This window comes from Lissotriton vulgaris, chromosome 1_1 (assembly GCF_964263255.1).
Source record: "Lissotriton vulgaris chromosome 1_1, aLisVul1.2, whole genome shotgun sequence".
NCBI classification, from domain to species: domain Eukaryota; kingdom Metazoa; phylum Chordata; class Amphibia; order Caudata; family Salamandridae; genus Lissotriton; species Lissotriton vulgaris.
This window is the reverse complement of record NC_141685.1, coordinates 118,650,238-118,722,326: the sequence shown is the minus strand read 5'-3', so window position 1 is coordinate 118,722,326 and position 72,089 is coordinate 118,650,238.

Here is a 72,089-nt window from a genome sequence, read left to right as displayed (position 1 = left end):
AGCCCCACGGCTTTGAGAGTGTCCAATTCTGCTTTCATCCGCTGCATCTCTTCATCGGCACTTGCCCTAAACAACGATGTTCCTGAAAAATGCGAGGTCAAGATCCGGGATTGAGCTTCTGGTTTCAATGCAGTAAGACGTAGCCAGGAAGACCTTCTTGCACACACTCCATGAGCATAGCCATGCGCTGAGAGGGTCGCATCGTCCGCTGCAGCGCTGATGATTTTGTTGGAGACCTGACTGCCCTCCAAGAGAATCTCCTCAAAGTCATTTCGATCCTCTTGCGGAAGTTTCTGGATGAACCGCTGCAGAGAATCCCATTGGGACCTATCATAGCGGCCCAAAAGCGCTTCCACATTGGATACTTTTCAGGAGTGAGGCTGAGGTGTTGCAGACTCTTCTTCCCCATGAATCCTGCGACTTGCTCTCCTTATCATGAGGTACAGTGGAGGAGGAGGCTACAGCTTGGGATTTTCTCGCCGCTGCGATGATGACCAAGTCTGGTGGTGGATCAGCTCTGAGGAAGAGTGGATCCTCCTCTGGCGAGTGATATTTCTTGAGAATCCTCGCTGGAGTGGCCTTTATTGTCGCTGGCGTGAGGAACACCTCCATAACCGGTTCTATAATCCCCAGAACCAAGGGTAGCAGAGGTTTGGGCGCAGACCTGTGATGCAAAGTCTCGAAAATAACTGAGGTTTCGGTCTGGTGCGTTGTCATGGCAACTCCCAGCTTAAGAGCCCCTCGGCCCAAGGTGTCTTGAAAGGTAAAGATATCATCCATGGGAGATATTCTGGATGGAGGACTGTCCGTCAAGGTCGGAGAATAATCCCCATGAGATCGAGTAGGGGAAGAGGAAGAAGTGGGAGATCTGCTTTCCCTTCTTCTGCTCCTAGACCTGGACCTCCGTCTGTTGGAGTACACCGGGGTGCGCGATCGTTCTCTGGGCCTAGACACTGGTTTGTCTCGATCTGCTGCTAGCCTGGCCGCTGTTTCCTTGTTTGGGGACCAGTGATTGAGAGGCCTGTACCATCTTGGTGACAACCTGATGGAGGGCGACTTCTGAGTATCTCTCCTCACAGGCGAACTTGTTGGCGGGGGTGATCTCCTCTGTTCATGCAGCGAACGAGCAGGAGAATGCCTGGACCTCTCACTGTCGGAGGAATATATCACTACATCTGGAGCCCTATTCTGGTGAGAAGAGTGAGAGCCTGAAGAAGATGATGAAAGGCTCACTGGAGGCAAATTCTCTCTGGAAAGGCTTCTAGAGCGGGATCTTGAGCGACTCCATGATGCCTGATCCGCTGGACCCCTCTTCCTTTTAGCAGGAAGACTCCTGCTCCCAGGAGAATGCTCAGTACACCTAGAGTGTCTCTCTGAGGTAGTCTCTCCCTCTGCCGCCAACTCTGACTGTGGAGATCTCTGCTGCGACGGCTGTCTGTGACCTGGCGAGGGAGATGGTAAACTCGAAATCGTAGCATTCTGGGTCGACGTGGACCTGGGCAGGACCGGCCTCGACACCGATGATGGAAGCTGCGCCGAGGCTAGTTGAACCTCTCCTTGCGGAGATCTATGGCTCAACGTCGAACGCCTCAGGGATTCAGATGGAGAGACTTGCCTCGACATCGGACTTCGGTGTTGAGAAGTCGACGACTCGACGTCAAGAGTCGATGCTTTGACGCCGATGGAGGATGCTTCGACGTCGAGCACCGGTGGTGCGGCGTTGACGGAGACTGCCTCGACGTCGAGTGCCAGTGATGATGCGTCGACGGAGTGTATCTCGACGTCGAGCACTTGTGGCGAGGTGACGACGGAGTGTGTCTCGACGTCGAGCGCCAGTGGTGAGGCGACGATGAAGTGTGTCTCGACATCAAGCGCTGGTGGTGGGACGTCGGAGTGTGCCTCGACGTCGAACGCTTATGACTAGGCGTCGACAGAGGAAGGTTCGCCGTCAAAGGCCTGTGATGCTGCGTCAACGAGAGCTGTCTCTACATTGAGCTCCTATGCGTCAACGGAGACCTCTACCTCGACGCCGAACGTCGCCCGGTTGCCGTCAGCAGAGGTACCTTGGATCTCGACGCTGAAGTCTTCATCGTCGAAGGAAGATTCGACGTCGTCTTCGTCGCCACTGGAAACCTCGACGCCGATCCCAACGCCGAAGGTGAACAAGTCAGGACTTCTCTCGACGTCGATCGTGTCCTTCGTTTTTTCTGTCTCTTAGGAGACCTACCTCTTTCAGAGAGGCCATAGATCCTTATCCTCTCTCTATCCTTGAGGGTTCTCCTAGAAAGATTCTTGCAGTGTTCACAAGTGTCTGCAGAGTGTGTCTCAGGGAGGCAGATGATACACACAGGGTGTGTATCAGTCCTAGCCTTCTTCTTCCCACAGTAAGGGCAGGTGTTAAAAAGAGAAGGCATTTTGACAAAAATATTCCTTTTTTGAAAGTCAAAAAAGGCAGCACTAACACTCTAAGCCTAAAAGATGTCGAGTGAAAGTAAAAATTGAGAAAAATCACTAGTATTTTTTGACAGAAAGTCAAAAAAGGGAGGAGCTGTTAAACCAGGGTCCTGACTGAAGGAGCCGGAAAGAACAACTGTTCTAACTGTCACCCCTGAGGCATGATGGGAAGTCAGGGGTCATGGCTGCCTTAAAAGCACGGTGCCAGTTTTATTTGTTGAAAATGGTTTCATTTTCTATGCTTTTGCTTTACAATGCAGCCTATGGGCTAACAATGTCTATTTATTATCAATTTTTATGATTTACGAGTATTCTGCTCATTAAAACACAGAGTTCAAGGTCCATTTGGCCTAATGTGTTTTTTATTTCCTTGCTAATTCAGTACATGACTGAGTAATTACATTGTTTAGCCTCAGTTTTGGGGCTGCATTGGTGTGAGAAAAAATGATATATGTGCATACATATATGTGGAGCTAGTTATATGTGATTTACATATATATTTTTAGATTATTTCCGGGGTCCCCGCACGTGGGCGGGAATATTCAGTGATTATGACTATTGATGAGGAGCCCCTGGAAGAGAACTTGGGTTGTAAGGGTTGAACCTGGCCTCTACTCACAAGGTGACCCAAGTATGCAACCTTTTCCTGCCCTATCTGGCACTTGCATGTTCTTGATAATGAGGCCTGCACTTCTCAGAGCCTCCAGTACTTTCCTAAGGTGGATCAGGTGATCCTGCCAGGTGGAGCTAAAGACAGCAATATTGTGTAGATATGCTGCACTCAACTATTCCAATCTAGCAAGGGTTAGTTCACCAACCTTTGAAAAGTGACAGGTGCATTTTTCAAACCAAAGGGCATTACAGTGAACTGATAATACCCATCTGGGGTTGAAAATGCAGATATTTCTTTTGCTCCTGGAGTCAGACTTATCTGCCAGTACTCTGATGTGAGATCAAACATATTCAAATACTTGGCTGCTCCCAACTTTTCAATAAGTTAATCTGCCAATGGAATTTGGTATGCATCGCTTTTGGTCACAGCATTCACGCCCCAATAGTCATCACAAAACCTCATTTCTTTCTTACCATCCTGGTTATGAGGCTTGGGGATTAAGACAACTGGGCAGGTCCAGGGGCTCTCAGAAGGCTTTAGAACTCCCAATTGCAGCATCATGCTTACTTCAGCTTTGATGCTCTCTTTCACATGTTCAGTCTACCTGTATGTTTTATTCTCGACAGGTAGTCTTTCATCAGCGTCTACATCATGGATACACCAGCTAGTCTGGCGAGACGTCAAAAAGAAGAGCTCAGCAAACTGATTTAGGACTTGCCTGCAATCAGTCTCCTGATGGGCAGGTAGGGTGTCTGACAAGACCACACCTTCCACTGACCCATCTTTTGGATTGTCGGACAGGTCAGGGACAGGTTCACTCTTTGCTTCCCGATCCTCATCTGGAACCATAAGCAAGGTCACATCTGCCATGTCATAGTAGGGTGCAAGGCGGTTGACATGGATGACCCTCTTATGATTCCTATTAGAGCCAGGGTCTACCAGGTAGGTGACCGTCCCTTTTCTTTCTAGGATAGGGTAGGGTCCACTCCACTTACCTAGCAGAGCCCTAGGAGCCACAGGACCCAAACCCCACACCATCTGCCCAGGCTGGAACTCAACCATAGCAGCCTTTTGGCCTTACCAGAGCTTCTGGAGCAAAAGCCAAGCACAGAGTCCACTATATCTGCTACGGTTCTACAAGAGGTTTCTCCAATCCCTCCTTCACAAGGCACAGTGGTCCTGACAGGAAACCCAAACAGAATCTAAAATAAGGAGGACCCCACTCCCTTCTGTGGCCCTTCCCAATAGGCAAAAACCAGGCATGGAAGTAAGACATCCCATCTTCTTTTGAGTTTATCAGGAAGTCCACCAATCATGCCCTTCATGGTCTTGTTAAATCTTTCAACAAGGCCATTACACATAGCAGAGTGGCTTTGACCACACTGACCAGGACTTAAGTAGCGGGGGGTTGGAGGTCCCACATTTGGACCCCTAATTTTATGCCGTTCAATTGCAACACGCAGCTCGATCGCTCAACACAGTCCCTAGTTGGGAAATGCGGCTCTTGGCGGGAATGGTGGACGCTGGTTGTCTTCCAGAGCTGTTAATGGAGGAATCAGGTACACCGAGAGATACTCCATATATTGTGCGAAGACGGCCAGAGTATGGCAATGGTTTGTAGTGAGAGTACTTAAGCGCGCACCATTCCATAGGAAGCTCCCAATCTGGATATTAAAACCAATCAGGCAGATGGCACTCAGTATGTCCTTCCAGGCATGGAGGGAGGGGGATGCGAACAATAGGGTGAATTGTATCCAGATGAGACTTATCGCCTTTAAACATGCCCGCAAAGAGTTTGGTCTAAGTCAACGTCAATTTTTACAACATGCGGGCTTGTCAGACGCATCTAAGCACACCTGCCCATGCTATGCGACAGCTCCGCCACATACTCAATCCCTTGAGATACTGCTAACCTATGGTGCGTGTAGACACCTAATTATGCATCTTTACAGAACAATGCGATCAGATACAGTAGACAGTACACACGGGCCCGAGAGGCCTGGAATTTAGACTTTGGCATTCCAATGGAAGATCAAGACTGGCAGCGGGCCTATGAACTAATACGCATGGTTTCTAGTAATGACCATTTTCGACTGATACATTATAATTTTCTGCAAAGAACCTACTTAACGCCACAAGACCTTCATCGAATGGTCGGGTCTTGTCCAGATATATGCTTGCGCTTCAACACTGTGGGGGCTGATTTCTTACATTAACCATGATCCTGCGATGCAAAACACTCCTTCTGGCAACTAGCTGTCGTAGAATTGGTGCATGCCACACAACTAAGTATTGAGCTGACACCCAAATGCTGTTTATTAGGCTTCTTTAGATGCCAGAAGGGCGCAAGATAACCTATACATTTGGTCAGTCGCCTATGGTACTGGCATGACGTAGAATTGCAATCACATGGCTGCCCCAGCATGCCCCAACGATTGCGCTCTGGCATAGAGATGGGCCTCTTCTTCTGCAGCGGGCGCTTCTATCTCGTCTTGGTCAGATTCTTCCCCAAGATATCCAGAGTGTGTTGAATGCTTTGACGCTGCCTTTTCTCGTCATCGAGCCTGATGATCAGGTAGAGTCCTCTTGGACCGAAACGACTTACAATCGTCATAGTCTTCCTCCTTGTGCTGCGGAGAGAGGCACAAGTTACAAACTTGATGTAGGTCGGTGCGAGGGTACTTGGCGTGGCACCCAGGACAGAAATGGAATGGAGTCCGTTCCATTTGCAGATGGCTGGCTCTACGCAGCAAGGCCAGATGGTTGCCCACGAGGTTTTCTATCAAAAATGGAGAGTTTGTCGATCGATTTGAAACGCGGAGAACACGGAAACGCGTACTGAAACAATACCGGTAGAGTGGACTGCACACTGAGGGGAACGCAAAGAGCGGTTTCGGAGCGCAGCAATACGCATCTAACCCGTTTGGGGTAAAAACAATCTAACAATGGAGTCAATGCCCATGCGCACTATCACCGAAAGGTGGAGTCACCTTACCTCGTGACTGAAAAAGATTTCTTCAAAGAAAAACAACTTGCAAACATTCGGACCCAACACAAGATGGCAGGAGTATGTAAAGCATGTGCATCTACAGCACACATGCCTCGAACAGAGGATTAATGGCCCCAAATCCCTGCCATGGTATCTGGTCATGTTGTGGCTGAGTGTGCCATGTGATACGGCAGGCTATAGTGCTTGGTGTGATTTGGTCATTTTTGACAAGGTGGAGTGCTGAACGGTTAGGCAAATGTTGATTTTCTTTGTTTTTGGGATCGTGTGATATAGTGCGGTACCTACCGTATGATGTAAGTAAATAAATTACATTGCTAATATACCATAAGGATGTGGGGTGAGTGTTATTAGGGCCAAAGCCTTGCTGATTATATGCAGAATAACAGGTCTGGGAGGTCACTACTAATTAGGGCAGGCTAGCAGCTGCACAGGTGTAACATTTCATATTTATAGTGTTATTGTTATCATATATATGTAAATCATTATGTTTCTTTACGGCATGCGGCATGTTATGTTTCTTCATTAGTTCTGCATTCTAAACAGAGCTTTGCTCATGTATCATTCTGTTACTGGTAGGCAGTTGCATCCTGCTGCCGTCCTGCCAGAACCTTATGCTGTGCTGTCCAATAAATCATCTTTAATTTAACCTTGAATTGAGTTCTTACAACAGGCCTTGGGCACTTTGGACACATTGAATTATTACTTCGACCGTTTACCTTAGCCTTGAAAAAGTCTGAATACACCAACGTTGTACAGACGAAGCACGTGTTGGCTGCCTTTTACGCTTGAATTTGAATAAGTAAATAAAGAAAACTACATGCACCAGTACTTTCATCGGGTCATCTTGTCTTGATACAATTGGAGATTTGCTAAATTCATCACATTGATATTACAATTCTATTGTGCATACAGTCCTGAAGTGTATAGGATATTGTTATAATTAGAATTTGGTGTGCTGTATTGACTATCTAAAATATATTACAATACCAAATTACAATGTTCTTATATTAATTTGATGTCTCTGTTCGCCTTAATATGCCTGCAAAGTTATATGATTCTATTAGGTCCCAGAACCATTTTATTTAGTGATGTCAATCTGCACTTTCCTGCATCTTGTAGTAAATTGAATATTGACAAACAAGTGTTATTTCCAGAAACAGTGAATTCTGCAGCTTGTCTGTGTATCTTTCATCTGCACCTCACAGACTCCTCACATTCCTCTCAAGAGAAGATCCTGCCTCCTACTCATTAGTGTTGTTTCAGTAAATGTTTCTATCATGTGTTCATGTTTCATTGACTTGTATTAGGAGAAAAGTTTATAACAAATACATTGTGTAGCATTAGAATTGTATACTCCAACTTGCTTTGGGGTGGATGCTCTAGTCCATTGCAAAGACAATTGTCACTTGTTAGTTTGCTTGGCCTTTTGCTATTTTTGCATTTAATGTGTGATAGATTTGTTGGCCTCCCGGTGTGTTGTGTTTTATTTTACATATCACAAGAGATGACGAGGAAAATGACAGTCCAGTATACACATTCTTCATATAAATCAACTCACAGTATACTGTTCTGGAGGTTCAGTCCCACAGATATTATCTCTAACTGAGCTCAGGCACCCTAGGAAGCATGTGCTTTTCAAACCAGTTGCCCTCTGATGCGGCGTCCTCGCTATTGGATAAGTCAGTTTGTCCTGAATTTTAGGAGGGTTACCTTAACTAGTGCACTCTGTTAGACAGCGCTCACCTGTGGTGGTAAGATGTTAATAGGCACCTAATCGCCTATGCACGATGCAGGGCTTTGAGTTACAGAGCTCCTCACGCTGTGGAGAAGATTAGGTCACATTTACCCATTTTCCCATATTTGGTCCTGATGAAATGCCCACAGATTGCTCCATGACTACACAAGGCATGAAAAAAGTTGACCTGAAGTTTAGACCCCAGCTTACCAGCTGGTCCATAGGTGATCGACACTTTCACACAGTGATAGGGGCCATTGGTTCCTCAATTTCTCTGCCACTGTTTTAATCTCAACATGGACCAGGAAGATCACATTAACTATATTGTAGCAACTGGTCGATAGTTGATCTTATATTCATACTTCACCAATCTCACATCTTATGACACAAGATCCTCTGTCCTACTATGCTCATCCGGAGTACTTAATAAAAGATCTGCAACAAAGTGCCCTCTTGTGGTACCCGCCAGGCATTGTAGCGCTGGCCTGGTGAGGAGTATAGCCCAATGATGAAGCATGTCACCTTTAGGTGAGTGAACGCAACTTGACTTAAAAGCACATGCTTCCTAGGGTGTCTGCGTTCAGTTACAGATAATGTCGCTGATACTGAACCTGCGGAACAATATTCTGTGATTTGACTGTTTTATTTTAACAAATGTACATAGCAGATATTGGCGCTTGCTCGTTTCACAAAAATGATCGGATACCTGCCTCAGAGCGCACTTCTTACAGACGGGTATGGCGTTATCATGTTGCTTCTACAAGCTCCTTACCTGTGTGAGTTATCAGGAACGATGCAGGGGCAGACCAGAACCAGCCACACATGGAGATCAATGACAAATACTGAAGAATTAACAGAGCTTCCAAGTGACCATTACTTATTTGACCTTGAAAATAAAAGACACGTTTTTAGTATTCTGGTGACTCATGACCATAAAAAACAAAGGTTATAAATTCAATATTGTGTCAAATACTTAAAAAATGGAACTGGTTGTGCTGAATCGGATGTTGTCCCAGGTCATGCGTGACAGACACCTTCCACCACTATTGCTTATGGGACTTGTAGTTTTGTTTTTCTCATTAAAAGGATGGGCTCTAAAGTCCCAGTGGCCAAAATCAGAGGCCTGAGTGAGGGTGAAGGATGACACGGCTCTGCTTAACAGTGAGATGAATGACAGTTCCCCAGCCCTTCCATTCTTTGACCTACAGAGGCTCGTCGGCCATTCATATTTTTTTGCAACAACAAAGAAACGTTTATTGCAGCTTGTGTCACTAAAGAGATAAAACCCCAGGGAATATTTAATTAACTACTGACAAACATGAACAATCAAGAACATGAGTTTCTGGAAAACTATCAAGCACCCAATCAGAATCAGCCGCCCTTCACACCCAGGAATTCTTGAGGCTTTGGAGAGGGTGAATTGCACGTGGTATAAGAGGAACACTACATGACTCAAAGCTCACTTCTCAGGGATGTACTGAACTGCCAGCCTCAGGGCACACTTAGCCAGCTCTTCACCTCCTCCTCCTCAAACTGTTGACCAGGTATCAGGGCAGATGAGCCTGCAGCAAAGCATCGCTGGCTTGGTTCCACACCGGACCAGGCAAGGTGGTCAACTCCATACTCCTCCAAGTCAGCAAGCACTCTGGTCGAGACAGTCCTAACCCACATGAATGTTCCCCATCACAACTATTTTAATGGTCCTAAGTTATGTTTCTGCCAAATGACCGAGTCAAAAATTGAAGGGTTTTACTTTGAAGTGCTGAAAGAGAAATCATGAAGTTTTTCAATATTTCTGAGCCTGCCACAGTACACAGGAACATTATTTCTCTACAGCAGCAAATCATGTATGTGCCCTGTAGAAAGCATGTTTGAATGAAACATGGAATGCATTGCAGCCAAAAATCCATGCAACAACATAGAGTGCAAGATAACTTGTGTTATTATTCCAGCAGAACAAAGTGCCATTCCTAATGTCTACGTCATTTTAAAGACGGTGCCAGGAAATGTATGGTCAGTGTTGTTCTTCTGCCAGTTAAAAGACAATCTCCGTTAATGTGCCAGGAAATAAAACACTATGAGAAATCCTACTCTATGGAAGGGTGCTGCCTGCCGCTGTGTTGCAGTTTACTTCCAACATAATCTGATTTATACATACATACTCCAGGGTGCTGCCAGCGATCGGGTCTGCACACAGCAGTCTGGAGCCACTCAGGAAGGAGGTAAGCTCTTCATTTCATCTTAAGCCCTTAGGTTACATTCACAGCCTGATGGGTCCCGAGAACTTTATCCTCGCTCTAACTGCGCCGAACAGATCGACGTAGCCCATAATAGACTGTGTTGTGTGTTGGGTGATGCCTGGCATCATAATATCATTGGCGGGAGGATGAAGCTCTGATAGGAGCTGCTAAAAGAAGAGCAAAGAAACAGGACCACAGATCGCCACAGAGTGACAACTGCCCAGAAGCTGAAGAAAGAACTCTGGAAAAGCAAACCTCCTGCACCCTGGAGATTTTCCAGGATAAGCAAATGATGGTAATGAAATGCAAACTGCAGCATTAAGGTCACACACGACAACATCATTCCCTTTAAACCAAAGGTAACAGCATACAATAAAAAACGAAACAAAAAGCAACAAAACTAGAAAATGCATTTTCAAAAGCTGCAAAAGAGAAACAGTTAATACAAATGAAAAACATTAATCTTTGTTCGTACCTTAGTAATGTGCTTACTTCTGGGCTTCACTCCATCTGCAGCGATAACGCTCTGAAAGGAGAAATTACTGCTGTGAGTCTCAGATACTTCAGTGTTACTGGTCTCAGTCACGAAGACCGCGGTGTCAGAAGATAACTTTCTCTTATTTGGCTTTATAGTTCCACCAGGCACGCCATCGCTTTTAGCAGACACGCTACTGTCGGCAGCATCACAACTTCAGGCAGACCAGCAATTCGGATATCAGCACTCGCATTGGATGAATATTCAACAAGCACGGTCTCGGCTTACCAAGCAGCACAAAAGAATCGGGTCTCACAACCATACCCCGAGCCACAGTTAGCTCGGCCGCCACTTGAGCACACCCAAACATCTCAGCACTTAAGCGGTCAGCACAAGCAGCATCATGGACAGCGTCTAACACCGCTGCCACAAACATTCATCAACATCCAAATCCTCGTCACCCAAACTACCCAAAAATGGCTTTCTGGATAAGCAGCCAGCCCTGTAGCGTCTGTCTCTGTGCACTAATTTGATGCCAAAGTTGTAATTTTAAAAACAGCCTTTGTTACATTACAGGAGCCTGACTGACACCATTATTGGGCATTCTGCAGATTAAAACATCATCCTCTTAGCTTGCAATAATGTCCATGTTTCGCCAAACACTGGCAGCATGGAAGAATGGCAACAACTGTTGTCGCACTCGAGTTTGATTTTTACAGTCACGCCCCAATGTGCGTATGCGGGCTAAGCATTGTGGTTCGTGCAGTTCAGCCTTTTCACAACCATAGTGAATGCCGCTTATACTTCCCAAAATTTAATTGTTGGAAAAGTTCATTAAGCAGCTTTTGTAGGTGATGTTAAGCTCTGTATTATTTTTCGCCTCACCCCAAACGGACACGCCGTTCCACACGCACCTTTCAAGTTTCTAGGCACGGACCTGCATGTTTGCAGTGGGACGCCTTCCTGGCCGGAGCAGGCCATATATATTCCATATGAAGGTGCTCAAAAGTGAAGGAGCCACACACAACATCGGTTTATCCTTTTATTGCGCAGACTGCAGATTAAAACACCATCCTCTTAGCTTGCAATATTGTCCATGTTTCGCCAAACGCGTTTCGGGTAAGTACCCTTGACCTCTGTGTGTGCTGCTGTCTGCCATTAAAAGGTTAAATTGGAAGATTGGGCTCTTATCGCCCATTAGCACTCCTCAACACTGACTACAACGTTTTTGCATCACTATTGGCAAGGCGTGTATTTCCCGTAGTGAAGACATTGGTACACTCTGACCAAAACGGGTTTGTTCCAGCCCGGTGCACTTCTCTTAATATTCGTAGATTTTTTAGAATACAGCATTATGCAACGCATAGTTGGCCTAGGTCGGGTTGCTTAGTTCTTGACCTGGAGAAAGCCTTTGACTCTCTGGAATGGCCTTATCTGGCGGCAGTCTTAGGCAAATTTGAACTGGGAGATCACTTTTTAAATATGGTTTGCCTATTGTATCAGCGCCCCAATGTCCGAGTCCGCATCGGTAGGTTGATCACGGACCCAATCAGCGTGGGACACGCCAGGGCTGTCCCTTGTTCCCGTTGCTATTCTCCCTAGCAATGGAACCACTGGTGATGATGCTCCGAGGAGATGGGGAGGCATGAGGCATTCCGTTAAGGGATGGGCTACATACTATTTCCCTGTGCGCGGATGACCTATTATTATATCTTCGGAATATCACTGCGATTCCAACGTCCATTGCAGATATACTGAGAGCTTTTAAGGAAATGTCTGGACTACAGGTTAACTGGACCAAGTCAGAGATGTGTCCCTTCAGCGCTGCCACAGCAGAGGAAGCTGTGATCTTAAATGGCTCACCTCTCACATGGTACCCCACCACGTTTAGATACCTTGGGATCTTTGTATATCGGATGCCTGACGACCTGTTTGAGGGTAACCTGATGAGACCAATCTCGGCACTCCGGGCTCAGGTGCGCTTCTGGAAGACACTTCCCCTAAACGTTATGAGTCGTAATGCGCTGTTGAAAATTATTGTGTTGCCTAAGCTGCTGTATTATTTTTCAAATCTCCCGCTCTATGTTCCGCTCTATGTTCCGCCCAAGCTATTGAGAGTTAGAATAGCTCCTCCGGGATTTCATATGGAAAAACGGGAGGCCGCGAGTGGCACTGTGGAAATTGCATGCTCACACTGGTTGGGGAGGACTGGCTGTCCCTAATATGGAACTGTATTATTTGGCTGCCCACCTCCAATGGGCAACAAAATGGCTTGCTGGTCCGAATTTGGAGGACACGGTGGCCATGGCACGGCCCTGCACCCACTCTCAGATCTGCCATCTGTCGGCCATGGACTGATAAGGAATGGGATGCTGTGTTAGCAAGCTCCAGACACATACCAAGAAACTCCAGATTCAAACTTATACAGACGTTTATCTTCCAGAGGGCGTATCTCTCGCCTGATAAGATAAATAGATATTTCCACATTGCCACCTCTGCATGTCCATGCTGCTAACAACCAGACGCGGATTCAATCTCAATAATATGCTAATAAAGGTCAGTGGAGGAAAAAAACAGCATATTCATTGGTGAAAATTTCGTTTGAAAGCTATCAACTAAAAAAAAAGAACGTAACAGAATCCTGAGATTGGTAAAAAAGTTCCCAGTTAATTTAAAACTTAAAAAGATAAATACAGGAGTAAGGAAAATGGTCTGGAAGGACAAAATGCAAGAAATGCAATTGTTGTGGGCAAAAGCTCTATATGCTTGCAAAAGGAGTAATTCAAGAGCCTTCTGGATTCTAGTAAACAAACTGAGTAGATCTAGTAGGAAATCTACTTCATCAACAGTAACTGAATCTGAATGGGTATCGTTTATAGATATGCATTTGAATCCTACTCCTAACATGGCTGTGAATTCTACTGATTGGGCTATAAATGGAATAGGAGGAGAAAATAATAATAACTGAACAGAGGTAACAGAAAACCAAGTATGTAAATTAATAAAGAATCAGAGATCCAATGGTGCCCCCGGCCCACATGGGATTCCCGCTGTGTTGTATAAGGAGAAAGCATCATATTGGTCGAGCTATCTAACACCAGTATTTAATTATGCTCTCCAATCAAGAACAGTCCCCAAGACATGGAAGGGATCTATAATTTCTCCTATATATAGAAGTGGGGACTGGTCCCTCCCATCCAATTACAGATTAATTACGCTCCAAGATATTGAAGCTAAATTAGTTGCATCGGTTCTACTTAAGGAGTTAATTGATTGGGATAATGAAAACCATTTAGTTCCACCGAACTAATCGGGTTTGTACACGGTCAAGGTACAACAACAAACGTGTTAACACTGGGAATTTTAATGGAAAAATACAAAACAAGAAAACAGCCATTATATTTATGATTCGTTGATTTTAAAGCTGCCTTTGACTGCGTAAATAGGCAGATTTTATGGAGGAAACAGAATCGTTATGGCATCAGCTTCAGCCTTTTAAATGCAATACAATTGTTATATACCGATACTTGGACAAGAGTCCGGCTAGGAAATGGCTCAAAAATTTCGAGGAAAATTTTAAAAACTCGAGGCCTAAAGCAAGGGTGTGTTTTAGCTCCATATTTATTTAATCTATTTTTATCAGACTTTACCCTTGCAATGAACAATGAGTTAGCAGACTCACCAAAGCAGGCTGAGAAACAAATATCGAACTTATTATACGCTGATGACGTCGTCCTGCTAAGCCAAACAAGGGTAGGACTGCAGTAATTAATAAACAAAACATCAATGTATTCAATTGAGAACAAAATGACAATAAACGAAACAAAAACAAAAGTAATGGAAGTCAGTACCAAGAATCGGAAGGGCAGTCAATACAAATGGTACCACCAAAAGAGGTAGCTAGAAAACGTTAAATGTTCTAAATATCTTGGGATACTGTATGACGAGAAAGGATCTTTTTCATACCATAAAATGGAGATGAAGAAAAGAGCCAAAAGTCCACAAGGGGCTTTTCGCCTACTTTATAGCTCCTTGGGAGGCCCAACTTATACCCCATTAAGAAAAGTAATAAAAGCGAAATTGCTCCAGAGCCTTATATGGAAGTGAAATACTCATGGTTTGGATTCAGCATTATTAAATAATGGTATTACGAATACATTTAAGCATCTGTTTCGGCTTCCACTTAACGTATCACCGGCTCAGATAAGGCTGGAATTTGGCTTTTGTAATCAACAATATGCAAGAATGGGTCAGTATGTTAAGACCTGGAGACAAATCAAAACTAATATCAATACCCCAATATGCACATTTTTGTGGAAAGAAATGCAACATTTGTCCTGTAAATATCTTGAAGAATTGTCAATTGCTGAGATCTGGGAAACTTCTTTAACAGTACAAAGTTTAAGAAAATAATTAACAAATCAGTTAAATATTTGTCACTTTTAAAAGACAAAGAACTGTTTATTAAGAGATCCCACGCATGGATGTTGGTCCAGGAATGTACAAGTCTTAAGGTCCAACCATATTTATAAATACAATGGTCTCTACAACCAAAAACACCTTTATGAAAGCATGATTCGGCATCTTACCTGGCTTAAAACATGTAGTGCCCTGGTTGAGAACATCTAAGCCGACTATGCAACCCATGGGACGAAAGTATTTTGCATTTTGTTGTATATGTGTAGTAATGATGGCGGAAAGAAAACGATATTTGAAAAACTGCTTCATTGGCAGAGGTGTTCGTACCTGCAGACATGTCATGGTAGTTTGTTTTAGACCAACGGATATTAAAATGAACGCCAATTTTACTACATTTTTAATACTTGTTAAAAAGAAGTTGAATACTTGTGAGTTGCCCACAGGAAATCTGGAAGTCTAAGATAATGAAGGACAACATTTAGGACTATTTTTATATCACACATAAATTACAGAAATATTAATTGACACAATTTATATTAAGTCCTGAAAGATGACGATCTGATGTAATGTCTATAAATTGTGTTTATGTTATTTAATCAAACTAATTTGGATTTTTTTGAAATTTTTAAATTATTGGTCTGTATTTTAAAGTGGTGTGTTTTCTTTAAGAATGTAGTAATTGTAAGATTTTTGTTAATCATGTAAATACAATTTACCTTACTCCCTCTGTTAGAAAATGCTTTCCCCTTCCCTCCACTGCTTCACCTATCTTCCCCAACCAACCACATGCATATATCTACCACCTGCTTAAAACAAGTGGTAAATAAAAGCAGAAAAACACTATGAAATAGTGAATGGCATGTGGTCTGATTACTTGAGATTGTTCTGCCACTCCAGTACTGTGCAACTTCTAACGAGGGACTATGAGAGGTCTTGGACCTGTCCTGTGACCTGGAGGGTCCCACCAAGTGTGCCCTTATTTAAGGCAGAGGACTGGCATGAGTTTAACAGCTACAGCGGTGATGGCAATGCACCCTGTTGTAAGGATCAATAGCCTGATGAGATCTTTGCATTATGGTCATTGGAGTGGCGTCCTACTGACACACCCATGTAATGCTCCATTTCTATACCTGTGCCCAGACTTACCGCTAACATCAAGTGCGTGTTTAGGGTGTTGGTGTGCGTAGGATAAATGCAATGTGAGAGTGCGACAGAGTAAACCCCTAGTCTAAGGGACACCCCCCACCCCACCACAAGACTCTCCCAACAGTTCAAGGCAGAATATAATACTCTACGACAACGTGATTGTTGAGGCCCAGTTGGACGATTGTGTGCTGCCAACCGGCCCGTTCAAGGCTGCATTTGCCAAACTCCTAACACAACAGGGTCTGAATCTACTGGCTTCCTAGAAAGTCTGAGTTGGGCTTTTAGTGGCTGAATTCCAGACTACTCCGTGTCAGAGGCCCATGAGGGACTACACTTACTCCAGTGTCGAACACCCTGTCTGAGCTTATGCCTGTGGTCCAGCCGGCCACAGTGTGGGCTCAATTGCTGACGGTCAGGCCTCCAGAGGAGCTGCACTTAACGACAGGCCAGGTGTGACTGCTACCTTGGGACTGCTGATCTTCAGGCAACTGCAAAGAAAAGACAGAGTGGGTGCCCTACTGAATGCAGCCCTACAATCAGGACAAAAGCGCTCCACAAAAGCCTGCTGGCGGGTCACTGCTCTCTCGAGTGTTCGGGCGTGCCATTCAAGTGCAGAGAAACAGGAAAGAGACCCAGACTAGACTGACTCATCCTGTGGAAGGATAAGACACTTACGACAGAGCATATACGCATTGGGGTGACTGGAGTGACAGAACTGCACCTATACTATATTCATGTAACTCCTAAATGCCCCTAGAGGGGAAGAGGGTATCAGAACTGGACGCACCTGTCTGCAGCACATGGTAGTCTGGCATGCTTGCACTATCTTTTCACCCAGACTGTCCATAAAGATGATTTTAGAGCCGCTACACACATTGCAGGGGGAATCTCAGACCATTCGCTGGTGGAGGTGCAACTCGATGCTCCGGTTGTGGACTTCATCCTACCCTCAAGGGTTGATCCATGATATTTATAAGACAAGACGTTCAAAGCTCGTATGAGAGATGGAGCAGACTTCAATTTTAAGGAGAACGGGTGGCCTGTTGAATCAGCTTGCGTGCTATAGGATGAATTCAAGGCAGTGATTCGAGGCAAGACACAAGCCTTGATTGGGGGAATGTCAAAGGAATGTAAATAGAAGTGCGAGGTTCAGGATAGGGAATGTGCTTTCCTGGAGGCTCGCTTGACAAGTGGGGAATCAGTTTCTCTCCCATTACACCATCAACTGAAGCAGCACACATTAAGAGCACTAATGGAAAATAGCGTGCACTCATGCGCTGGCTACCCAGCATTGTCTCTATGATGATGGTGATAAAGCCAATGAGTTGCTTACATGGTTGGAGAGACAAGACAAAGGACGGAACTGGATCCTTGAGGACTCTGACAACAAGGGGACGGAAATACTGGGAGAGACTTCCTGAAAGACCTGACCCTGCCAATGCTAACGAATGAGGACCGAGACGCACTAGACCAAGACCTGACAGTAGACTAAATAAATAAGACAGTAGGAACCTTGCAAACAGGGCAAGCGGCGGGACCTAATGAGCTTCCCTTAAAATTATATAAAAGCATGATGGATAAAGTCAGGGAGTGCCTCCAGAGTAGGTTTCAAACTGCCTGAAAATAAGGGTGTCTCTCAGGGGACCAAAGAACGTCTGAGGTGGTGGTCATCCCAAAAAAGGACGAACCAGCAACTAAGTTTGGGTCTTATAGACCTATCTCCTTGCTTAATTTTGAGACTAAGGTCCTTGCGTAGGCCCTGGCGATCTGCCTGCGGACACTAATTGCAACAGTGGTTCATCCTGATCAATCGGGCTTTATGCCACACCAGGGAACTCGCTTAAATCTCCAACACCTTAATGGTGTACCACATGCAACAGGGGATTCCTTTGCTCACCCAGTGGTGTTGCTCTCAAGCTCTTGTATATGGCCCCTCTAGCTTTCATGCGCGTCAATAATACAGTCTCCCGAGTCTTTACCGTCCGACAGGGATGTTCCTTGTCTCCTATGCTCTTCTCAAGTGCGTGGGTTCGCCAGGACCTCTCATAAGGGGTATTCCAGTTGATCAGGAGTGGGATGAGAGAATCTCCCTTTATGCTGACGTTTTGCTGCAGGACACGTAATCAGCCTTCTCGAGTGAACAAATTCTACACATTTTTCACATATTTCGAGAATATTCAGGAGATAATATCAACTGGAAGAAGTCCTTAATATTCCTACTGATGGCAGGGACCCTGCGGCTGCACTCTAGGTGCACAGTTTGGTGGCACTACATGGCTTTAAATATTTGGTTGTGTTCATTACAAGAGAGCCACAGGCAGGAACATACTCCCGAAATTAGACTGGCTTTGCAGGGATACCCCACAATTGCAGGCGCTCCAGCTCTCCTTACTGGGCCAGGTGGCCCTATTTAAAGTGATGACCCTCCAGGGCCTCCCGTACATCATACAAAAAATGGCCTTTAAGATCCCACCAGACATTTTCTTTTAAAAGGTAGACTGAGAAATTTGGCTCCTGTTGTGGGATGGTGGCACTTCACGCTGAGTAAGATACAGAGGGGAGTTTATTAAGGTGGACTGGCGGTCCGGAGCATTCCCAAGTATTACTGGCCCACGCAGCTGGTGGCAGTCAACAACTGGGTTTTTGTGGACCGTGAGGAACCTGCTTACCGGGTAGATAGATTGGCCATGGGCAAGAGAGGTTACCCCACCCCGGTGTTGTATCGAAGAAAGCTTGAGGGCACCCTACCTACTCGTAGCCAAACAGTGGTAAGGGTGTGGAGAGAGGCACCCAGCATTTGGAAAAGAGGGAGCATCTGAAGACGAGTCCACGATTCGACGCCTGTCCGGCACCTTAGAGTCCGCAGCCTGAGGCAGGATGTCATCACCATCCGGCGCCGAAGGTAACATCGGACATGGCTCATCCAAGTCACGCAGCGCCGGGGACCGGAGCCGAAGTGGCCAAGGGGCGGCGCCGGAACGGCACCGACTCGACCTCTGATGAGGCAGCCGCCTGCGTGGAGGGACTGTCGCAGGGATTCTGTTCTCCTACAGAACTGCGCATAGAGACTTGGAACCTCAGTGAGTTAGGGTGTGCCAAAACTCCCCTTAGTACCCAAAATCCCCTACCAGACTAGCTACAGTGTCTCATTGGTCATTACAAACTCCAAATGCTTAGACAAACCAGAACATGGACTTAGAATACCTCAGGTAACGTGGAACACATGAACACTCTTTCGTTATACAATCAGTTCAATCGAGAACAAGGAGTAAAAGAGGACGCGTGCACATTTGAAATGTTTATTTACTAATGCAGTGTTCTCAAACGCAGTACCTTAGCTAATACAAGCAAACATATTATAAGAAGTAAAAGTAATCAGCATAGTTACTAGTCCATAGAATACAAAAGGTGAAAGCATGTTAAAATGCTAAAATGAATAGGGTTAAACAACACCTAATTCTAACCCTCCCTAGCTAGTATATTTTATTATATCTAAGAAGGTCTCTTTGGGTTTTAGCAGGGCGGGCCCATACCTCAGATCCTAGTGGTAAGGGATCACATCATCTTCCACCAGCTCTCTGCATGCGAAGCAACATCAAGTGTGTGTGTATGCTCTATGCAAAGCAATATAAAACGCGCCTAAAGCCAGAATTTGGCCGCAGCTGCATGTATGTTATGTCTAGGAAGGTGCGAAGATCAGACCTCACAACAACCACTGTGTCGAGATATCCTTGAATGCTTCAGCACTCACTGTACAGACACAGCTCACTAAGCAAAGCTGATATCAGAGTAAAAACATATTATTTCTGTGTGAATCAAAACACTCTACTTGGCTCAAAGCTAAAATAAAAGTTAGGTGTCGTGTGCAGAAGCAGCAGAAAGGTAAAATGGCGTTTAAACTCCTAATAAGCTCAAGCTAACTTAACACAGCATATCGGCAAAGCATATCTATATGACAGGACGAGAGGGACCAGGGGAGTGACAAGAAACCCTCTGCCAGCCTCGGCCCAGAATGGGACGTAGGTGGTCCGCTGAACCATACGGTGCCGCCAGGGCCGATTAAACCTCCAACTCGACCTCCGACAGCCACAGCGCAGGTGGAGGGCCGAGAGGGGCCCGGAGGGGGACGAAGGGTCCCCGTCCAGCCTCGACCCAGAGCAGGACGAGGAGGTCTACCAACCCCGGTGGCGCCGCCTGGGCCAGCAGGCACCGGCGCCATAGTGGCATCAGCTCAGTCGTGGACAATATTTACAAAAAGGGGTGGTGAGGGACAGAGTCTCTGAATTAAGCAGAAAGCTCTCACCCAGTCAAAAGATCAGGGCTAGATCCAACACCGTTTTTTAGCTCACTGCACCATCCCAGTTTCAGAACCTGGCTGTATGCAAATTAGTCTGTTCCTGTCCCAGTGCATGATGGGAACAGGACAAACCAAACTACAGAAGCCAATTCTTACACTGGGAAGGAAACAAGCTCCCGGGGACCGGTTTCTGGCATTACAGCCATCTTCGGCCCGGTTTGCTTGAATCCTGATGGTGCAATGAGCAAGGGTCTCACATCTGAGAATGCCCTTCCACGCTTAGGGTGGACAAAAATATTTACAAAAAGGGGTGGTGAGGGACAGAGTCTCTGAATTAAGCAGAAAGCTCTCACCCAGTCAAAAGATCAGGGCTAGATCCAACACCGTTTTTTAGCTCACTGCACCATCCCAGTTTCAGAACCTGGCTGTATGCAAATTAGTCTGTTCCTGTCCCAGTGCATGATGGGAACAGGACAAACCAAACTACAGAAGCCAATTCTTACACTGGGAAGGAAACAAGCTCCCGGGGACCGGTTTCTGGCATTACAGCCGTCTTCGGCCCGGTTTGCTTGAATCCTGATGGTGCAATGAGCAAGAGTCTCACATCTGAGAATGCCCTTCCACGCTTAGGGTGGACAAAAATATTTACAAAAAGGGGTGGTGAGGGACAGAGTCTCTGAATTAAGCAGAAAGCTCTCACCCAGTCAAAAGATCAGGGCTAGATCCAACACCGTTTTTTAGCTCACTGCACCATCCCAGTTTCAGAACCTGGCTGTATGCAAATTAGTCTGTTTCTGTCCCAGTGCATGATGGGAACAGGACAAACCAAACTACAGAAGCCAATTCTTACACTGGGAAGGAAACAAGCTCCCGGGGACCGGTTTCTGGCATTACAGCCGTCTTCGGCCCGGTTTGCTTGAATCCTGATGGTGCAATGAGCAAGGGTCTCACATCTGAGAATGCCCTTCCACGCTTAGGGTGGACAAAAATATTTACAAAAAGGGGTGGTGAGGGACAGAGTCTCTGAATTAAGCAGAAAGCTCTCACCCAGTCAAAAGATAAGGGCTAGATCCAACACCGTTTTTTAGCTCACTGCACCATCCCAGTTTCAGAACCTGGGCTGGGATGGGGCAGTGAGATAAATAACGGTGATGGATCAAGCCCTGATCTTCGGACTGGGTAAGAGTGGTCTGTTTAACTCAGACACTCTGTTCATTACCACCCCCTTTTCTAAATCGTTTTTGGCCACTATAGGTGTGGCAGGGTATACTCAGACATGAGTCCCTTTCTCACTGCTCCATCAGGATTCAAGCAAGCCGGGCCGAAGAAGGCTGAAATGCCAGAAACCGGTCCCCGGTAGCTTGTCTCCTTTCTGGTGAAGAATTGGCTTGGTAGTTTAGTCTGCCCTGTTCCCATGATGCACTGGGCCAGGGACAGACTGATTTGCATATAGCCAGGTTCTGAGCTGGGATGGGGCAGTGAGATAAATAACGGTGATGGATCAAGCCCTGATCTTCGGACTGGGTAAGAGTGGTCTGTTTAACTGAGACACTCTGTTCATTACCACCCCCTTTTCTAAATCGTTTTTGGCCACTATAGGTGTGGCAGGGTATACTCAGACATGAGTCCCTTTCTCACTGCTCCATCAGGATTCAAGCAAGCCGGGCCGAAGAAGGCTGAAATGCCAGAAACCGGTCGCCGGTAGCTTGTCTCCTTTCTGGTGAAGAATTGGCTTGGTAGTTTAGTCTGCCCTGTTCCCATGATGCACTGGGCCAGGGACAGACTGATTTGCATATAGCCAGGTTCTGAGCTGGGATGGGGCAGTGAGATAAATAACGGTGATGGATCAAGCCCTGATCTTCGGACTGGGTAAGAGTGGTCTGTTTAACTGAGACACTCTGTTCATTACCACCCCCTTTTCTAAATCGTTTTTGGCCACTATAGGTGTGGCAGGGTATACTCAGACATGAGTCCCTTTCTCACTGCTCCATCAGGATTCAAGCAAGCCGGGCCGAAGAAGGCTGAAATGCCAGAAACCGGTCGCCGGTAGCTTGTCTCCTTTCTGGTGAAGAATTGGCTTGGTAGTTTAGTCTGCCCTGTTCCCATGATGCACTGGGCCAGGGACAGACTGATTTGCATATAGCTAGGTTCTGAGCTGGGATGGGGCAGTGAGATAAATAACGGTGATGGATCAAGCCCTGATCTTCGGACTGGGTAAGAGTGGTCTGTTTAACTCAGACACTCTGTTTATTACCACCCCCTTTTCTAAATCGTTTTTGGCCACTATAGGTGTGGCAGGGTATACTCAGACATGAGTCCCTTTCTCACTGCTCCATCAGGATTCAAGCAAGCCGGGCCGAAGAAGGCTGAAATGCCAGAAACCGGTCGCCGGTAGCTTGTCTCCTTTCTGGTGAAGAATTGGCTTGGTAGTTTAGTCTGCCCTGTTCCCATGATGCACTGGGCCAGGGACAGACTGATTTGCATATAGCCAGGTTCTGAGCTGGGATGGGGCAGTGAGATAAATAACGGTGATGGATCAAGCCCTGATCTTTGGACTGGGTAAGAGTGGTCTGTTTAACTCAGACACTCTGTTCATTACCACCCCCTTTTCTAAATCAGTCGTGGACAAGGCTGTCGCCTGTCTAGAGTGCCGAACAGGGCTGAAGGATGCGACCAGAGCCCCGCTGACCTCGCGCGACACCACAGGGACTCCCGCAGGAGTTTCCGGTGAGGCAGAGGCGCTGTAGTCCGAAGGAGGGAGTCCCGAAGGGCCAAATCCCAACAGCACCACATCCTCCAAGCCTGGAGACGTGCAGGTGGCACCGAGGCGCCGCGGAGGGCCCCGCGCAATGCAAGGGATCCACTGACGTCCTAGGACTGGAAGGAGAAGGAGACGCCAGCGAGGCCTGCAAAGCCGCCGCATATGTCTCCATCTGGGCTCTCGACGCTCCCTCACAGGGAAACGGTGGATAGGAGGACGGCACGCAGGCCGCATCACCCACGGAGAGCCCATGCCCCCGGCGGGCCGAACAACACCCCCCGGGGACAAGCTGTGACACTTACCCACTGGGGAGCGACGCTTGTGCGACATCGGAGAGGGATGAGGATGGCCGCTTCTGATCCATCTGCGGAGGCTGATCGAGGGGATGAAGCCGATCTTGAGAGACTCGCCAAGAGTAGTTTCTTCCGGCGCTCCTGTTGCGACTTTGGCTTCAACTGTTGGCTCGCCTCACAATCAGTGGTGCCCTGATATTCCCGTAACACCACATGCAAATGAGGTGAGGGTCTGTCGCCGACATAAGGCGCACACACGACCTGCATGTCTTAAAGCCCGAAGGCATTCCCACACTGTTCCACCAAAAGATATCACAATGATGAAAGAAAAAGGGGCCTAAACAGGCCCGAACAGAGACCGTATCTGCGTTGCACGCAGAAAAGAAAAAACTGACGTAGGCGTGCCGGGGTGGGACTTATGTGACCTCGCTTACGTCACATACGCAGACGACGCCTGGGCGGAGTTGCGTGATGCCATCTACCTGGCACGCAGGGATGCCCTGGCAAAATGTTTTCCAGATCCAGTCTCATGCCTGGGGATAATTCTACATTAAGGAATCTGCGGCTAGTCGTCTCTATCAGATACTGAGGCTTTTGTGCTTAGTACAGGTTTAATCTTACGTGTGTGGGTTTATTTGAACCTTGTGCTTTAATCTGCACTTGTTGTTTATGCGGTGTTATGTGGTGTTGTCACACACTTGTAATTATAAAAAGTATGTTACAGGCGACCAGGTATCTCTTGCCCGTGACTTCTGAGGAAGTAAAGGTGCACAGTTAACAGCAGCAACATTGCAAAGTGTCAAGAGCCTGATTTACAGTTCACTGGCCTTGGTTATTCAGACACAAACGTGACGGACATCCTGGCCGCCGTATTACAAGCACCACTGAATATAATATAGGGGAGCCTTGTTTCTTTCTTTCGTACTTTCTATTTCTGTTGTTTTTATTATCTTTATTTTACTCATTTTGTTCTCTTTCTTTTTTCTTTTTCTGTTTCTCTCTATTCCTGGTTTATCTTTCATTCATTTCTTAGTTTAAGAGTGCTCAGCCTTCTAAAGCATTTTATTCATTCATTTCCATTTCTTCTTTCCTGTCATGGGGATGACTGCACAGATATCCTTACTCGTAGGATCTTCTGCATTCTGCATGAACCTATTTACTAATGGTCCTAGTTGAAGGTGTCATTTAGAAGTTAAATATATGTTTCTGATGTGAGGTAGGGTGGGTATGTGTGAGAATGTGTGTGTGAGAGAGAGACAGAGAGAGAGTGTGTGTGTCTGTCTGTCTATGTCTGAGTGTGAGTACTTGAGCGTGGGGAGTCGGCTCTCACTATACTATACCAAAAAGAGGTATAGGGTGCAGAGAGTCCAGTGGATCCCCAGAGGTTTTACGGAGGCTAAAGTAGATAATACTAATGCTCTTTTGTGGTAGTGTGGGGGAGCAGTTAGACGTATCCGAGGGTAGTTTTAAGCATTTGTTGTACACACAGTGGCAATACATGACACACAGTGTTGTACACACAGTGGTAATAAATGACACACACTCAATGAATAAATCTGAGACCAATTTATAAAATGCCACTTGGTTAGATTTATTTTGCGAAACACCAGAATTTTATCTTGAATAAATACGTTTTGCAATAGAAATTCTCTTCAATATAAAAAGTGGACAATTAGTGCAATTTACAGACTTTGCAATGTTAACCTACGGAGTGAAGAAAACATTCAACATACGTATAGGCAACATCTACTTAAAAGACCATTCTTCGGAAGTTAAGGTTAGTATTGGACAAGGTTCAGTTCAGAACCAACAGTGCACCACTAGCGGCACGTGGGCGCCCAGGTGCAAGTTCAAGGTTGGAAACCAAATACAAATTAAGGGGGACTGGGGCAATCGGACAGAGGCTGCTTACAGGTAAGTAACAGCGGCTTGGGTGAACGAGTATCTAGGGGTTGAGGCCAACACTGGACATGGCCCAAGGCAGCACCATGACTACACCACACCACCAGCGGTACGGGGACGCCCGGGTGCAAGATGCCAACACAGCATTAAAGACAGGCCAAGTTGGAAAATATCTGCCGGCTCAGGCCAGGAGGCCGGTCGAAGGAAACCGAAAGCTGTCATGGTAAGTTTCGATTCTCGGAAACGTAGCAACACCCTTTGTCCTCTTCACCAAAGCCCAGGACGTGTGGTTGCAAGGGTGCCTTTTGGTGTCAGAAAAGGCATACCAGAGCAGGTCACAGTGGAGCGGGTCTCCTTGCAGAGGCTGCTGGTAACGTTGAGGAGTCCAGATGAGGTCAGCTCATGGTGGACGCTCGCTCTAGACTGACTGGGAGCGATCCTCTAGAAAGGAGCTAATCTAACTAAGGGCTGAGCCCTGAAGGCCAGCCTCCTTGACATGGTCCACCAAGATATATGAGATAACAAGGACCCCCTGACAAAGTAAGGAACGTCTAGGACAGGGTAAAGCACGGTGTAGATATCTTCCTAGACAGTCAAGGTTACTAAACGTCTATGAATAATTTGTCATTCCAAAGCAGAGAAAATGAAAAGTCAAGCAAGTAGGGTTTATATATAAAAAGATCTATGTTTATTAAAAAATAGGAGAGTAAAAACACAGTAAATGCAACAATTAATTTTTGACACAAAATATACAATCAATCAAAATCACAGTTAAAAACAAGCATTTGCAATGCAATAGGTCTCGCATTAGGAAAGTTTGAGCTATTGGTATGGTTAATGACAAATTTTGTATTTATGTGTTGGTTTTGAAAATAGATAAATTAATAGCTTTGTCATTTACAATTCCAATAGTTTTAACTTTCGCAAATGTGACACCTAAAGCATTTGTAATGCAATATGTGTTGTATTTACGTGACTTACATGTATTGATATTACAAATAACAATGACTTTTCATTTTTCTTAATAATTAATACTTAAATAAAAGTTCTTGTAATTTATAATGGCAATAGCTTAAACTTTTGTAAATAACTTTTGTGAAGATTATGTTCAGTGTATTTTATTCTGACGAAAATCCAAGAACAGAATTAACATATTTTTGTGACATTTGTAATAAAGCTTGAAACATTGAGAGAACATATTTGAACCAGTTGTTGTTAAATGGTTGCACAGATTGTGGACCTAGGGCTTACAAGTAGGGGTAGTCCTAAATAGCTGGGCCTTTTCCCCCAAGTTATATAGGTGCCTTGAGTTGACCTTTGACCCCTTGTATACATCAAAGGCAGAGACAGTTCATGGTCTTTGATATCAAAGATTAGCAGGTGTAAGCAGAACTCATTGAGGGTGCTGATGAGGGACACAAACCACCAGCTGCTAACACAAGAACAACCGGAAGACACGTATCATCACTTCCTAGAGTGGCCGCCATCTTGTAATGAAGGATCATGCTTATTTGAAAATTAACAGGATAGCAGGTAGAGCACTTAAAAACATATATGTATGTGTGTGTGTGTATATGGGTGTGTGTGTGTGTGTGTATATATATATATAATATATAGTATTATTTATTTGTATGTATATACATTTGTCAGAAGACACGGCCGTTGACATTTAGCGCTGCAAATGTGCCGAGGTAGCACGAAATGTGAAGGCGTCTTTGTCTCTCATTCACCTTCTGAACTCCAGCATGGCTATTTTTGGGGGTACTGCGCCACCCCTGCGCCCCTTCTTCCAGCGCCTCTAGGTGGCAGCCGAGGTGAGCTGCACATTAACACCGCTCCAGTCTGCGGCCGGGCCTTCAATGCGCCCTTTCTCTGCCCCCACAATGCCGCCTTTGCTGCCGCCTGCCCTTGCCCTCTGGGGCCCGGTGATCCACTCCAGGCCACGGCTGCTGCTGTTCGGACAAGGCCACATTGAGGCAGCGAGGGGGCGAGGAGAAGGGGGCGGCAGCAGGTAAACCAGTCCAGCCGCCACCTGCCAGACTCACCCTGGCACCCACCCCTCCGACTGAGAGATAGTACTGCTAGTAACAGTAGAATGGGTAGCTCTGTTAGCTGTGGCCAGAGCCTGTCACATCTGGAGTGATAGCTCTGTTACCTGTGGTAAACGTTTCTAAGAGGAGAATGGGTAGCTCTTCTAGCAATGGCGAGAGGCTGTAACATCTGGAGGGATAGCTCTGTTACCTGTGGTGAAAGCCTGTAAAAAGAGAAAGGCTAGCTGTGCTAGCTGTTGTGAGTGTGTAACATCCAGAGCGATAGCTTTGTTTTCTGTAGTGAAAGTCTAAGCAGAGAAAGGATAGCTCTGCTAGGTATGTCGAGAGCCTGTAACATCTGGAGGAATACCTATGCTAAGAGCATGTAAGAGCAGAAAGCATCGCCCTGCTAGCTACACAGAGCCTGTAGGAGCTGACAGGATTTTACGCTGGTAAGATCTAGAGAGCTAGCACTGTTGCGTATGGTGAGATAGCCTGTAAGATCTGGAGTGCTAACACTGTTGCATATGGTGAGATAGCCTGTAAGATCTGTTGAGCTTGCACTATTGCTTACTGTGAGATAGCCTGTAAGAGCAGAAAGGATAGCGCTGTTAGCGATGGTGGAAGCCTGTAAGAGTTGGTGTGCTTTGACTGCTGTATTATCTGAAGGGATAGCATTTGTTCTCCACAGTGAGAGCCTGTAAGATCAGAAACAGTAGCTCTGCTGTCTGTGGTGAGATCCTGTAAGGACTGGAGTGATTTCACTGCTATTTCAAGAGCTTGTAAGATCGGAGGGATGGCACGGTTGTATTTAGTTATAGCCTGTAAGAGCCGGAAAGATGGATCTACTAATGTTAGGAGCCTATAAGCCTCGATGTGGTGAGGCTGCTGGCTGTGATGCGAGCCTGTGAGCTCCGGGGGCACACCAATGCTATTAACTGCTAGAGCCTATGAGATCTAGAGAGAGGAGTGTGCTGTCTAGGATCAGGAAGGATATGACTGCTGTTCACGGAGAGAGCCTGTAAGATCTGCAGCTATGGTGATCCAAGCCTGTAGGTCTGAAGGGATAGCAGTGCTATCTTTGAGAGCTTTTACTACCTGGAGAGGTTTCCCAGTCGAGAGCCTGTGTGACCGGAAGTGACGGCCCTGATGTCAGCAGGGAGCCTGTAGCATCTTGCAGGATAGCTGCGCTGTCATAGGGTAGTTGCCGAGGGGAGGCGGCTCTGGGGCCTTACAGCAAGCCTCTCGGATCTTCTTTAGCTCCAGCGCCCTGAGGCCGGCCTGCGTGGGCGCAGCTGGTGTGCAGCACCCGGGGAGGGCGCTGCGGGCCCGGGCAGGCCTGTGCCTGTAGGATCCCCAGGGCGGCGCGGCCGACGTGTTCATTGTAGTGTAACCGCGTGCAGGATCAGTGTCAGCATGCGAAATGCACTGGGGGTGTGCCATGGACGACCCGGCCGCGCCTCCAGGCGCTTTACACTTGAAAGGAGCGGAAATCGCAGGCCAGGCCTTCAGAAGGCTTTAAGGAGGTAATTCAGCAGTGTCTGGAGATGAACAGAAACGAGAGGGTCGGAGACTGTGTTATTGTGAGCCTACTGCAACGGACTCCGGGCACACTGCACCTTTGTGTAGGACCGCAGTGCGTGTGCACAGACAGAGCCCCCCCCCCCCCCCCACTGCCCCCTGGTGAAAGGGAGTGATAGTCCTAAAGTAGGCCCAGAGTCCCAGCAGAACAAGGAGCCTCTTGAGTTTTAACAACAGATGCTTCACACAAATCCGGCACGCAAGTAACCACTTGTGCTATTTTGTGCCTCAATTTAAAATCGCATTGAAAAGTTGTTCCACCGGGAGAGTTGTTTCCCTGTGTAGAGCGCCGGTTGCCTGCAATCTGTGAAGCGGCAGCCGCGTTTTTCTAGGAGTCAAAGTGCTGTGTGGGTAGGATGGGATGGTCTGGTCAGAGGTTGAGGGGCTGGCTCAGAACGTTGGGGGCGGAGTTTGTGTATTGGTCCCTGGAGGGGCGGGACCTGCCCTTGGTTGATGGGCCATGGGGGCCGCCAGCTGGTCGGAGGAGGCAGGCCCTGCATGCTGGGTGGAGGGTGGAGGGTGGAGTCCGTCTGCTGGGGCGGATCTATGTCCTAAATTGTCGGGAGGGTTGGGCGGGGCGTCGGGCTGTCGGTCGTAGACGGTGAATCCGAGCAGTCAGGGCGGGCGGCGTGGGCGTTTTAACGGCAGCGTATTGGCTTCCCAGCGGCATCCACCATGGGTGAGTGTCTCCCGCCGCTGAGGCGGCAGTAGCAGCAGAGACATCTGCTCCATAGTCCTCATACTCCGGGCAGGCATTGCCCTGTACCCTACCAGAGTCGGCATTACTTGAAGGGAGACTTAATTTTCAAGTCTGTGGGGGAAACGAACTTTAAATACGCAACGGTGCATGGAGTTGTATCCAATTTAGTTCGTTGTGGAATCTGAGCCCCCCTCTTTTCACATCTGTGCAGCTGCTCTTGTTCTCATATCCCGTGGATTGGGTGGAGGCGAGTGTGTATGCGTGTGTGATGACTGCGGGGAGGGGCGGAGGGGACGAAGAGTGTGTGTGAGCGAGCGAGTGTCTGTGTTTATGCGCATGCATGTGTGTATGTGTGGGGATGTGCACGGCGCGGGAATTGCTGTGAATGTGGACGGAGCCGACGTGCGCGTGCACGAGGTCAAATCCACAGGTTTAAAGTGCGTGGCACCCTCTTGTCCTAATCCCCCCGAAGTCGATGACTATAGTTGTCGAACTTGGACAGCATCCTACGGATGCTAGTCCAGCTCGACCTAATAAGGGGATGTCTTTATCTAATCCAATAAACAGTAATGTGGCGAGATTGATTGGGGTTAATTCCGACGCGCGTTTCGGCGCTATAGCAGCGCCTTCTTCTGGGAATCGAGCCACAGATTCCTGTATTTATAAGGACCGGCAGTCTACGTGTTGTAGAGCTGGTACTTCTTTTTTATATGGAAAACCTTTCAATACTTGTGATTTAGAGGATTTTATATTGTACGTTTCGATATGATTTCAATATTCTTGATATATAGATCCTTTCGATGCGATGCTATAATTTAGTAATGCAGGAACACTTCATGGAGAAGAAGGCCTTGATAACCCTTATGTGATAAATAAGGTGATTCACTACAGGGTATTCCTTCTATGGCTTAATAAATTCCATGAAGTACGCTGTGCCTAATCTCCGGACAAAAGTTCAGCCAGGTACAGAACTTTTGGCCGGAGATTAGGCGTACTTACATCCTTACATCAGGAACGCTGGTATTGACTATTCTCACATTATTTGATTCGTGGAATTTATTAAGCCTGTGGAATGACAAATGAATCATAGACGTTCAGCAACCTTGACTGTCTAGGAAGATATCTACACCATGTCCACCAAGATACCATGGTCGACAGTGTCAAAGGCGACTGAGAGATCCATTAGCACCAGGGCCTGAGGAGTACCCCTGTCAGCCCTCTCTCGCAGGGAGTCTAATACCGCCAGTATTACGGTCTCCGTTGAGTGGGCAGGCCAAAAACCAGCTTGGTGTGAGTCGAGATGGTTGGATTGTTCAATAAAATTGGACAGGCACTTCACCACATGAGCCTCCAGTACCTTTGCCAAGTATGGGAGCAAAGAGATTGGGCGGTAATTCAACAGGATCTGGGGGTCTGCCCCTGATTTCTTCAGAAAGGGAACCACAATTGCCTCTTTAAAGGCCTTAGGGACACACCCTGGACTAGGGACTCATTCACAAGAGAGCGGGCTGGACCCGGGAGGCCGGTGAAGGCTTATTTTAGGACGTGTGGTGGGGGGCGGATATATGATGTTACAACGCGGACTTTTACAACGCATACCGTTACAACGCGGTATTTACAACGCGGATACTGTAACAACGCATGTATTTACAACGCATTTTTTTACAACGCAGGTACATTTACAATGCAGACCATTACAACGTAAGTATTGGTAAGTATATAGTTATATTAATATTATAATGGTAAATTAATTGTAAAAAATTTAATTTTATGTAATTTTATTTAATTTAATTTCAATTAATTAATTTAATTATAAAATAATATTACTTTATTTTTACCCTGTACCCCTGCACCCCAGAAACTCAAAACTGACCCTCAAAACCTATAATAAATTAAACAGATTTAATTTAATTTAATTCCAAATAATTAATTTAATTTAAAATAAATTTTACTTTATTTTTACCCTGTACCCCTGTACCCCAAAAAATCAAAACTGACCCACAACCCCTAAAATAATGTAATGGAATTTAATGTAATATATTTACAATTAAAATTTACCCTGTACCCCAAAAACTGAAAACTGACCCTGAACCCTAAAAATACCCCTTTACCCAAAAACTGAAAACTGACCCTGAACCCTAAAAATACCCCTTTACCCAAAAACTGAAAACTGACCCTAAACACTAAAAATACCCCTTTACCCAAAAACTGAAAACTGACCCTGAACCCTAAAAATACCCCTTTACCCAAAAACTGAAAACTGACCCTAAACCCTAAAAATACCCCTTTACCCAAAAACTGAAAACTGACCCTGAACCCTAAAAATACCCCTTTACCCAAAAACTGAAAACTGACCCTGAACCCTAAAAATACCCCTTTACCCAAAAACTGAAAACTGACCCTGAACACTAAAAATACCCCTTTACCCAAAAACTGAAAACTGACCCTGAACCCTAAAAATACCCCTTTACCCAAAAACTGAAAACTGACCCTGAACCCTAAAAATACCCCTTTACCCAAAAACTGAAAACTGACCCTGAACCCTAAAAATACCCCTTTACCCAAAAACTGAAAACTGACCCTGAACCCTAAAAATACCCCTTTACCCCAAACATATAACAATTAAAATATAACTATATACTTACCAATACTTAAGTTGTAATGGTATGCGTTGTAAAGGTACCTGCGTTGTTAAAAAATGCGTTGTAAAAACATGAGTTGTAACAGTATCTGCGTTGTAATGGATGCGTTGTAACAGTAGTGCGTTGTAAAAAATGCGTTGTAACAGGTGTACACCGTGGGCAGCAGTCCGTAGGGGATCCAGATTTTACTTTAGACAAAATGTCCTGGAACACCTGTATACAGTAGTTCTCTGTAATCTTCTCTTCTGGTGCACATCGGTAGTGCCCGGCTCTTCTTAGGTCATCAGGAACTGAAGTTCAGGGAATGGGGATGCCACCTAAAAACTAGATTTAAGGGCGTTACAAGGGAGTGACAGGTAGTGTCCAATGGGCCCTTTGCCTGGGGTGTCTAGGCCCTTTAACATCTCCACCTTCTGTGAGAGGAGGACACAGTCCTAGCCCTAAGTGGATAAGTCCCATCATCTTCAAGATGGTGGGCACTGAAAACTGTACTTGACCTAGCCTCCAGCACCCGAGGGGTGGAGTTGGCAGAGGGGGGCACATCTGCTCTTCTTTCACAGGTTTCCCACCTGTCCTGCCGCCAAAAAGGGGGTGACGACAGGATGGAGGCCAGCTCCTTCGAACAGGAGAGGCTGGGGTCGCACTACAAAGGAGGCAAGACCTTTGAAGCCCCCCACCACGGATGGCTCTTCCTGTCCAGTGGGAGATGTGAACACCTCCACCCAGTAAAAGGCATTGTTCTCAGCCTCAGAGTGCGCAGGCACTCTCCCCTGAGGTCAGAACACACTCTGGTGGTAGCAGGCTGGCTCGGGCCAGTCAATGACCACACTAAGGATTGGTAGGTTTCAAGGTACCCCTCTAAGGGGCCCTCTGTGTGCAATTTTTAATAAAATCTACACTGGAATCAGTGCAAGTTTATTATGTTGAGATGCTTGGTGCCAAACATCACATATTTCAGTGAAGCCATCATGGAGCTGCAAACTCATAATGACGAGTGTCCAGCCTATGTACGTACTATGACTTCCCTGGTCCCTTACAATATCCAAGAATGGACAAGGATATTGGGGGGCATCAGGGACATTTCATGCGGATAAGTCCTCACAGGGGGGAGTGGATGTGGTACAGCAGCCAGAGCTGCCGACTCAGGAACTGGGGATCCGGGTTCAAGTCTCTGCTTCAGAGCAACATCCTGTGATTCTGGGCAATCACTGTATCTCCCGGTGCCCATAGAATACGTCTGTAAACCCTCACAGGTGATGAGCTGGAATGCATAAATCTGTGAACTTTAACTCACTGCCTGAGATTTGTGTAAGACATCCCTCTAGCAGTGTTCATGGGAATGGCACACAGGGATGTGTGCCAGGTCAGCTCTTCAGTTTTGTCAGTAGGTGACGGAGTCTGAATTTGATAATTGTCCCACTCAGTAAGGAGGGATCTATCACCCACTCCCCTTCTTCTCTGTTGTCGTCAGTTGTGTGCGCGTCCTCCGGGTGATGAGACATCGTGCCACGGAGGAGGCGGCCCGATGATCGATGAAGGCAGAGGAAGAGGCATCTGTGGGACAGATGAGGCCGACTCCGAGGGAGGAAATCGGCGGTAGTAGTCATCAAGCACATGTTGCAAATTAGTGATGAGAGACATAGACATCTGCACAGTTGGATTCTCAAGTGGTGGTTGAGTATTAGGCTCAAGGTAATAATCATATCCTTGGTCATCATCAATATCTTGTCATTTGATGAGAAGCTCAGAAGGAGTACAAGCAGCACGGAACCGGTCATCCTCTTCCGAAACCTCCTCATTAGCCCCATAGTCAAAAAGCTCCACAGAAAGATTTGGAAATGGTTGAATTGGCAATAGATCCAAATAAGAGTTCCTACGTTGAAGTAGGGAAACATCCGTTGTTCCTAAAGGCGGCAAAAGTGCTGCTGAAGATTTCAAGGGGACTAGAAACATCAAAGCTGAATGTGGAAAAAAGGATGCTGCCGCCGACTCAGTGGTCGACGACAAAGAGCGTGGTTGAAGTTCCGTAAGGAAAGGCGTCTGTGCTGTCGACGAGGCAACCGTCGACGAGGCAACCATCGACGAAGCAGGTGGAGCCTTGAGAGCCATCAACCGAATCATCAGCGAGGAGGCATCCGTCGATGACTGACCGGAGACGGACCTCTTTTTTGTCGACGACGAAGTGAGGGAGGTGGCAGACGAGTAAGGCTTCACTGACATCATGACAAACGTCGACAGAGAGGACGCTGACGACATAATCATTGTAGGTTGAGGAGAAGAGAAGGTGGAAGTCGTCGTTGTAGCAGTGGCGACGGAAGTCATCGTCGACTAGGAACTCATTTTGTAGGCAAATTTGTTGCAGGAATAGACTAAGACGCCTGAGACTTAGAGGCAGATCTTGGAGGCGTAGAGGGCATAAGTAGTCCCTTAGAAGCAGCAGGAGCTCTTTTTGAGGAAGAAGTCAGGCCTTCATGAGTAGAGGTGTGGTGTTTCTTGAGCATCTTAACCTTAGCAGATACCATCTCCGCCTCACTAACCCTCTTCTTAGGGATGACAGTCCTGAGAGAGTAATCACTCTCAACATCTGATAAGGGATTATCCTTGGTCTTGAGTTTCTGTAACCACAGAAGTAGACGTCCCTCTCTGTCTCTTTAAGTCTTTTGATGAAAAGTCCTGCAGATTTTACAATCTCTCACCTGATGTTCAGGGTGGAGGCAGTAGATACACTTTTTGTGGGGTCTTCGGAATGACGCCGAAATTTCCCACAAGACTCACAGTGTCTGATGAGTGACCTCTTTGTAGTAGACAAAGCAGTGAAAATATTCTGACAAGTTTCTGAAGGGAAAAGGTAGAGGTCCTGAGCAGAGCTCAGGGAGACTCCGTTCACATGACATGAATTAGAAAATCTGGAAGCCTGAGCCTCTGAGGAGAAGGTTCCAGAGGGTGCTTTCACCTGATTGGCTGGAGTTTGTCCCATATCTAATTACTTGGACAAGTTATTAAAGTGGCAACTACCCATTGTCTGTATCTACTCGGGTCCAGAGATATATCCACACTCGGGATCTTAGGTCTTCACATTTGAATCCCCTAGCTACTTCGTCCTTTAAACGCTGAAATTGGGGGGACTAAGAATTGCGGTCCTGGCGCCTCAATTTTGGAATTCTCTCCCTCTGGACATTAGATTTTGGAAACTCTTAAAAACCTGGCTCTTTCGCCAGGCTTATGAATGAATCACTTAACGGCAGGACTCCCTTGTCCGCTGCGTCATGAACCCTTGTGGTGCGCGCGCGCTTTATAAGTATTTTTAACATAACATAACATTTAACATCGTCTAAATGGGACAACCTGGAAAGTCCATCTGCATTGGCAGATCCAGGTCTCTGTTTCACTTCAAAGTCTTTTCCCTGTAGGGAGATGGACTACTTTAGCCGTTTGGGATTTCCCCCTTTCATTATCATTAACCATCAGCGAGGCCTGTGGTCGGTTTGAACTAGGAAGTGAGAGCCAAACAGGTTTGACCTAAACTTCGCAAGGGACCAAACCACAGCAAAGGGGTCCATCTAAATGGCACTTCAACGCTGTTCCCTGGGGATTAGCCTTCTACTGATGAAAGCCAGTGGCTGATCTTGACCTTGGTCATGTTTTTGGGATAGCACTGCTCCTACACCATGTTCAGATGCATCAGTCTGCACAATGAATTGCTTGACATAATCTGCAGCTTTCAGAACAGCTGCAGAGCATATTGCTTCCTTCAGCGTGCCAAAAGCCTTTGGACATCTCACAGTCCAGTTCACTATTTGAAAGTCAGTTCTGTGAGGGGTGCCACAATGGTGCCATAATCCCTCACAAACCTCCTATAGTACCAGGGAAGCCAAGGAAGGCCCTCACTTGAGTCTGGGTTGTTGGAGCCACCAAGTCCAGAATGGTCTAGATTTTGGGTTGTAAGGGTTGAACCTGGCCTCCACTCACAAGGTGACCCAAGTATGCAACCTTTCCCTGCCCTATCTGGCACTCCATATATTGCGCGACAGACGGCCAGAGTATGGCATTGGTTTGTAGTGAGAGTACTTAAGTGCGCACCATTCCATAGGGAGCTCCCAATCTGGACATTAAAACCAATCAGCCAGATGGCACTCAGTATGTCCTTCCAGGCATGGAGGGAGGGGGTGAGAGCCATAGGGTGAATTGTACCCAGATGAGACTTATCGCCTTTAACATGCCCGCAAAGAGTTTGGTCTAAGCCAGGGGCAATTTTAACAACAGGCAGGCTTGGCAGACACAACTAAGCACACCTGCCCATGCTATCCGACAGCTCCGCAGCATACTCAAACCCTTGAGATACTGCTAACCTATGGAGCGTGTAGACACCTAATTATGCATCTTTACAGAACAATGTGATAAGATACAGTAGACACTACACACGGGCCCGAGAGGCCTGGAATTTAGACTTTGGCATTCCAATGGAAGATCAAGACTGGCAGCGGGCCTGTGAACTAATACGCATGGTTTCTAGTAATGCCCATTTTCAACTGAAACATTATAATTTTCTGCGAAGAACCTACTTAACGCCACAAGAACTTAATTGAATGGTCGGGTCTTGCCCAGATATATGCTTGCGCTGCAACACTGTGGGGGCAGATTTCTTACATTAACCGTGATCCTGCGATGCAATACACTCCCCTTCGGGCAACTAGCTGTCAAAGAAATGGTGCATGCCACACAACTAAGTTTTGAGCTGACACCCAAATGCGGTTTATTAGGCCTTTTTAGATGCAAGAAGGGCGCAAGATAACCTATAAATTTGAACGATTGCGCTCTGGCATAGAGATGGGCCTCTTCTTCTGCGACGGACGCTTCTATCTCGTCTTGGTCAGATTCTTCCCCGAAGATATCCAGAGTGTGTTGAATGGTTTGACGCTACCTCTCTCATCATCGAGCCTGATGATCGGGTAGAGTCCTCTTGGACAAGCGTCGCAGTCTTCCTCCTTGTGCGCTGAGAGAGGCACAAGTTACAAACTTGATGTAGGTCGGTGCGAGGGTACTTGGCGTGGCACTCAGGACAGAAATGGAATGGAGTCTGTTCCATTTGGAGATGGCTGGCCCTATGCAGCAAGGCCCAACGGTTGCTCACAGGGTTTCTATCAAAAATGGAGAGTTTGACGATCGATTTGAAACGCGGAGGACACGGAAACGCGTACTGAAACAATACCGTTGAGGGTAGAGTGGACTGTGCACTGAGGGGAACCCGAAGAGCGGTTTTGGAGTGCAGCAATATGCATCCGAACCCGTTTGGGGTAAAAAAAAACAATTAACAGTGGAGTCGATGCCCATGCGCACTATCACCGAAAGGATGAGTCACATTCCCTCGTGACTGGAAAGACTTCTTCAAAGAAAAACAACTTACAAACATCCGGACCCAACACAAGATGGCAGGAGTATGAAAAGCATGTGCATCTACAGTGCACATGCCTCGAACAGAGGATTAATGGTCCCAAATCCCTGCCATGGTATCTTGTCATGGTGTGGCTGAGTGTGCCATGTGCTACGGCAGGCTATAGTGCTTGGTGTTATTTGGTCATTTTTTGACAAGGTGGCGCGCTGAACGGTTAGGAACATTTTGATTTTCTTTGTTTTTGGGATCGTGTGATATAGTGCGGTACCTACCGTATGATGTAGGTAAATAAATTACATTGCTAATATTCCATAAGGATGTGGGGTGAGTGTTATTAGGGCGGAAGCCTTGCTGATTATATGCAGAATAACAGGTCTGGGAGGTCACTACTGACTAGAGCAGGTTAGCAGCTGCACAGGCCTTGGGCATTGATCCTATTGAGGATAATATGTGACGGTCCCTGGTGACTGGAGCTGGCTAGCAACAACGCTGGCCTCTGTTATTCATTATAAGCAGGGTAACAATACATGTCAATATTGACTGGAACTGGTTGGCAGTAGAGTTGACCTCTGGTTTTGAATATTTGCAGGATTTAAGGTACAGGGGTCACTACTGACTGGAGTTACTAAGCAGGATAATAGGTCTCAGGGGGCCAACACTGACTGAAGCTGGTTAGTATGATCACTAGTCCCAAGGTGCTACTAATGACTCAAGTTGGCTAGAATGATAACAGGTCCCAGGGGGCAGTACTAACAGGAGCTGACTAGTAGGCTTACATATAGATCCATGGGGCCACTACTGACTGGAGCTGGCTAAAAGAATAACAGGCCCAAGGGTGGTGGGGGTGCGAGTGGCACCAGTGACCGGAGTTGGCTAGAAGCTTTGACGACCTTTGGTATTGATTAAATACAGGATTCCAGGTCACAGGAGGCACCGCTGAATACGGATGACTAGCAGCAGTGGTGGCCTCTAGGAAGGAAGAATTGAGAAAGCATAACTGGATATACTGGTTTCTTTAATATAGATAATTGGTTGCACATGAATGTCACAACATTGTTATATTACATTACCAAATTACAATATTCTTATATTAATTTGATGTGTCTGTTCGCCTTAATATGCCTGCAAAGTTACATGATTCTATTAGGGCTCAGAACCATTTTATTTAGTGATGTCCATCTGCACACTTTCCTGCATCTTGTAGTAAATTGAATATTGACAAACAGGAGTGTTATTTCCAGAAACAGTGAATTCTGCAGCTTGTCTGTGTATCTTTGATCTGCACCTCACGGACTCCTCGCATTCCTCTCGAGAGAAGATCCTGCCTCCTACTCATTAGTGTCGTTTCAGTAACTGTTTCTTTCACGTGTTCATGTTTCATTGACTTGTATTAGGAGAAAAGTGTATAAAAATACATTGTGTAGCATTAGCATTATATACTCCAACTTGCTTTGGGGTGGATGCTCTCGTCCATTGCAAAGTCAATTGTCACTTGTTAGTTTGCTTGGCCTTTTGCTATTTTTGCATTAAATGTATGATAGATTTGTTGGCCTCCTGGTGTGCTGTGTTTTATTTTACATAGGACAAGAGATGACGAGGAAAATGACAGTCCAGTATACACATTCTTCATATAAATCAACTCACAGTATATTGTTCTGGAGGTTCAGTCCCACAGACATTATCTCTAACTGAACGCCCTAGGAAGCATGTGCTTTTCAAACCAGTTGCCCTCTGATACGCTGTCCTCGCTATTGGATAAGTCAGTTTGTCCTGAATTTTAGGAGGGTTACCGTATCTAGTGCACTCTGTTAGACAGCGCTCACCTGTGGTCAGATTGCTCCATGACTACACAAGGCATGAAAAAGGTTGACCTGAAGTATAGACCCCAGCTTACCAGCAGGTCCATAGGTGATCGACACTTTCACACAGTGATAGGGGCCATTAGTCCCTCAATTTCTCTGCCACTGTTTTTAATCTCAACATGGACCAGGAAGATCACATTAACTATATTGTGGCAACTGGTCGATAGTTGATCTTATATTCAGACTTCACCAATCTCACATCTTATGACACAACATCCTCTGTCCTACTATGTTCATCTGGCGTACTTAATAAAAGAGCTCCAACAAAGTGCCCTCTGGTGGTGCCCGCCAGGCATTGTAGCGTCTGCCTGGTGAGGAGTATAGCCCAATGATGAAGCATGTCACCTTAAGGTGAGTGAACGCAACTTGCCATAAGAGCACATGCTTCCTAGGGTGTCTGCGTTCAGTTACAGATAATGTCGCTGATACTGAACCTGCGGAACAGTATACTGTGATTTGGTTGTGTTTTATTTTAACAAATGTACATAGCAGATATTGGCGCTTGCTTGTTTCACAAAAATGATCGGATACATGCCTCGGAGCGCACTTCTTACAGACGAGTAAGGGGTTATAATATTGCTGCTACAAGCTCCTTACCTGTGCGAGTTATCGGGAACGATGCAGGAGGCAGACCCAAACCAGCCACACGTGGCGATCAATGACAAATACTGAAGAATGAACCGAGCTTCCAAGCTGGTGACCATTACTTAATTGACCCTGAAAATAAAAGACACGTTTTAGTATTCTGGTGACTCATGACCATAAAAAACAAAGGTTATAAATTCAATATTGTGTCAAATACTGAAAAAATTGAACTGGATGTGCTGAATCGGATGTTGCCCCAGGTCATGCATGACCCCTTCTGCCACTATTGCTTATGGGACTTGTAGTTTGGTTTTTCTCATTTAAAGGATGGGCTCTAAAGTCCCAGTGTTCTAAGGGATGTTAGCCAAATCAGAGGCCTGACGGAGGATGAAGCAGGACATGGCTCTGCTTAGCAATGAGATGACTGACAGTTCCTCAGTCCTTCCATTCTTTGACCTACAGAGGCTCGTTGGCCATTCATATTTTTTTGCAACGATAAAGAAACTTTTATTGTAGCTTCTGTCAACTGAAGAGATAAAACGCCTGGGCGTGTTTCATTTACTACTGACAAACATGAACAATCAAGAACATGAGTTTCTGGAAAACTATCAAGCACCCGATCAGAATCAGCCGCCCTTCACACCCAGGAATTCTTGAGGCTTTGGAGAGGGTGAATTGCATGTGGTATAAGAGGAACACTGCAGGACTCAAAGCTCCCTTCTCAGGGATGTACTGAACTGCCAGCCTCATGGCACACTTAGCCAGCACTTCACCTCCTCCTCCTCAAGCTGTTGACCAGCTATCAGGGCAAACGAGCCTGCAGCAAAGCATCGCTGGCTTGGTTCCACACCGGACCAGGCAAGGTGGCCACCTCCATACTCCTCCAAGTCAGCAAGCATTCTGGTCGAGCCAGTCTAACCCCACATGAATGTTCCCCATCACAACTATTTTAATGGTACTAAGTTATGTTTCTGCTAAATGTATGAGTCAAAAAGTGAAATATTTTTGTGTGTGGTTGTGTGTGTGTGTGTGTGGTTGAGGTTGTGTGTGTGTGGTTGTGTGTGTGCTTGTGGTTGTGTGTGTGTGGATGTGTGTGTGGATGTGTGTGTGGTTGTGCGTGTGTGGTTGTGTATGTTTGTGGTTGTGTGTTTGTTGTTGTGTGTGTGTGTGTGGTTGTATCAATCAAGCAATTATTAGTAGAGCGCACTACATACCCACAAGGGTCTCAAGGTGCTGGGGGGGGGGGGGCGCTACTGATTGAACAGATTGAACAGCCAGGTCTTGAGTATCCTCCGGAAGGTCAGCAGATCTTGGGTTTATCGTAGGCTCAGTGGGAGTGTGTTCCATGTCTTCGGGCGAGGTGGGAGAAGGATCTCCCACTGGTGGTTGTTCTTCGGATGCGCGGGACGGTGGTGAGTGAGAGGTCGGCGGGGCGTAGGTTGGCTTTGGCGGTGATGGGGTCCTTGGTGAGGGAGAGGATCAGCTGAGTGTCATCGGCATAGGAGATTATGTTGAGGTCCTGTTCTGAGGGTGGAGTTAGGGTCTGTGTGGATTTGGAAATGCATGTGTTCGGCGGTCCTGAGCGTGTTGTCGGTGCTAGTCGAGAAAAAATGAGTGGAACAGAAGGCAAAAGGGGCATAAAAATGAGGGGAAAACGAGTGGCACAGAAGGCAAAAAGGCCACAGAAGTACCGGAAAAACGAGTGGCACAGAGGCAAAATACAGAATACAGAAATACAGGCACAGCTAAGAACAGAAGGCAGAACAGGCAGAGCAGGGGCAGAGAGGGGAACAGAAGGGAAAACGGGGCAGAGACACGGGGGCAGCGAGGGGTACAGTAGGAAAGACCAGGCACAGAGAGCACAGGACAGCGAGGGGAACAGAGGGAAGAAAAAGGGGCATGGACCACGTACCGGCAGCGGGGGAAGACAGACAGCAGCAGTCACAGACACAACAATGAAAATACAGGCAATACAATAAAAGCAATAAAGTGGAGGATGAACAATCTACCTTCGGCCTACCACTGGCCACCAGGGATGAGGTGCAGGTGGTAGCCTGCTGCTGGTGGAGAGCCTTTAACTTCCTCAGCAGCGACAGCTGGGGCAGGAAGACACAAGTGGTGCTGTGCGGAGGGGGTGCGACCTACCTGGTGGGGTCGAGGGTGTGTGTGTATGTGTGTGTGAGTGTGTGTGTGTGCGTGTATGTGTGTGTGGTTGTGTGTGTGTGTGTGGTTGTGTAGTTGTGTGGTTGTGTGTGTATTTGTGTGTGTGGTGGTGTGTGCGGTTGTGTGTGTGGTTGTGTGTGTGGTTGTGTGTGGTCGTGCGTGTGGTCGTGTGTGTGGTCGTGTGTGTGGTTGTGTGTGTGGTTGTGTGTGTGGTTGTGTGTGTGGTTGTGTGTGTGTGTGGTTGTGAGTGTGGTTGTGTGTGTGGTTGTGGTGTGGTTGTGGTGTGTGTGGTTGTATGTGGTTGTATGTGGTTATGTGTGTGTGGTTGTGACCGGGGGCAGCGAATGGGCAGTTAGGGGGGCAGGGCCGCAGGGGACACTGCGGTTATGGAGGTGTGGAACAACTAAGGTAACAGAAGGAACAAGCATTTACAATGCAACGGTCTCGCCTTTGCCAAAGTTAGAGCTATTGGCATTGTAAATGACAATTTTTTTTATTTATGTGTTGGTTTTGAAAACAGATAAATAAATGGCATTGTCATTTACAATGTCAATAGCTTAATCTCTCGCATATGGCACAGAAAGAACTGAGCGATGAAAGACAACACACAGAAAAGGAGAGCAACAAGTCAAGCTAAGGTAACACAGGGCAACCTAAGGCATTGCAGGCCTTGAATAAAGCGACACGGCAAACAGACAACTAATGGGGTCAGTAAAACAACACAAGAGAACCTACGACAAGACTTGAAATAAAGCAACACATGGCAAACTAAGACAACACACGGCAAAGCAAGGCACCCAAAGGGAAACAAACAGAAAATAAATCTAAGTAATATATGCCTCACATTTCAGCACAAAAAGCAAGACAATTCCAAACAGGCTTAGACACAAGGCAATCTAACGCAACACACGAAAACTACCTTAACATGAGGTACCCTGAGGTAATTAAAAGCAAACCATGAAATACAAAGTAGGAAAAAGGCTCTTTACAGGATTAATATGATGCCAATGGGGAAAAAAATCAGCTTGTCACAGGGAAAAGGCAACAAATAAGAGGCAAGAATTGTAGGCATTGCCTCAATCAAAGTAATAATCTATACCGTGATGTTACCCACTTCTGCTTAGGGGAACTCAACAATTTTCAAAATAATTTGAGTTTTAAAGTGTTTAACATTGGTCTGTTCAGTACCTACAATAACAGTATTACCCATCTTAGTGGGGCAACTGTTTTGAACTCAGGAGGAGGGGAGAGAAGGCTTGGACAAACCTGCCCCGCTGCACACTGCTGACATGTAGTTTACACAAAGACCGCTGCAGCAGGCGCTCTCTCGAATGAGCTACCTTGCAGACTCTTGTGCGTTCGAAGCGCTTTAGTAGCATAGCCCCTTCACAAATGCTGGTTTCAAGAGCATGCAGGAATAGTTCCACTTCATGAAACTGACTAATTTCCCATGCCTTTTCTTGTCTAATGCCCGTTTTATTCAGAACTAAGTTTGAGGATAACACGAACAGCGATGGATGCAGTTCAGATGCAGAAATATTCCTATGTTTGGGCCTAATCACTTGGTCACTTTTCGGGCACGTAAATTACGTACTCATGTGCCTTTGAGAACTGGGCCCCAAATATTGGTGTAAAATGGGAGCATTAAGGGAGTATTCATATAAAGCTAGTGCAAACAGTAAGGAGTGTGTCTCTTTGCTATTGTACTAATAGGACATTGGGTGTTTAGGCCCATTCACAAAGACATGCAAGAGTACATAAAAGACTACCCCAGGGCAACTACTTCAAGTACTGAAATGCGTTTGTGACTCAGCACCACTGTCTTTTGTTAACTCAGTCCCTAGAAAGAGGAATGGATTGGCACAAAAACTGAAAAATGCAGTTGGTGTTCAAATTAAATGGCTAATACAGGAAGGCAGTGGTCACTGAATCATGCCACCAGCACATCACCTTTCCAGCATTCTCTATGAGTTAGTTTTTTTCAAATGAACAGTCGCATAGCAACAAAAGAGAAGCCTACGACTGGAAAACAGTAGTGTCTGTGGTACTTGAAACCATCTCACACAAGCCACTCGAACTGGGTCAGAAGGGCCGAACGAAGGCTGAGGAAGCAGCATTCAGCAGCCTCCGATAGTTCCAATGGTAACACCAGAAGTGAATACGAGTCAGGGAAGGTGCTGTCACTGCTGCGGTACGGTTTTATCGGGCAGTATCAAAACGTGTTCATCTCACACACCATGCTGAAACTTCGGTTTTAAAACACCGGGAGCGGCAATGCAGCAATTATGAAGCACAAGCGAGTCGCGTGCTATTGCAAACGCGGTTTAAAACAGAGAAACTACACACACTGAGAAGACTTGTTATACCGTAGGTCCTTTGAAAATACACCGCACAGAAACAGCATGAATTGCACAGCATGCCAGCCACTGGGAGATTTTTTTTAAAAATCCTCACGGTAGGAGAAATGTAATGCATGGAAATATACATTTAGCCACCTTTGGCGTGGGCCGTTACATATTTACAAATGTCTCTCAAGTCACACTGGTAGGAGCTTCTCGAGCGCCTGTCCACCAGCAGCCTGAAAGTTGCCTGGCCATGTTTACAATCAAGGCGCGTGCTTCCTGCCGCCACAGCTGAGCAACTCTCATCCAAAGCAACAGAAAAAGAAGGGAAGTTCAGCGGATCAGAGTATATTATTTCTCCTCTGCTCCCATTTCCGGGCTTTTAAAGCTTGGAGACGACAGCAGTGTCCCGTCATACACAAACCTCTAATCCCCCCTTATCAGGAGCTGCCAACCCGGCGCTCCAGTGCTATCAGGAACGCGCACTCACCCAACAAAAATACCACTAGCATCTGAACCAAAGAAGAGCGAACTCCTGTCTTGTTTAACATGGACTCTGGTCTCCCTGCACACAAAAAGCACATGCAATGTCACAGCATCCCTACAAAACCCAGCCTCACTCTCCTTCCAGTTGCAAAGGGGACAATGTTAACAGCAGAAATACAGGGTCGGTTTTATGGATAAAATAGATATATAAACACAAAGGCACTTACCTGAGGAAAAAAAAGTATCGAGATCTTAAATCTGTAGGAGCGCTCAGAAAATAAAAATTAAAACATGTCTCGCTTTCTCATTCCGACGCACAAAAAAAGAAGTACACAAAATCCCAAAGTAAATTGAGCGACATACTGCTGCTTTTAGTCTACAAAGGCAGAAGCAGTGGCCTACTGGACTATCAGAGAAGCAGAGGCTGCGAGGAGGCTTCAGCCGAGGCCTAGCTGGGCTCAGCCGCCAGAGGAGAGGGCCGGGGGGCAGTGCACAGTGCGGGGAGCCCTCTCTTTGTTTGCAGCGCTGCTCACAGCTCTCTTCCTGGGGCTGCCTCACCTGTTCGGGCGTGCGGGCGGCTGCTACTGTTCTGTGCAGGCCCTCTGTGGGGGCGCGGAGGCCTCGCATACACACACACTGTCTCAGGGAAGGGGGAGGAAAAAAAGAAGCCGCCTTCCCGAGCAAGCCCGTTTCCTTCCCCCTCCCCCTCCCCCACCGAGCCGACAGAAGGAGGGGGAGGGGAGAGAGCAAAGGGAAGAAGGGAGGGGACTGAAGCCGCATAGGGCCACGGGGAAGACACAAAAGGCAGAGGGAGGGACTCCCTCGCCTCCCTTCAGTTGTTGGGCTTTACAAACAAGCTGCCTGCCACCGCATCCTAGATGAAGAATGGCGAGGTGGCGGGGGGTGCAGACAGCGGTGACGCCAGCCTCACCACCCCCCGAAAATGACACGTATTTCTCCGAGCCATTTGTGAATGACCTCGGAGAAACATGGTGGTGTGGAGCGCTCCTCTCTTGCCTTACGATCTCGGAAGGCAAGAGAGGATCGCTCCACACCACCATGTCTCTCCGAGGTCATTCACAAATGGCTTGGATAAACGCCCATAATTTTTTGGATTGAGGGGCGTGTTTAGGTCAGACTGGGACCTCGGCGAGAGGGAGGGTGTAACGCCCACCACTAGAAAAGGGACGGGGCTTAACAAAAAATAGAAAAACGCCCCTGAATCTGCTCAAGCCGGGGCTAGAACCGAGTGACGCCCCTCTTCTCCAATGGCTGGCCAGCATTTACAAGGCCAGCCAATGGAGAAGAGGGGCGGGTTCAAGCCCCCATACTACACAACATTAAATCTTCGGCTCCGCCCACTGCTTCGGAGTGCGACGGTAGCCTCGACCTAAAAATGGGCACAAATTCAAGGGAAAACAAGTGGCATAGAAGGCAAAAGGGCACAAAAACGAGTGGAACAGAAGGCAAAAGGGGCACAGAAATGAGTGGAAAATGAGTGGCACAGAGGGCAGAAGACTAAACAACATCAAAAATGGGGAGTGAAGAGGTGGTGCTCATCGGCACCAAGGTGGGCACATCCTCCTCTACTGTAAGTACAAATTATCAAAAAGGTCCACCTGGGACTGAATTCCTGTGTGTCCAGATGTTCCAGGCATACACAGTATTTGTTAAAATACCCCTCACACACCAAAAGGGCCCTTGGTGTCATGCTTCATCATCGGGGTCTTCCCGCCCCGCTGCCGGACGGGGCGTGCTGCGACAAGCGACTACGCTGGAGCACCTCATTTTGTGGGCGCTATGTGAGTGTATTGGAGTGAGTGTCAGTAGGGTCAGGGGTGATAGAAAAAGTGAAGTTAAAATAATACCTGGCCTGGTGATAGAAAAAATTACTTAATAGTCACTGGCTGGTATTGTTAAAAGGGGTGGTGAGGAGAGGTAAAGTGTTGGACCTAGATTACCCAAGCCTACATATGGTAGCTTGGCACAGTAGTGGTCTACAGCTAACTCAAGGCGTTGGCTAAGTACTTACAAGTCTTACCCACAGTAACACAGTGATGAACCACTAAAATAAAGACACAACACCTCTGTTTGGAAAAATACCGTTACCTTTTATAAAAATAATATGACTCTTTGGATTTAAGTTATACAAGATGCAATATTAGTTTCCACATTACACTTTTACTTTAAGAAATTACTTTTTACTCCTCCTGCTGTGGAAAAAGGGCAGTAAACCACATTCTTTTGTCAATGGTACAGTAAAGCATAAGGATAACTCTTTGGTTGGTTAAGCGAATCTCAGTAGCTTCACACTCTGTAAGGTTACTTCACATTAACATACAATGACACATTACTCCACCAATAAATCTACTGAAAAGAAGATGCAGACTGATAATGCAATACGTTTTTACAGGTTCATTAATAGGTACTTTACCCCACAGCTCTTAAGCACTGCTCAACTCAACAGCAAGACCTGAAGGTAGATGTTTACTGTATAACCCACCAGTTATGTGCTAAAAGGGAAGACACAATAATATTAGTAAGGTTCCTCTCCCTCTGATTGACAGGCACACCTAGCTGGTAGAGAATCTACTTCTTCACTTATAACTACTCTGTAGGGGTCTTCACCCAGGAACCCTGTGGTTCCCTGCACCACTTCCACCTTTCTGTTCCAGTTACTTATGGGTTATTTTAGTTAGCTTTGGGCTGAACACTAGCCCGTTCTCTTCATTTGCGCTTCCTTGTACAGTTCAGTTTGTGTCCCAAGGGCAGTCCCACCGTCTCGTCTCTTTCCCCCGGTGCTGCTGCCTCCCGTCCCCACTCTACCCGGCTTACTTGGAAGCTCCTGGATGTGATGCGAGTGCTCTTCCCACTCGCGCTGACGCCTGGCAGCAGTCGGCGGTCGGGAGAGATCGAGGGAGCTTCTCTGGCCCACCGGCTCCTTACTGTGACGACTGTAGTGGCGCTTCTGCCTCCTCAGGATGGGGGGGACGGCTACCGGTGCTCCGACGCGATCGGCTCTCCTCAGTCACACTGCTCAGCTGGGCATGCGCGATCGCGCTCACTCTCCTTCCGCTTCTGCGCGCTGGCTCCCAGGGAGGACGTCGTTCGCCACGCAGACGCTGCTCTGTCTCCTCCGGGCCTGCTCGAACCTAGGCCCCTCCTGCCTCCACAGAAGCGTTTACACGCTGGACATGCGCGGAAGCGCCTACCTTCTCCCTTGACGCGGCCGGTGCCCCCGGGGTCCCGATGCCGATCGGAGCAGCGCCGCTGCTTCCCTCCAGTCACTTCTCACTTTGGCCTCACAGGAAGGATGTCCACACACGGCGCCCTCGCTCCTCAGGTCGCCAGGGTGCCACAGTTCCCAAACCACACCAAGGCGCTTCAGGGGATCCACAACTGACTCGACACCCTGGTAGGTGCAGCGCTGGGCAGGGGATATGGGATTAAGTTTCAGAAGGAAGGTCCTGTCAGTTTTTACAGGAATGCTGATTAAGAAGGGTCTTCCTTCTCACGTAGCTCGATTTCTTTATCAATAGTTGATGTCTTGAGAGAGGGATCGGTCAAAGGCTGAAGGGGGAACAATCCTCTGAAGTAACTGTCAGCCTCAGTGACAAACTAGCTGCTCTCAGTGTGTCCACCTCCTCTCACCACTGCCTCACTCCTCTACTCTGGGGTCAGCACAAAATGGCTGCTGGTCACTGGCCTTATATAGGGTGGCCTGAGACCTGCAGAAGTCTCTAGTTGATTCCAGAAAGTTCCCTAATGTTACCCTATGGACCTGTCCTCCAGTTGTGTCCGTTATGGCAGTTGGTGGACACCATTTTAGGTCTCTGGAGATCCCTAAGGTTTCAAGGGGGTGACTAGGCCTCACAAGTGATGAGGGAAAAATGGCGTCATCGCCAAGGAACACCTAGCCTCCTGATAGCATTAAAAAACTCCTGATGGACACATGTAAAAATAAAAATAGAAACTCTGGGAGGCTAAGGGGGACAAAAATAAATCATGGTGGTTAGAGTCTTCCCAGAAGCAGACAGGTCTAACATAAAGCTAGTTAATGGGCTTGCTCTCCTGTTCCATGATAAGGGAAGCCACGGACGAGGGAGGATGCGAAGCCTGCATGGGGTTGAGTGGACCCTTCAATTACCCTTTGTCCAGTTTGGCTCATGGGGCATTGACTCCATTACTTCTCAGCTTACTACATCAGAAATTCTGAGAGAGCTGGTTGAGTGGAGTGATGAAGCATGACACCAAGGGCCCTTTTGGTGTGTGAGGGGTATTTTAACAAATACTGTATATGCCTGGAACATCTGGACACACAGGAATTCAGTCTCAGGTGGACCTTTTTGATAATTTGTACAGAGGGCAGAAGGGCACTAAAAACGAGTGGAACAGAGGGCAGAAGGGGACAAAAAACGAGTGGAACAGAAGGCAAAATGAACACAGAAACGAGGGGAAAATGAGTGGCACAGAGGGCAGGAGGACACAACAAAATAAGTGGAACAGAGGGCAGAAGGGCACAAAAAACTGAGTGGAACAGAGGCAAAAGGGGCACAAAAACTAGGGAAAAACGAGTGGCACAGAAGGCAGACATGCACAAAAAACGAGTGGTTGTGTGTGTGGTTGTGTGTGTGTGGTTGTATGTGTTTGTGGTTGTGTGTGTGGTTGTTTGTGTGTGGTTGTGTGTGTGGTTGTGGGAGATGTGTTTATGGTTGTGTGTGTGGTTGTGTGTTGTGTGTGTGGTTGGGTGTGGTTGTGTGTGTGTGTGGGTGGTTGTGTGTGTGTGTGGTTGTGTGTGTCATTGTGTGTGTGGTTGTGTGTGTGTGTGCTTGTGTGTGTGCTTGTATGTGTGCTTGTGTGTGTGTGTGGTTGTTTGTGTGTGTGTGGTTGTGTGTGTGTGGTTGTGTATGGTTGTGTGTGTGGTTGTGGGAGTTGTGTTTATGGTTGTGTGTTTGGTTGTGTGTTGTGTGTGTGGTTGTGTGTGTGTGGGGGTGGTTGTGTGTGTGTGGTTGTGTGTGTGTGGTTGTGTGTGTGGTTGTGTGTGTGCTTTATGTGTGCTTGTGTGTGTGTGTGGTTGTTTGTGTGTGTGGTTGTGTGTGTGTGGTTGTGTATGTGGTTGTGTGTGTATGGTTGTGTGTGTATGGTTGTGTGTGCGGTTGTGTGTGTGGTTGTGTGTGTCTCACCAAAAGTACACCAAAGTACTCCGGTGGCCCTAACACTAAATATTTGGGACAAGGTACTGAGGCATAGAGAGCAAATCATATTCCCTCCCCATACACTCTGTTCCAGTTACTGCGCGCACAATCTTACCTGCTCTCACCCCAGGAAGAATTGGACGCCGGACGCCTGACGCCGACGTATTGGATCTCACGCGCATGCGCTTGTGTTCGCCTGCGTGTGCCCGTTTGTCCCGGGGATCCTGTACCTGCACCCGCTCCGCTCTTACTGAACACCGAGCGCACGTCGAGCAGAGCGTTTGAGTGAATAGAGGACCCGGGGGCCCTGCTGGAGGCCGAGAATTGCAGCCGGAGGCCAGGGGGGAGGTTCAGAGTTTAGCTGAGAAGCTTGAGGCGGCGAAGCCCTGGCACCCGGCACCGGTACATGAACCTTAACATTAAACTTAAAATAAAACATAGGCCCTAAGAAGTGCTGTAGGCACCAGCTGAGTTAGAGTTGGTGACAGCACCTGGGCTGACAATTAGCCGATGGTAGCAGGGGGTTGAAAGAGTGGAGTGCGCAGCGGCAAACCGTGAAACAGAGGTAAGTGAGGAGCAGTTGCCCTACATAAGTTTAACCCGTTGGCTGCTGCTGTCGGCCAACGGTCGTCACGAGCACTATCGAGGTAGTGCTGCGCACGTCTGTTGGCCGACGCGGCCCCGCCCGTTTCTTAGAACGTTCCGCACTGGCGCGGAACGTTCAGAGCAGCCAAAGGGTTAAAATATGGAAGGGCTGTGATTGTTTTTTTCAATAATCAAGGACATTAAAACTAACCCAAAAGCGACTGCGCTAGTCACATGGGTACAGGTTATTGAATTGGTATTGGCAAAAGGGGACTTGTGATCTAATCCCAGCGGAGGATTGGAATAGGGTAGTAGCATTTAAAACAGGCTATAGTATCGGTGACTTGAGATCAGAGTACAAGTAACTAAGAAGGAAATCTAAAAGATGGCACCGGCCAAAGCAAGAACCCGTAAGACTATAAAAACCGGGAAAAAGAGTGGGATGAACATTCCAGTGGCAGGTGAAGGGAGCGGAGTAGGTAAATCAAAAGGGGTGCTGAGTGAGCCAACTGGAAGGAAAAAACAAGTAGCAAGGAATGTACAATCCTTGACGCTAACACCGCAATCAGCAAAACCAAAAATAGCAAAAGGTGGTTCATCAGTGTCTAACTCAAAGACTTTTTGGGAAGACATTTCAAGGGGAAGGATGTGACGGACAAGGAGTCAAGTGCCGTGGCCTACCCAACCTCTGAGTCCATGGTCGAGGTTGGTCTAGCCTCTCCAAACCAGACCATATTTAATATCTCTAGGGTTTCTTTGAATCCAGGGCTGTCCTCTTCGCCAAGAATGTTCCAGGGGGAGCAGTCGAAAGCCAAGGCACAGATCAGGCAGAAGACGAGAAGATTAAGGGTCAGGTTTAATGTGGAATTATCTCTGTCCCTCCAGTTACTAAGGTTAAAATACAAAACAGAAATTCGGAACAAAAAAAGAACATGTAAAGATAAGTGCTGGGCAAATATGTTGGAGGTCATTGAAACTAGAGATGTCAAAGGATTTTGGAAATTAGTTCAAGAAAGTGTGGGTAGAAAAGCAGGTTCTCTAGACGGTATGGTCCCTGAAGATGAATGGGTGGGCTCCCTGGGAGAAATATATGGGAAATGGCCTATACAAGAAGAGTCAAGGATGCCAGTTTGGCCACAGCTGAGGGTTGACATCAAAGAAGACTTTACCTCAAGCTATATAAAGAAAATTATAGTAAGTTTGGAGCTTACCCGCGCTGCAGGCCCAGATAATCAGATTATACGCCCAGAACAGGGGGGTTTAAAACAGGCCACTCCACAATTGACCATTGCTTTGCTCTATGGGCCATAGCGCGGAAGTGGATTGAAGCGCAGGGAAGTTTATTCTGCGATTTTGTAGACTTCCGCACAGCTTTCGATCTGGTGGACCGGGAGCTGTTGTGGGAGGCCTTAACTAGCTACTGTATCCCAAAAGATTTGTTAAGTCTGATTCAAATACTCCATACTAAGAACTGGGCCCAGATAATTTTAGACATAGATGGAAGTTTATCTGGGAGGATTGAGATTGGAAATAGGTTGCGGCAGGGATGTGTATTGGCCCCCTGCTGTTTTCCTTGTTCCGAGCAGATTTGCCGTTGACCCGGCGAAACAAGATAGTAAGCATATTGCATGTTTGCTTTATGCCAACGATCTGGTTATTATGGATCAGACTGAAGTTGGCTTGCAAAGGAAATAAAATATATTTAAGGATTACTGCACCAAGAAAAAACTTGTGATTAATATGGACAAGACTAAAGCCTTGAGCTTTGGTCGTAGGGGTTCACATGGTGGAAGGGGTCAGGGAAAGTAGAAACGGTCACTGAATATAGATATTTGGGATTATGGCTTGAAAAAAGTATGAAATGGTATACTCACCTAGAGCATCGATTAGCGGCCTGAAACTGTTTAATAAAGCCTATGGAGCAATGTCAGATAGCTTACTCGGCCATGGTACCCCAGCAATTTCTGTATGGTGCAGAACTGTTATATTTGAGTGGCAAAGAGTGCTGGGATGTAGAGGAAGGCAAAAATTTTAAAAACCTATTCACACTCCCTTTGTCAACAATGGTCCAGGCCATAAGACTTTAATTAGGTCTGACTTCATGGGGCATTCTAGCCAGTATAGCCCTACTCCGCTTCTGGCAACGCCTAGGAGTAGGCGAGAACACCAAAATATCACAGTGGTGTAAAAAAAAATACAGAATAGCGAAATAAAAGGGGCAAGAGAGATTAAGGCGATCATGAAGAAGCTATATGGTATGATGAAGGTTAAACTGTGCCCCATCACCTATACGATTAGTATTGATAAGAAAGTACTTAGGGGAAGGAAATATCTAAGGCACATGACCCAAATCACCTCGCTAATAACATCTCAGTGCGCTTTATGATTGACACATGGAAAAATGAACAATGTTCTCCCTACATTGACAGGTTACCTGATTGTCAATTACGAAGAGAGGTTTTCAGAGTAAGAATCGGGGTGGGCACGTGCTATGGAAATAATGTAGTAAAAAGCTCAATGATTGACAAGACGGGAAGATGCATTTGCACCGTGGGTAAATCATGTGACTTGTTACATATTTTATTAGATTGCCTGAAGTTTCTAGATGTACGAATTATGTTTTTAAAACCGATATTTAAGAAATAAGATATTAAATCTAGGACCCAGGCTATAACTTTGGTGACTGAAATGATCCATTTAGATATTGCCATTGCTATTGGGGAATTTATGCAAAGAGTGAAGGTCCTTATCTCTGTCCTTTTCAATGAGTTCTAGTAAAATAATGTTACCTTAATTGGGGCAACGGAGGCTTTTATAAGTGCATGCATTTTATGATGGATTTTGGTATTTAATGATGTGTAATTTGTATGTGTGGTTGTGTGTGTGTGTGGTTGTATGTGTGCGGTTGTGTGTGTGGTTGTCAGTGTGGCTGTCTGTGTGGTTGTATGTGTGGTTGTGTGTATGTGTGTGTGTGGTTGTGTGTGTGTGGTTGTGTGTGTGGCTGTCTGTGTGGTTGTCTGTGTGGTTGTATGTGTGGTTGTGTGTATGTGTGTGTGTGGTTGTGTGTGTGTGGTTGTATGTGTGTTTGTGGTTGTGTGTGTGTGGTTGTGTGTGTTGTGTTTGTGGTTGTGTGTGTGGCTGTGTGTGTGTGGTTGTGTGTGTGCTTGTGGTTGGTTGTGTGTGGTTGTGTGTGTGTGTGTGTGGTTGTGTGTGTGTGGTTGTGTGTGTCTGGTTGTATGTGTGGTTGTGTGTGTCTGGTTGTGTGTGGGCGTGGTTGTGTATGTGGTTGTGTGTTTGTGTGTGGTTGTGGTTGTGGGTGTGGTTGGGTGTGGTGTGTGTGTGGTTTATTTATTTTATTTATCTACTTTATTTATGTACTTAATCAACTTATAAAGCGCACTGTCACCTTACAGGCATCCTGGCGCTGGTGGCTACATGAGAGGCGAAAATATGAGTCGGGCGAGCACAAGAGACTATGGCTTTGGAAACAACCAGGTCTTCACACATTTCCAGAAAGGGAGAAGATCCCTAATTTGCCTAATCTCCCAAAGGAGGCTGTTCCACAGTTTGGCCGCTGCCACCCCAAAAGATCTACCCCCTGACCTGACTTTTCTAAATCTAGGTACTCTCACTAGTATGTCTAGCCGATGAAGAACGAAGCAGTCTAGTGGGAGAGTACCAAGCAAATTTTGTTTGCATTGCTGGGAGTCCTAGCCCGTGAAGGGCTTTAAAGACAAGGCAAAAGGTCTTGAATTGTACTCTCTGCCTAAGAGGGAGCCAGTGGAGTTCAGCCAGTGCTGCTTACACGGACGATCTTCTAGGCAGCCCTAAAACTAATCTAGCTGCAGCTGATTGAATTCTTTGAAGCCTGTCTAACAGGAAGCTAGGGGAATCAAGTAAGAGGGCATTACAGTAATCAAGCCTGCTCAGGATTGTACATCTAGCCACAAGAGCACGCGCATGAGAAGGTAATAGAGGCAGGATCTTCCGAAGGGACCTAATGATTGCAAAACAGCAAGTTGTTGTTTTTGCGACCTGACCTTCCATTGTAAGTCTACTGTCCAGCATAATGCCCAAGTTGCGGACAGCTTCAACTGGTCGAACTTTTACTGATGTTTCAGGGGGCCAGAAATCATCAGGGAAATGTTGAGGAATCCTACTCCCTGCACAGAAGAGCACCTCGGTCTTTGCCGCGTTAAATTGAAGGGAGTTGCTCTGTAGCCAGCCGGCCGTATCCCGCAGACACTCATGAACGACCTCCAAAGGTGTCGAATCCTCACCCTCAAAGGAGAGGATCAACTGAGTGTCATCCGCATAGTTTATGGTATTAATCCCATAGGATTTGATGACCGTAATCAAGGGTTTTAAGTAAAGATTAAACAAAATAGGGCTAATTGCCGAACCCTGAGGGACCCACAGGAGAGAAAGCAGACTGAAAAGGCGGGAGGGACACCGCCGGCTGTCTATCCTGCAAAAATGATCAAAACCAACACAGGGCACAGCCTCTCACTCCATCCTCACTCAATCTTCTCAGTTGAATCTCGTGGTTAACTTTGTCAAAAGCAGCAGACCGGTCGAGCAGGATCAGTGCAACTGACTGTCCCCTGTCTGCACACCTTTGAAGCTCATCCATAACGGTCACCAAGGCCGTCTAGGTCCCGTGGGCAGGCCAAAATCCAAATTGCAACTCCTCCAGCAACTGATGCTGCTCCAGATGTTTAGAGAGAGATATTGTAACCAAGCGTTCAACAATTTTTTCAGGAAAAGGTAGTAAGGAGATCGGCCTGTAGTTTTTTGAACACTCGGGATCCAGGGATGGTTTTTTCAACAGTGGGGATACCAGGGCCTGCTTCCAGTGAGAGGGGACTATACCACTGGCCGCATAGGTTTCCCATGAACCACAATATTCTTATCTCTCCCTGAAGCAGCATCCTGCGGCACGGAGGTCTGAATTGTTTGCTCAGCTGCAGCAGCTGCCTTTTTCTCCTCTCGCAAATGGAGTGCATCAGCTCATAGTTTAACCACACGTCTAATCAGGTCAGCCACCTGGAAAGGGAGAAAAAGACCGTCACGCAATTATTTACTATTGTTTGCTATATCAAGAGGCTCTAACTCTGTCTAATTATTTCTAAACCGTGCAATTAGTTCTGTGGTAAACGTTTCGACAAAATATAACAGTTCCCTATCCTGCCATTGTTGTACATTGGCTAAAAGATCTGTAGCAGAAATGTTATCACAAGCTGCTTTGCGAGCAGCTGATCTAAGGGCGGCTTCACGATCAGCCGGTAGAATTGAGCGAGTCTGACGCTGAGCATCGGTTCCTAACTGATCCTGATCTATAGGACAAATATCATCATCAGAATCAATAGTAGTAGCAGAGGGAAAAGTGTATGGAGGCGGGGAGCGATCTAACAAAATGGAATCGTCCTGTGGTTTATTGAGTAGATGGTGAAGGGGGCGGGGGACAGGGTATTGGCCATTTACCTGTAAACGACGCTCCCTATCCTCTCTCTCTTTATTTCCTTCATTTCATTATTCTTTAGTTCCAACGCTTTTGCGTGGATATTTTTGCGTTGCTCTTTTTCTAATAAAGCTTGCTCTTTATTGCAAAGTAGCACTTAAGTTACGGTGTGCAGTTCAAATTTTATAAAAAGTAGAGAAAAATCTCCTCATTACCCGTCTATATAAATTGCAATTCATATATATCAAAATTCCAAATATTGGCCAATTTCCATACAATTCCAAAACCAAAAAGCATCGCAACAAACAACCTTACCAAGCAAAAGTCTCCTGATTCGAAGTGCCAAGTTCTGAATCGACCAAATGGTCTCTGCAAGGTGAACACCAGAAGGAATCTCAGTCGAGGACCGGCACCGCCTGGAGGGTCAGATAAGGAAGGGAGGAAAAACGCTGTGGGTGCCAAGTGATCGGGCAGTGATCGTCTGTAGCGAGATTCCAATCCTCTGTTTCGACCACTCCTTTGGGCATCCGAGTCACCGATAAGTCCCACTTGGTTGGACACCAATTTATAGAAGTAGACCTCAGCAAGGCCTACCGGTGCTAAGGGTTCGCCCTACTCTGAACACAAGTCCTCAGACCAATAAATAGAAGTTGGCACAGAAGCTGAAATATCAAGAAAACTATTTATTAAACCTCATGAGGTGGAACTAAATTCACACAACACCCTTCGGGAGTGTATGAAGTAGCACAAGGAGTAGAAGAACCATGGGCCTTTTATACCCACACAAGGGCTCAAAAGAAGGCGGTACAAGCACACATAGGAAGTTAAATACATAGATGGTCATATAGAGAATGCAGTCAACAAAGAAGGAGGAGCCAAAAGGTTGCTGACTTTAGCAAAGATATTCTGACAGTAACAAACCTAAACAGGTGCATGGGCAGCTACAGACTCTTCTGAGCATGTGCAAAGCAACAGAGGGTAAATATAGTCAGTTCTTGATCACAGCACAAGGGCAAACAACAGTGAAGAAGGAAAGAGCCATGGCGAGCACATGGTCAACAAGATGGCTGCTGGAAACAAGATGGCTTCAGCTAAATGCTAACAGTGATCTCTGACAAATTTCCACACAGCACCGTGTCTACGTCAGGGTGAAGCTGGGATCGACACCGGTTGGGGGCACAACCGGCGTCAGGGGTGTCACCACTAGAAAAGGCGCTGAGGAAGGTACTGTGAGGTGACCCGCACGATCCAGAACCAGACCTGGATTCTTCTGAACCCTTTGGAGCTGGGGCCGGAGCAGCTGACATCGAAGGCCTATGACCCCCAGCCGAGTCTATGGGGCCCGAAGGCATGCCTGTGGAGGCTGGCTGCCCAAAGATGCTGTGCAGTGCTTCATTAAATTGACAAAGCTGGGCAGGGAGTGCGGAGCTGTCCAAGCGGGCTCTGAGGAAGGAGCCAGAGAGCGGCGATGCTCTGGGTCCCGCATCGCCTTAGCCGACGGACGGGGAGAAGGCAAAGAGCAACAATGCTTCTTCGGCTTTTTTTTGTGCTTTGACTTACTGGAGGAGTGCGAAGACTTCAAAGAGGAATGATGATGCCTCTGTGACTGGTCCCACGACCTTCCTCTCGATGGGGCACTCGAGTGGCGCAGAGCTGACTGCCGGGCATCCACAAGCTTTCGGGACCGCTGCGACTAAGACTTCAGGTTCATGCCCGGGCAGTCATAGCACGACTTCGGATCGTGGTCGCGCTCCAGGCACCAAAGGCACATGAGGTGCGGATCGGTGACCAACATCAACTTGTGACAGGAGTCACAGGGCTTGAAGCTAGTCCGACAATGGGACAGCCCTCTTGCTATCAGAAGTCGAAGACTAAAAAAAAAAGGAGGTTGTCAAAAGTCTAAAAAGGGTTTAGTCAAAAACTGAGTAAGGGGCACGCTCTCTCCGATCTAGACACCGCAACGTCATCATGGCGACCACGGCGACGGACACAGAGTCGACCAACGCCACCTACCGACGTGCAGGGGTACTAAGAAAACATTTCTCCGGATCCAGTCTGAACCCTAGAGGTTATTCTAAGGTAAGGAATCCATAAATAATAGTCTCTTTCAGATACAAGTATCTTGGGACCGGTATTCGGGTAATACGACTCTTCAGCCAGGCTAACTTGAATCCAGTGGCAAAGTGGGCAAGGGACCCATGTCTGGGCATACCCTGCCAACTTAGGGTGAACAAAGCCAACACAAGGAGATTTGAATGGACCGGTGAAACTTTTCAGACAGTCACCCCCAGTCACAGATCTGGGTGGAATCCATCATCGTTCTTTAGCTCACTTCGCCACCCCGGTTCAGACCTACCCATATGCAAATCAGTCTTGACCCTGTGTCTCATGGGAACAGTCCAGACCGAACTGCCAAGCCAGGTCCCAACAGGACTAGAAACAAGCATCCTGGGACTCATGTGGAAAATTAGGAAAAGTGATGTACATAAGCAGCGTTCATTTGCCCTTTTCCACTCCCCCCCCCCCCTGTAAGCACCATGACTACCGTGAAATATTGACCGCATCACTCCGCCAGTAAAAGCCCGTGCCCTTATGTACATGACAGCCATTTTTAGGCACCATGGCCTTTTGCCCGCTCATTGGAATCCCCGGCTTCCCTCCTGCGCGTATTTTAACCCCCTCTCACATGCATAGACCATGAAACCCTCTCCCTCTGCGCGACCCTGCTATGAAAGGCAACCCTCCTGCTTGACCCACGCAAAGCCCCCTCCCCATTTCCTCTCGAAGAAGCATCCCTCGCCTCAGCTGACATAACCCCCCCAGCTGTATCTGACTGCCCCCCCGTTCTCTCATGTACGGGTCATAAGACCTCTCTCTCTGTGCGACTCTGTCCCTGTGCGCACCCTGGCTCCCCCCTCCTCCCTCACATGGACAAGTCATAAACCTTCCTCTTCTGCAAGACCCTGTCCTTGGGAGTCACGGCCGCGCCTGACCAACACCTCCTTTCCTTTTATGAATAACCCCTCTGTTAGTAAACCCTCCCTCCGCGATGGACTGTCCACACATGTCCGAGGCCATCGCCTAAGCCGGAAGATACTGTTTATTGCCCCTTATTGTATGGAGTCACTCCTCTTCAAAGAACCCACTATTGATCCTGGCCTCCCCACCCCCTGGGATACGATCAGGCGCACACATCCTAAGAATCAGCGGAACACTCAGCTGCGTGACAGCCCCCTCCTCTTATCAGCAGGTTGAGGACCTCTATTGTGGATGCATGTGGGGGTGGGATTGACACGAGGATTACGGGGATGTCTTTCTCCTTGCTTCACAATGTCATTATTGTAATAAGGAATGTTGGTAATGTATAAAAGGCGATGTCTCAGAGAACTTGTTAGAGCACCTCCCGAAAGACACTGTGTTTCGTGTCCGAAATGACAGGCTCTCCTCATGAGAAATAAAACTCTGTTCTTGTGATTCCAGCTTCCAGCGCCCGTCTCTTTATTTGGTAACTATTCAGAATGAGAACTAAGAGGCGACTTGCGCCGGCAGCCCGGGCATCGATACTAATTTGGGCTCACCTTTTACAATTGGCTTCCCAACGCGGGGCTCATCAGTGACATAAGGTCCAGTAAGAGAGATCCAGATGATGAGGTGAACATCTAAACGATTGGAGTATACCTGCCTTGAGAGGGCCCTCGTCCGGCTGCCGATTGAATGAACTTCACTGATTCTGAACGGACCTCTCTCGAGTGACCTATTGTCCTGACTGGAATCCCACAGGAATGCTGCATAGAGTAAGAGAACGATCGGGCGCTGGAGGAGGAAGACGAAGAACTGTCCACATGGTCCGGTCCGGGTAAGATTAAGTAGGGTGTTTTTACGCCTGATTGGTAGGATGGTTTTTTTCCATCTGATTGATTGATTGATTGTATTGGAATCGGTATTTGAATACTGATATTGTTGTTATTGGTTCATTTAGCTTTGGATGCTACTTGAAATATTGGTTCTCTTCTTGAGAACGAGACATTCTCTGTTTGCAAACAGCGGCGAATAGGAACGTTCGTCTCTCTTTGCAGATAGAGAAGGGTAGGTAATGCAGACTTTTGTCCCCGTTGTAATCCGTCATGCCTACCTTTCTCCCCACTGATTGTTTGATATCGATTAATAATCGATTGTTGCTCTTTGAGATCTTCCCTGTCCACAAACAGAGACGAATAGAAATATTCTGTCTTCCTTTGCAGATAGCGAAGGGCAGGTAATGCAGACGTTTGTCCCTGTTGTAATCCGTCATGCCTGTTTTTGTCCCCACTGATTGATTGATTGACTGGACATTGTTGTCCAAGGAATTGTTTGTTTGAGGTATTTTCTGTTTGCAAACAACGTGGAATAGAAATATTCTGTCTAGTCTTTGCAAGTAGTAAAGGGTAGGTTATGCCCCTTTATGATTCGTCAGTCCTACCCACTCCTCACTGATTGACTATTATTTGGGGGTAGCTCACCTGGTCCGTCCAGGAGGCTACCCTAATGGAGGACACATGCCCCCACTCGTTGGCCATTTATTGGAAGTAACCCATCTGGTCCGTCCAGGAGGCTACCCTAGTAAGTGGAGGTACATCATTTGGTCCGTCCAGGATGATACCCTAATGAAGGCATATGTGTTCCCCTCTGATTGATAATCTAGTTCCACCCCGGACCATTTATTAGAGGTAACTCACCTGGTCCGTCCAGGAGTGCCCCTAGTGAAAAGGACATATAAAATATGAAGTGATCACCGTACCCTGTTAACAGAAACTTTAGCTCGAAACACGCTAAGGAAAAGAAGGAAAAATAAAAAGAAATCGGGCTAAGTCCGTAACCCCCTGATGAGCTTTCGACTTCACTAGAAATAAGAAACAGTAGAAACAGTTCGTAATAAGGAAATATAAAATGGCGAAAAGTTTGACAGCAAGGCAGCCACGAGGTAGCTAGGTTCCGCTGCCTACTCCTGCTCCAAACAGGTCTGCCTCATTGCCCACCACGCCCAAATAACGGTCACATGAAATAGGAACAAACCAATAGGTACCTACCCCCATTCCGGAAGTTCCCGAAGTGCAACAGGTCCGCGGTTACGCCCATCCGGAAGGCGAGGCCTCGATGCGTGCAGGGCTCGGCTGGCCGCAGTCGGAAGGGGAGGCTGTGGGGCGGACGGCCCGCAAATCGCAATGATCTCTCCTTTTTTCCCTTTTCTGCTGCCCCGCAGGCCACGGGGGGGGGATGTCTTGCCTCAGCCACCGACCCCCCCCCCTCTCCCTTCTCTCACCTGATCCGGCTCTCATCGAAGGCCGAAGCCAAGGCGAGGACGGCGGCGCTTCTTTGCGCAATAATGGCTGCAGCTGCACTCGGCCCTGGACAGTTGCAGGTAGTCCCGCCACATGGCAACGCCTGACAGTTGCAGGTAGTCCCGCCACATGGCAGCGCCTGAGAGTTGCAGGTAGTCCCGCCACATGTCAAAAGGGGGGGATGTCTTGCCTCAGCCACCGACCCCCCCCCCCATCTTCATTGCCTGGCACGGCCGTACCAAAGCGCTGGAGCCAGAGAACGGCGCGGGGTCGCTGGAAGGGGGAGGCGGCGCGAACGAGCCTCCCCCACCTCCCTCCAGGTGGAGGCTTCCAGTGACATCCCAACGCTCCTGCTTGAAGAAGGGGTCCATATCAAAAAGCGGGTTTCCTTGCCCGGGACGAGCACACGCCCTGTACTCCTCAGCCTTGAAGATTCTAAAAGAGCCGGGGGGGCCGACCTCTCCACGAGGTGCCCCCCGCCCTGTCCTCCGATGGAGCCACGAGACGTCGGTGCACTCCTGCCGGCGCCAGCCTCAGTTTGGAAATGACTAAAATCCCGCAAGGATACAGATTTGTTCAGTTCCGGTGGAACATCAGAATGACCCGGTAGGAAAGATTGTTGCCTCCCTGCCCTCTTTTGACTGATGGTTCATACTACTAGTCCGTCACCCCATTACGAGAAACTTCTTGAACTGCCAAAAGAGGTTCTGGTCCAACCACGAGTCATTGGAGACATTCTGGCCATACTGGGACCTGCCTGACCTCGCCCAAAATGGCGTCGATACAGAATGAAACTTTCAAACTCCTTGTTCACCTTGATTGCTCAAACCTTGATGCTCCGAGATGTGTATGCAGTTTTGGACAATGAAAGTAGATAAGATGGATATTGATTATGTGTTCGGAAAAGAAAGCGATATAAGATAGATAACGATTATGTGTTGAGACAATGAACTGATTTAGGGTGGGTACTAATTACGTTTGGGAAGAAATGAATTGGTATGAAATAAGAACTGATTGAGCATTTGGACAATGAATTGGTAAATATTAGGTCTTGAGTAATAGTTGGACAATGAGATAAAATTATTGAAAAATTGAATTATTGACATGCATCATGCTTGCAGTGTAGGAAAGTTCGATATGATTTTATTGCACTGCCGCACTTTTCTGAAATAAATGATCACCGACCTCGTTCCCCTTATGCACAGTTCCAGTCTGCTCCGTGGCCGGCCCACTGGGTTGTAGGCTCGTATTTGTGCACCAACACTATTAATTAAAGGTATTTCGAAAAAGGAAGTATGAATTGTAGCAGTTGCATTAATGAGTTTTTTTAATGTGTTACTACTGTCTCTAATATAAGCGAAAAATAAACAGCTTTATTAAGGTTGAAGGGTAAAAAGGCCCGATATTTAGCAGCTACACTATGTATCACAGGCAGCCGGAAAAGTGTTTTTAGACGCCCTTGAGCGATACCGCAGAAATACCACCTGACCGCCACCCTTGCACACGACCTATACGGCCACGATCGTGTGATTCATGTAGATACGCAGACCATCGATGATTATCTATCTGACGCTACTGATCCCTCTGGGCTTAAACGCCGAGATGGTAGAGAATGCGGCCCGTGGAGATAGGTCAAGTATATGATATATGATCACCGGAGGAGAAGGGTCGGACGTGACACACAGCCTGGCTGCAGATCATGGGACACATGCGACCTCGACCAAAGGTGGAGCCACAGCACAACAGGAATTCGGGACGAAGCAGCACTCTCCAATGTGGTAAACGAAAGGATGAAAGGCTGTCCTGAAGCCCTTTGTCCGCCTACCTACGCGTGCCTGAAGCCTCCGTCCCCCTTTTCAAGCCCGATTGATGGGCCTGCTTGCTTGTTATCCTTTGCTCCCTTGGTCCCTTTGGTGTGTCCCAGGAAATCTGACCCCACTCCGCCTTCTCTCTCCCATCGACTACTGAACCATACCCCCTTTTCCACGTGACTTTTTGCCGAAAGGAAGAACAGCATTTAGGTGGAAATGGGGTTACGCCACAGGAATATAGGTGCCGAGCATAAGGCGCCACTAAAAGGATTGGTTAGGGAACAGGACTGTGGTCTAACAGCAGAGGACTGACCGCACCTTGCAACGCGTAAGGATAGATCCGAGCTGGACCTATAGCTCCACCGCCGGTGCTTAACAGCGCCAACGAAAAGATACGGACGAGAGCCTACCAGTGATGGCTCACTGCTAAAAAGACACTGGGACGAAGAGATCTTGTGTATTGAACTGGATTCCTCCCTCGACTATTTGATCAAAATATTCATTGGTCACATTTTTAAGAAAGTCAGAAGCATTTATGCTATGTAGTGCGTTTAAATGTTAGGAACTCAACAAAATGCAATTTCCTATGTGCTGCATTCTGCCAATCACATCAACTGTCCATGATTATATGCCATATGTTAGTATTGACAAATGCTAATTCATCAACCACACATGTTTATATGTACGCTCATTAACTAGGGAGAATAGGAAAATTAACTCTGCTATGTAAAAAGCGGCGACTGTGGAAAATTAGGAAAAGTGATGTACATAAGCAGCGTTCATTTGCCCTTTTCCACTCCCCCCCCGTAAGCACCATGACTACCGTGAAATATTGACCGCATCACTCCGCCAGTAAAAGCCCGTGCCCTTATGTACATGACAGCCATTTTTAGGCACCATGGCCTTTTGCCCGCTCATTGGAATCCCCGGCTTCCCTCCTGCGCGTATTTTAACCCCCTCTCACATGCATAGACCATGAAACCCTCTCCCTCTGCGCGACCCTGCTATGAAAGGCAACCCTCATGCTTGACCCACGCAAAGCCCCCTCCCCATTTCCTCTCGAAGAAGCATCCCTCGCCTCAGCTGACATAACCCCCCCAGCTGTATCTGACTGCCCCCCCCCGTTCTCTCATGTACCGGTCATAAGACCTCTCTCTCTGTGCGACTCTGTCCCTGTGCGCACCCTGGCTCCCCCCTCCTCCCTCACATGGACAAGTCATAAACCTTCCTCTTCTGCAAGACCCTGTCCTTGGAAGTCACGGCCGCGCCTGACCAACACCTCCTTTCCTTTTATGAATAACCCCTCTGTTAGTAAACCCTCCCTCCGCGATGGACTGTCCACACATGTCCGAGGCCATCGCCTAAGCCGGAAGATACTGTTTATTGCCCCTTATTGTATGGAGTCACTCCTCTTCAAAGAACCCACTATTGATCCTGGCCTCCCCACCCCCTGGGATACGATCAGGCGCACACATCCTAAGAATCAGCGGAACACTCAGCTGCGTGACAGCCCCCTCCTCTTATAAGCAGGTTGAGGACCTCTATTGTGGATGCATGTGGGGGTGGGATTGACACGAGGATTACGGGGATGTCTTTCTCCTTGCTTCACAATGTCATTATTGTAATAAGGAATGTTGGTAATGTATAAAAGGCGATGTCTCAGAGAACTTGTTAGAGCACCTCCCGAAAGACACTGTGTTTCGTGTCCGAAATGACAGGCTCTCCTCATGAGAAATAAAACTCTGTTCTTGTGATTCCAGCTTCCAGCGCCCGTCTCTTTATTTGGTAACTATTCAGAATGAGAACTAAGAGGCGACTTGCGCCGGCAGCCCGGGCATCGATACTAATTTGGGCTCACCTTTTACACTCAAGCTAGCCTGGCTGATGAGGGGTGTTACCCCGAAACCGGTCCCAGGATGCTTGTTTCTGGTCCAAGGAAGACCTGGCTTGGCAGTTTGGTTTGGACTGTTCCCATGATGCACAGGGTGAAGACTGATTTGCAGATGCCTGGGTCTAAACTAGGGTGGCAAAGTGAGCTAAATCTGTAACTTGGGGTGAGTGTCTGAAATGTTTCAGCACTCTGTCCATAATCTCCTTGTGTTTGCTGGTAAAAGATATTTAAAAAAGCAAACAAGTCTGCTCTAAAGTACGTGCAACAAAAAAAAGCATTTGCAATGCAATAGGTCTCGCATTTACGCAAATTTGAGCTATTGGTATTGAAAACGAATGTGCTTTTTAGGCCGAGGCTACCGTCGCACTGCGAAGCAGTGGGGGCGGAGCCGAAGATTTAATGACTTCAACAGTGTGGGGCTTTAACCCGCCTCTCTCTTCCATTGGCTAGCTTCGTAAATGGAGGCTAGCCATTGGAAGAGATGTGTGTCAATTACTCTTTTCCCCAGCTTGATGCGATCCGTGGGCATTTCTTTCTCTTTTTTTAAGTCCCGTCCCCACACCCTCCCTCTTGCCGAGGTCCCAGTCTATTCCTCCTGTAATGTACCTTTTGCTACCTCTTGTATTTTGTTTGCTCACAATTGTCACTTTTGCGTCACGTCTGCGTTTGTAACGTGTTCACTCGTATCGTAATCTTCTCATGGATCATTTCTGTTCCTATTGTGAAGCGATCTGACGCACCACCTGCAGTGACCTGAAGGGGCCGCCACGCTGCCCGCGGCGACCTGGAAGTGCTTCCCTCCAGGACCCGGATTCAGACCGGGGTTCTGTAGTTTTTTTTGTAAAGTCCAACAACTGAAGGGAGGCGAGGGAGTCCCTCCCTCTGCCTTTTGTGTCTTTTCCATGGCCCTATGCGGCTTCAGTCCCCTCCCTTCTTCCCTTTGCTCTCTCCCCTCCTCCTCCTTCTGTCGGCTCGGCGGGGGAGGGGGGAAGAGGACGGGCTTGCTCGGGAAGGCGGCTTCTTTTTTTTTCCCCCTGCTGTCCCGGGTTGTCCCGGGGGGTGTAGTCTAGGTGAATGGAGTTCTGCTACAGTGCTTTAGATGAGGTGAGGATGGAGCAAGCTAGAGGAGCTGAGAGTGTTCACCCAGTACTTGTTCCACAGGAGGTCGAGCAACTTGCGATCCAAAGACAACTTGAAATATGTGACCTCTAAAGCATAATACATAAAAAAACAGAAACGCAGATGATGGGTCATCAATCGTGTCATTGTTCTTGAGGGGAAAAGGTCAATGATAACTGATCGGGTAGAAAAGGGGGTGAGTTTCCTATTTTATTTGCTCAATACACACTTTTCAGCCAAGCAGGGCTTCTCCATCTCAGGGAGTACCTGCGTCCATGCAGCCGCCACCTCTAAGATAATGATACACCAGTTTCTCTTAGTGTTGTCATGGGACTTTTAGAATGTTCTTAAAATATTCACATTCATTGCCCATTGTTCGTGTTTATTTTTACATGTGTCACACCAGATGTATACCTGATCAATGAGAGATCTGTCATTTTTATTATTATAACCTAGAATAATGCGATCACCATTCTGAGCACTTAACCAGCAGGAAACGACTTACCCTGGTATATGTTGTTTATTACATATTTTATAGTTTGTAATGAAAGATTTAAGAGGCAAGCAGGTAAGGCTTGATTAGGTGATTATACCCCTCCCAGTAGCGCTAAAACGGCCCTCGGATCTCCAGAGGCAATTGTTATTAAAAATCTGCTATCACCTGTATTTCACTACTCCAAGCAGCCAGTGGAGTTTGAAAGGATTGGGTGAGATGTCATAATGTTACCACAGTCTGGTCAAAATTCTTGGTGCTGCATTTTGTACCAACTACACTCCAGTTAAGTCAATTTAGTAAAACCTCAAGAACAGTGAGTGGTAGGTGTCACACAAGGACACAACAAATACTCCTGAGGACTATTGTGATATTTTTGAAGTGAGGGGTGAATGTAAGTTAGCAATAAAAGATTTCACTCTGAGATTGTGTGGGCATTTGGTCGTGTGGGAGGGGTGAGAAATAGGTGTTAAAGTCAGTGAACAGGCATGACTGAGACACTTTGAAGACCACTACCCCTTCCATGGCCCCCGTCATGTTTAATTTGCAGACTCACAATTTCAGAACTGAAACATATTTTCGATATTATTTATAACAAAATAATGGTTACTCTCCATTGACAAAGCCAAAAGTCCTGTCTGGTTTAAAATGTATGTCAGTTGCTGGGTTATATATCTGGATGCAGACACTTAAATAACTGCTTCTTACTTTCTCAAATATGCTTGAAAATGCCCCATTTGCCCGCTATGTTTTCAAACTTTTGTCCGAGGAAGAACCCACCCCCAAAATCCCTTTATGATGGTGTGCTCACAATGCTCGCTTGCCACCAGGCGCTCACTCAATCTTTTACGCCCAACCACTTTCAAATGTCACCAGCCACCACTGTGTAGCTGTGTGTGTGTGTGTGTGTGTGTGTGTGTGTGTGTGTGTGTGTGTGTGTGTGTGTGTGTGTGGCTGTGTGTGGATAGCTTTTTTTGTAGATGGCTCTATGTGTGGGTGGCTCTGTCTGTGTGAGGGTGGCTCTGTGTGTGTGGGGGGCTCTATGTGAATGACTGTGTGGGTGGCTCTGTGTGGGTGGCACTGTATGTGTGTGTGTCGGTGGCTTTGTGTGTGGCTCTGTGTGGGCGTAAATGCAATAGGTCATGCAATTGCGAGCGATTAAGCTATTGGCTTTGTAAATGACAATGCCATTTATTTAACGATTCCGCTATTGGCAATGTAAATGACAATGCCATTTATTTATGATTTTTAAAAAAAACACACCAAAAAAAATGTCATGAGCAATGCCAATAGCTCTACCTTTAATAATGCCGAGACCATTGCATTGTAAATGCTTGTTATTTATATTTTTTAAAACCAAAACATGAATAAAAGGCATTGCCATTTACAATGGCAATAGCTCAAAATCGTGTACTTGCAAGGCCTATTGCTTTGCGAAATAATGCAGGTTCATTTAATCTGCCAATTTCCAGACTCTGCCCAAGCAAAGGTTTTTATTCTCTGTCTGAATGGGTTCTTGTAGGTCTTGTGACTCTGTGCACAACTACACATAGGTTGAGGTAGCATGCGTGGATTGTCTGTGCAAGTACTGAAGTTGCATGCACTTTGAAAAATCCAAACCTGCTGGCTTGGTCAACGCCTCTTTCCATGGGTTCTCTTCCCAGTTAAGCAGACCTCACACCGTGTTTTAGTAAGAACCTCCACGGCTGGAAACAGGGGTGGAATTGTGTGGTATGCAGTGGATTTGTGTATTGGAATTCTGTGGTGTGGATTGGATGTATGTGGTGTGTTGTGTAATTGTGTTGAGTAGAATTATGTAGTCTGATGTCGAATTATGTGGTGGGGCTTGGAAATGTGTGAAACTAACAAATGCTCAGTTTTAGGCGAGACTTAACAACGTAGATCAATTAAATGGACATGAACTTACAATAAACTCAGTGCTGAACAGCACAAAACAGCATGCAGCACATTAGTTTACTACACTGACCAAATACTTAATGCTTAAACTGCAAACAAATGAAGAGATAAACGCATTCACGCAACTCATGAGGAGCGAGCCATGGCTTAAAGATTGACAATGAACTTTCACTGGAGTTTTGACATTTCTTTTACAAACACATAACTGGGAGTAACCTACATGTAGTTTGACATACAATAACGTGATCAATATATCAACCAAGATGTATATGCTTCAGGTACATCACAAGTACATGTAGTGGGCGAAGTTGCAGCGCACTGCAGAGGGAAGGTAAATTGGAGCATTTTTTACTGCATTCTCTCAAACACAAGGCATTGCATCATCACTTCATTCCTTTAAAATCAAACACAAGGCATTGCATCATCACTTCATTCCTTTAGAATCAAACACAAGGCATTGCATCATCACTTAATTCCTTTAGAATCAAACACAAGGCATTGCATCATCACTTCAGTCCTTTAGAATCAAACACAAGGCATTGCATCATCACTTCATTCCTTTAGAATCAAACACAAGGCATTGCATCACCACTTCATTCCTTTAGAATTAAACACATGGCATTGCATCATCACTTCATTCCTTTAGAATTAAACACATGGCATTGCATCATCACTTTATTCCTTTATAAACAAACACAAGGCATTGCATCATCACTTCAGTCCTTTAGAATCAAACACAAGGCATTGCATCATCACTTCATTCCTTTAGAATCAAACACAAGGCATTGCATCACCACTTCATTCCTTTAGAATTAAACACATGGCATTGCATCATCACTTCATTCCTTTAGAATTAAACACATGGCATTGCATCATCACTTTATTCCTTTATAAACAAACACAAGGCATTGCATCATCACTTCATTCCTTTATAATCAAACACGAGGCATTGCATCATCACTTAATTCCTTTAGATTCAAACACAAGGCATTATATCATCACTTCATTCCTTTAGAATCAAACACAAGGCATTGCATCACTTCATTCCTTTAGAATCAAACACGAGGCATTGCATCATCACTTTATTCCTTTATAAACAAACACAAGGCATTGCATCACCACTTCATTCCTTTATAATCAAACACAAGGCATTGCATCATCACTTCATTCCTTTATAATCAAACACGAGGCATTGCATCATCACTTAATTCCTTTAGATTCAAACACGAGGCATTATATCATCACTTCATTCCTTTAGAATCAAACACAAGGCATTGCATCACTTCATTCCTTTAGAATCAAACACGAGGCATTGCATCATCACTTCATTCCTTTAGAATCAAACACAAGGCATTGCATCATCACTTCATTCCTTTAGATTCAAACACGAGGCATTATATCATCACTTCATTCCTTTAGAATCAAACACAAGGCATTGCATCACTTCATTCCTTTAGAATCAAACACAAGGCATTGCATCATCACTTCATTCCTTTAGAATCAAACACAAGGCATTGCATCATCACTTCATTCCTTTAGAATCAAACACAAAGCATTGCATCATCTCTTCATTCCTTTAGAATCAAACACGAGGCATTGCATCATCACTTCCTTCCTTTAGAATCAAACACGAGGCATTGCATCATCGCTTCATTCCTTTAGAATCAAACACAAGGCATTGCATCATCACTTCATTCCTTTAGAATCAAACACAAAGCATTGCATCATCGCTTCATTCCTTTAGAATCAAACACAAGGCATTGCATCATCACTTCATTCCTTTATAATCAAACACAAGGCATTGCATCATCACTTCATTCCTTTATAATCAAACACAAGGCATTGCATCATCACTTCATTCCTTTATAATGAAACACAAGGCATTGCATCATCACTTCATTCCTTTAGAATCAAACACAAGGCGTTGCATCACAACTTCATTCCTTTAGAATCAAACACAAGGCATTGCATCACCACTTCATTCCTTTATAATCAAACATAAGGCATTGCATCATCACTTCGAATCAAACACAAGGCATTGCATTATAACTTCCTTCCTTTAGAATCAAACACAAGGCATTGCACCATCACTTCATTCCTTTAGAATCAAACACAAGGCATTGCACCATCACTTCATTCCTTTAGAATCAAACACAAGGCATTGCATCATCACTTCATTCCTTTAGAATCAAACACAAGGCATTGCATCATCACTTCGAATCAAACACAAGGCATTGCATCATCACTTCATTCCTTTAGAGTCAGACCAGGACCGTGAGTCATAGTGATTATTTTCAGAAACCTTATCACAGTGCACACATGAATGACCCCTGCCAACTACTGCAATGCATTTCGGACCAGAAAGGTCCTTCGTCATAACTTATGAAAATGCACATCAACAACAAAACTACAAACACAATCTTAGTGCATGAAAGACTGTGCCGCTTAGCCAAGAAAAACAGTCTTAAAAAAACCCTGTATAAAAGGTACAAGTTATAAGCAGATTCCAACCCCTGCAAGAGAGAATCATAAGCCTGAAACCACTAGTAAAAAACAGTCTCATGAGTCTTGTATGATGCTGCATTCTAGTATTTGTGCTCATTGAAAAACGCCTACAGACGACATGTGTCAAGCCACAGAGTTCATTACATCATTTGTGTTCAAAACAAGCAGCAAACTGAAAGTGCCGTCATTCCAAGATGCAAACTCAAGAAGAAACCAAGGTGATTCTATTTCAGGACCGGAGGCTTCAGATTATGCTTCTCCATCTTTAATGAAGCTCACAGCAGCCAATGAAAATGCTTGCTTTTCATATTAAAACGTTAAACAACTACACATCCCATCAGGACTAGCCCAAGGCACGCCCCCCTAGTCCATAAGAGGCCTCTGCCTGCCGCCATCTTCCTCTTTCTTTGCTGCTCACAGCAAGAGCTAAGTGCACATTGTTTACTCCCTCTAGCTCTTAGCTACGATTGCACATGTCAAATGTGAATGATGTTATGTTAATTGATTGATTTGCTAAGTGTACCCATTGTCATATGCTTAAAGCGCAATTTGGTATATCGAGTTACCTTCTTGTGGGGGATCGATACTTCAGGGAGAGTGTTGTGCAGGTTTAGCTAGCGTCGCGGCGCCTAGCGTGTTCCGATTTATTCCTCAGTGTGGCTTGAT